This window comes from Sarcophilus harrisii, chromosome 3 (genome assembly GCF_902635505.1).
Source record: "Sarcophilus harrisii chromosome 3, mSarHar1.11, whole genome shotgun sequence".
In the NCBI taxonomy this organism is placed as follows: Eukaryota; Metazoa; Chordata; class Mammalia; order Dasyuromorphia; family Dasyuridae; genus Sarcophilus; species Sarcophilus harrisii.
The window spans coordinates 152,381,248-152,453,336 of record NC_045428.1 but is presented as its reverse complement, the minus strand read 5'-3'; the positions used below and the strand labels follow the sequence as shown (position 1 = coordinate 152,453,336).

The 72,089-nt window shown below is 34.3% G+C and overlaps 1 pseudogene; it reads right to left on the bottom strand.

Annotated features, from left to right (window-relative positions):
- Positions 1-15,143: 15,143 nt before the first annotated feature.
- Positions 15,144-64,179, bottom strand: LOC111720009 (annotated as a pseudogene).
- Positions 64,180-72,089: the final 7,910 nt, after the last annotated feature.

Here is a 72,089-nt window from a genome sequence, read left to right as displayed (position 1 = left end):
AATCTCAAAGAGGACCATGACATTAGGGAGGTGATACCATGACATGCAAATGAATTGGATTTAAGTGAGGGAGGGCTGGGCAAGGTCACCTGCATCACTTTCTCTTCAGAGCCATTTGGGTCCACTGGCCAGAAATGAATTAGGATGTGTGGATATGTCCTTGGATACAATGGGAGACCTTCACCTTTTTAAGGTCTTCAATAGAAGTTGGTGAGCTTTACTGAACTTATGTCTGCTCCTTACATAACAGACATACATTTCCATTCAGAGCTACATTTGAGGTCTTTTGTGGCTGGATAATGCCTTTGAGAGCTTGTGCCAAAGTTCTCAGACTTGAAGAGTACTAAGTCATTTACAGGATCAGCAAAGAAGAATTTCTTTTGGGGCAGGTCTAGGGAATGATTGGAGAGATATTAGAGACCTGACTCTTAATTTTTATGAATTCTTTTGATATGTTTATGACTTTATCAATAAGCATCAAAAAATTGTTCTAGAATTCTGCTCTTATTTGATATATATTCTGCTGATACATGAATTTGGATAGAATAACTACCATCCTCAATTCCATGCTCCTCAACAGTAATGTATGATGATGATCAATTAGGATAGACTTAGCTCTTCTCAGAAATCCAGTGATCCAAGACAGTTCCAAAAGATTTGTGATGGAAAATGCCATTCACATCCAGAGAAAGAACTACAATCTGAATGCACTTTGAAGCATATTATTTTCACTTTTTTGTTTGATTTTTCTTTTTTGTGATTTTTTCCTTGTCATTGTCCTGATTCTTCTTTGACAGAATGACTAAAATGGTACATGTATAACCTGTAATGGATTATTTGCTGTCTTGAGGGGAGAAGAGGAAAGGAGAAAATTTAGAGATGATCAAAATCTTATAAAATAAATCTTGAAAATTATCCTTACATGTAATTGAAAAAAAATACTATTAAATAAAAAAGATACTAATACATAAGAGGAAAGGTTTGTAGAACTAGAGCTGGAAAATGGCTTTGGCAGTAATCTAGTTAAACTTTCTCATCTTAAAGATAAGGAAACTAAGGTCTGTAGAAGATAAATGTTTATTTGACAAAGGTCATATAGGTACAAAATAAAAGAGCTATAATAGGAAATTAGCATTCCTTCTAGTGTGCTAATACTTACCTAACTCACAAGGTTCTGTGAGGATAATAGAATTTAGGTTCACGAAGTGCGTTGATATCTACATTGGAAAAATTCTATTTAAAATGCTACTGAAATTCACACTGCATAAAATGTTCCTGTTTCTTGTTCTTGTGCTAAGTAACAGCATCAAATATGAATAACACTTTCCCTTAGGGATAAACTGGGTCATATCAGACAACAAGCCACAGAGAAATGACATAAGAACACAAGAATTAATGCACCACAATCAAATCACTTCCCATTCTGGGCTTTATTTCTTTCTGCTCTAAAGTGAGGAGGTGGAACTAGATGGTCTCTAAGATACCTTCCAAACCTAAGATTCTATTACTAAGTGAATTATATTACACATATAATAATATTGGTCTAAAATCAAGTATGAAAATTAATGAATTTAGAACAGAACTGTACATCCTTTAATAATTTTCTGAGACATATGGTGGGAGAGGGGGAAATGAAGGATAATTCCCTTGTTGAGCTATCATTGATTTATTAAAGAAGACATTATGCTTTAGATCATCAACTAGAAAATAACTATGGGTCTTAATATCTCTAAGCTTCCTTTCCAAAACTGCAGGAGATGATTCAGGGCAAATTTTATGAACTGATTATCTTCCAGAATCCATCTTGAAATCATCAAGGTAAGCAGGAGCTCAGATTATTAAAATTGTCTGTCCTTATCCATATAAAATGGCATTTAAGAAACATCTATCTATATTCAAAGTGGAAGGAGACCACCTACATGGGCTTTATATGTTTTCTGTTGTTTCAGTTATGTCAAACTATTCAGGATCCCATTTGTGGATTTCTTGGCAAAGACACTAGAATAGTTTGCCATTTTTATAGATGAGGAAACTGAGGCAAACAGGAAACTATGTGTCCAGGGTCACACAACTAGTAAGTGTCTCAGGCCAGATTTGAACTCAGGAAGATGGTATATTCTATCCACTCTTCCATCTAACTTCCCTTTAAATAAATGATAAGGTATTAGTTTAGTGATGTGCAATTCTGCCTCCGCTATAGAGATTACAGTCCTGTCCACACCTGTGTAAGCTATTATGAGTTGCAGTGACTGAAAACACTGACAGATAAAGAGATGGAAAGATGGACAAATGAATGGAGATCTAGAAAGAGAGAGGGGGATAAAAGGGAGAAGAGGTCTATAATACATGGTCACTGAATGAAATCATTCCAAATCTTCATGTTGTACTACATAAAGCTGGCCTTGGTCACCTCTGTACCTATTATGACATGGGAGATATATAGTGCCATGAGTTGAGACTCGTGAGGCTCTACAGTAATGGGTCAGGTAGCTTTAAATATTTTCCATTTATATACCTTGTACAGAGCTTTTATGCCAGGTGAATAGACCTCATTACCCTTTACTGGATCATTTAATGGAAACTTGTTAACTTTTCTCTTTTATGTTCTATAAGGATTGAGGCTAACCCACAGGAAATTAATAGCTTCAAATGTACAGCAATTCCCATATGAAACTACAGAACATTAAGAATATTTTGAAGGGACAAGTGCCCCAGGTAGAGCCTCTGACAAGCTGTTCCTTCAATTAGTGGCCGCACACTTAGATGGCAGGTAGCCTACTGTGCTTAGTTCAAAAGGAACGTTTAGCATTAAGACTAAAGAGATGGAAAATTAGAAGGTGTTTAGATTCATGTTCATCCTTGGCCGTGAACCCTGGAAAATTCACAAGTGAAATATGAACCTGTCTCTGCTCTCAAAAAGGGGCCTACCAGCACACACAATAATCTGGACTGATTTTTGGAATGCTAGCATAGAAAGGTCACTATGCTGGCTACTTTCTCATAAGACATGGCACTGTGACATTTGAATTTCAACCTTATATCTACTGAACGGCACTCACTAGGTTTGGAATGACAGATCTGAGTATGATGGATATAGATTTCTATCCAATTGGTTTGACTAAAACTGAGCAGTTCTTAAAGGTTATTTTTAAACACTTGATAAAGTTTCCTAAAGGAGAAAACAAGAAGAACATGTTAGTAGAATAATTCTTCTTATAGCTCTGCAAAATCATTCCAACCAAGTAGAGTTCAACCAGCTGCTAGATACATGAGTGGCCAGTACCATAACAGAGGATCTTATGCCTTTTATCCCAAGGATTTAGCACTGGTCCAAACATTGGAATATTGGTCTAAGCTAGAGATAGTCACAGAGCCTCATATAGTACTGGAGTTCCATGAGAAGAGGGGGTAGATGATACTAATAATTAATATTTGTGAAGCATTTTACAGATAAAAAACAATCCTTATATTTTATCTCATGTTCAGAACTTAATGGAAATGGCATATTTTATTTTGGTCTCCAATTTAGAGATTAAGAAATTGAATCTCAGAAAGATTAACTAATTTTTTTAAAAAGTTAGGATTCATACATTAATGGAGCAAGAATTTGAATTTAAATATCCTGATTTCAACAGAGTAGTCTTTTATTGGATTAAAATTGTTACATGAGGGGTAGCTAAATGGCACAGTCGATAGAGAATCAGACCTGGAGTTAGGAGGACGACTTTAGTTAAAATTCAGCCACAGACACTTGACATTTATTTGCTGCATGACTTTGAGCAAATCACTAAATCCCAATTGTCTTGCCAACACACACTCATACTTACATACACACACACACACACACACACACACACACACAAAATAACAAAATTAATATATGAAGTTCCAAGAGACCTAAGTAAATCTTTTGTTATATTGTCTCTGATGTTTTAATAGTCAGAATAAATATCACTAAAAGGATTCATTCATTTGTAATCTTACTGACTAGATGAAGGTCAATAAAATATTTAAACAACTTTTGGATTAATCTGCTAAAGATTAGAATAAAGATGTCTTCTATGAAAGAGATAAAGTAGCATTAAGAGATATAGTAACATTTTGGCAAGTTCTGAAAAATTATCTATGTTACTTCTGAAATAATGACTAAAATCAATTGTCAAATAAGATTTTATATAACTTAAATTCATTAATCATTGTTTAAAAATTTATGAAAGTATAATCAATCTTCTAGATATTTTGGTGATATAGATTTCATCTTAACAGCACCAAAACAATTAAATATCATGTAAAGCTCATCACTAAATTAGCTTTATTCAAAAGTTACCTGGATCATAATGCAAAGTGGATTATGAATTCTTCTGAGTTAGCCAAACTTGTTTTGTAATTAGTTGTTTAGCTTCTGAGTTTAACAATGTCATCAAGTCTTTTTTGCCTCACCTAAAACATTCAGCTGCTTTGGACCTTAGTTTCTTCAGTTATAAAATAAATGAGTCAAATTACATGGCTTCAAAGTTGCTTTCTAATTCTTAATCTATGTTCCCATAGATTCTCCAGGATGGAAAAATTCTCCTGAAGATTAGAATTTAAGAAAAAATTTTGATTAACATTTTCCCATTTCTTTCTGTGGGAATAAACAGTTGGAAACAGTGTTATGATATCAGCTCTCAGAGCAGAGCATGATTGTAAATGAACAGCTATATAACTATCCTTCACTGAAATTAATGATAAAACATTGTCATTAAAAGATATGTTGAATGGAACTATCTTATAAATTTTACAGAGAAGGACAGAGGAGAGAGAGAGAGAGAGAGAGAGAGAGAGAGAGAGAGAGAGAGAGAGAGAAGATGCAAATATACCTTTTATATGCAAATATATCTTTTTTTCTTAATTAAGCTTCCTTAGCTGAATAATACATGACCAGAATTAAGCAACCACAGACAGTTTTAAGTTTTAAGTTTTCTTGGACAATTTTAAGAGAGTTAGAGAAGTATTCTGAGAGAAAGAAGAGAATGGGACATTTTATGGAGGAAGTAAGAAATGAATGAGTGAAAGGAGAAAGATGTAGATTCCTATTCAAATATTGTTAGAACTACATAGATTCTAAGATAATTTATGATTCTGATATTCTCTTAATTTTTCTATCTGACTGTGATAACTCAGACTTCTGGGCTAGAAAAGTCAAAATCATGCTTTGAAAGGGGATTTGTTGTTGTTTAACCATAAAAGTCATCTCCAATTCTTTATGACTTTATTTGGGGTTTTCATGACAAAGATATTGAAGTGGTTTGTCACTTCCTTCTCCAACTCATTTTATAGTAGAGGAGACTGTTACATGACCCTGGTCAAGTAACTTGACTAGAGTCATATACTTAGTGAATGTCTGAGACTAGATTTGAACTCCCAAAGAATAAGCTTTCCTAACTTAAGACCTGGCACTCTACCTGACCTATCTGCTCTTAAAAGGGAATATAAATAGAAATAACTATGGTAGATACTTATTGGAATGATACTATCATATAGAGCTTTTAAAGTCTGAAATACGTTTTATATATATATATATACATACATATATATGTGTGTGTGTATACATATGTATAAATATATATAAAATCTCAATTGATCTTCAAAAAACCCCTGTGAGGTAAATACTGTAGAAATTATCATCATTTTATAAACGAGGAAAATGAATGGTTAAAGGCCTTGCCAGTGGTCACCCAACTTGTGAGTTTAAAAAGCAAGACTTAAATGACAAATATTCTTCATTCCAAGTCCAGATCATCCTTGATGTGCATGATATTTAGATATAAGTCCCCAATTAACACACATTTGTGTCATTTTCTTCATCCTCACCACCTTTTCTGGATATGTATTTACAAATAATAAGGAGGACAAGGGGAGGGGAGGAGAAAGGAGACTATGGTCAAATATCTGGACATGTTAATTTTATAATGTATGTGTATAGGATGTGTGGGGAAGAAGATATACACACAGTCCAAGTTACTTTTCCATTTTGGAGATAAGCATTAGGAGCATGCCTTTACCAATATTAAGTTTACTAAAATATCTAGGTCTTCTGTCATCCCAGCAGGCTCAGAGAATTTTATTCCTGAATTTCTGTTGTGTACATAGGGCTCTGAAAGAATCCTCTAGTGCCCAGCTGTGCCATAGTGCATGAACACCCCTGCTCCTTAGATTATAAACTCTTCCAGTGCAGGGGCTGTGTCTACTAACCATGAAAATTATCACAGGCCTACAAGTCCCAGGTACCAAAGAAAAAATCATACTCTGGAACCTGAAAAAAAATTCACTAAATTTAAGATCCGTAAATTACTGATATTCATTTTCTTGAAATACTGTGGGTTCTGGCATCAACAGGATATTCCAAAGAAGGAAAGACTGGGCTGAGGAGTTTTAATATAGGCAGATTAAGAACAGAAGTCTGAATCTGGAACTATGCAGTCATGCTCAAGGGAAATGAGTCTGAAGATAGGCCTGTTACTTGGAGTTCATTCACTAGTGAGAAAAAAGAAAAAAAGAAATATAAACAAAAGGGCCAGAGTAAGGTCTAGTTATAAAACAACTGACTGGTCAAGATGCAAATGGAAGACAGTTACTTAAGTGAAAAACATAAGGCAGGTATTTGGAGAACCAAAAAAAGACACTGGAGTTAAGTGGCAGAAAGTTCAAACCTCCAAAGACTGAAGATAACATTGTACTTCATGTTTGTGGATTAGTTTAAATTTTGCTAAGTGATTTTCTCACAACAATTTTATAAAGCAAGTAGCATAATAAATTATTATTCATATCTACATATGAGGAAACTAAGGCTTAGATTAAGCTATGCAATTTGGCCAAAGTCATACAGTAAATGTCAGAGATAGGAATTAAATACAAGTTTAATTCCTAAACCCATTCTTAAACCCAAATTTCTAAACCCATGGATTAGGAGTCTAGTTAATGAGGAAATGGAATATGAGCCAGAGGTGAGGTCAAAGGAAAACAAGACAATGATCTGTTTATTAAGATAATAAAGCATAAAATTCAGAGCAGAAATAATAGGGAGTTTTTCATGATGTTGAGATAATTAGAGGTTCTTCTAGTGCTCTTTGTCACTCAGTGTCTTCAAGTCAGTTTTGGTATTGAGGTCTGGGGCAGTGCTAATTCTACAGGTAATAATAATAGTAACAATAGCTAGCATTTATATAGCATCTATTAGTGCTTTGCAAATATTATCTCATTTCCTCTTCACAACAAGTCTAGGCCTGGGTGTTCTTAGTTTGTCCATTTTACATTCAAAGAAACTGAGGTGAACAGGGAGTGTCTTGCCCAAAGTCACACAGCTGAAGTTGGATTTGAATTGTGTGAGATCTCTTCATTAATGTAAATTGCCATCTGACTCTTCCATGCATCATGGAAACTTTAATGAGTTGATGAGACTAAAATAAAATTGTCACCGAATGATCCATCTTCTAGAGATGAGCTTCTCTGAACTAACAGAGCTAATCCATGAATAATAGACTTTATTTGTCATTGAGTCTCTAGTTAATCTACTAGTTCAGTAAAATTTGGCAGATTATATGATGTGGAATAATCTCCAAGAACCTAAATCACCTTCATGTATCAATGAGAAATTAAAGTAGGTTGATCAGGAGGGAGTATAGAAAAGGCAAGTAATATATCAGGATCAGATTTCCTAAGCCTTTTCATAAACTTGGATACTAGCTCAGGGTCGAGCATCCAGAAAGAATTCAGGAAATGTTTGGTGATCCTGACTATGACATTCATTGGTATCTCAAAAATGCTTTTACCTACCAGCTCTAATACCAATTCTCTACCTGGAAGACAGAATCTGTACTTTTAAGAAATTAGCAGATGAGCATCTGGCTCCAGATTGAGCATTATTAAAGGCAGTCAATGAAACCTTGAATATTATTGAAAGGGAAGTGGGGAGTGAGGAACACAATGACCCTGAGGAAAATTCTTCAAAAGGGCTACAGTTAAACACTGCATATCCCTGTGAGATCATAAGATCATGTAGATAGGACTGGAAGAGACTTCAGTAACCTGGTAAATGAGGAAACTGAGGCCCAGGAGGTTGTGATTTAATCAAGTTTAAACAAGTAGCAAATATCAGACTTGGTATTTAAACTCAGGGTAGATACAGACTAAAACATTCAACTGATTTCTGTTTGAATTACCATATTTTCTATTGCTTTTTCAGGAATCAGGTCTATGATTTCACTTATATAGGGAACTTTTTAGAGTAAAAACTCCCCTAAGGATACAAATTGACAACAAATCAGGGAAAAATCAATGTTGTCTGCTGTGGTCAGGGAAACCTTCACAGATAAAGCAATGTTTAAACTCAAGGACTTGAAGGAAAAGAAAGAAATAGAGAGGAGGTTGGGAAAGTTTTTCTGGGAAGAGGGCTAGTTTGAGTATAGCCAGAGAGGTGGGAAGGAACAAAATATATGCTGGCAACAATGGGTAGACATTTGGCTGGTGTAGAATAAAAAAAATTAAATCTTGAATTGGCTAAGAACAGTTTCAGTAACACTCTCCTAAGCAGTTTACTCTTCTTTGGGGGGAAAAGCAAAAGGAAATGAGAAAAACAGGACCTTGAAGCTGTTTTGGTTGAATGACATTACTTCAGACCTATCTCAATAAATTTTACAAACTATGATCATTCAAAATACCTCCATTTAAACTAAAACTCTTTATATTATTTTTAGACTTATTCTAAACAAAATGCCCCTAATGTACAAAATGACATTAGGAATGTTCAATTAGATGTTTTAAAATTATCAGTGAAAGGAGGCACTGAGCATAATCTTCTGTACTCCACAAATAATTAAAAAGGTAAAATAATGTGGTTTTTGATTACAGAAATATGTCTAGTAGCATACCTCTTTCCCCACTCCCAGCCCCATCTCTATTTTTTTCTCTGTCTCTTATACATATATGTGATGAGTGTGCATATATATATCTGCATATATGTATGTGTATATATATATATATATGTATCCATACAAATGTATAGATGTGAATACACACACACACACATACATTTATATATTTGTTGTTTATTTTCTTACTGACAATTCATGGAATCACAGAATCTCACAAGTTATCTAGTTCTATTGCACATGAGCAGAAAACCTTCCATTGCCTCCAATTAGTAGGAATTTTCCTATTATCAAACCTAAATCCATGTATCTGCACCTACCATATAGAATCATTGTTCCTAATTCTGCTTCCCAGAGCCAAGCAAAGAAATATGATTCCTCTTACCCCTAATAGAGAGACCTTAAAAAAACATATAGTTTGAATTCCTGGTCTCCTGTCATGGTCTTCTACTCCTATTCTATGTTTTCTCTTTTCCAAGTTATAGATTTTCACTTTCTTGATTTAATCTTTATGTGGCATAATTTCAATCCCCCTTCAGCAACATTATCCTGCTCTGGGTTCTTTGCAAAGGGTCTAGAATTGAACATTAGATCTAGAAGTCATATCAAAACATAGCAGGACTATATATCCTTAATTATAGACATGGTATGTTCCTGTGAGTTTTTTATCTTTAGGGTTTAACAGGTCCCACTATAAATGTGTATTGAATTTGCACATCATTAAAAGATCCATGTGTTTTTCAAATGAACTGTTTTCTATCCATGTCTCCTATATCCTATACTTTCACACCTGATTTTTTAAATCAAAATGACTACTTTTTTCTGTATTGTTTTCATCTCATTTAATTCAGTCCGATTTGTAATCTGTTTTTACTTTGTGAATACCAATTCTTCCATCCAACATATTACTTAACACTTCAAGCTTCATGTTGTCCACAAATTTGATAAACTAGTCATTGGGTTTTCAGTTGCCAAATGTTGTTAATACCTCCACAAAATCTTTCACATTTATCCTCATTACTCACACAATCATCATCAGGTCTTCATCACCTCTCCCCTGGACTATTACAATGGTCTCTAATTGGCTTTCTCACCTTTTCCAATCAATCTATCTTCCTTGAAACTTTCAAAGTAATTTTCCTTAAACACAGTTTTGAGCATTTTTCTCCCTTACTCAATAAACTCTTTTTTGCCTCTAAGAATGGGTTGGAATTAAGAAAGTAAGCCTTTAACAAGTGCTTACTATGTGCTAGGAACTATGCTAAACTACCTCATTTTATCCCCACAACAACCCAGAGAGGTAAATGCTACCAGCATGCCTATTTTACAATTGAAGAAACTGAAACAAAGATGAAATGATTTGCCTAGAGCTGGGAAGTATCTGAAGTTTTATTTGAATGTGGGTCTTCTTAACTGTAGGCCCATCACTTTATCCAACAACCATCTAGCTGTAGCTAGGACCATGAATGAACTCTTCTCTTTGACTTTTAGAGTCCTTCACAATATAACCCCAATCTGCCTTTCCAATTTTATTATCTACTACTTCCTTTCCCTCAACTCTGGTCCAGTTAAACTGTAATCTTTAGTTTTCTACCCTTTTGATATTTTATTTCCCAGCAGTTTTGATACTGTATGTGCCCAACACCTAGAATTCATTGCCTTCTTAATGACCCCTTAGAAAACCCTTCTCTTCTTTGAAGACTTAATTCAACCACTACCTTCTACTTGAATTTCCCCAACTCATTGTTTCAAATCTCTAATTACCTTAGATTTCTTTTTTATTTATACATTTTCTTTTTTTTTTCTTTTTTTAATAGCCTTTTATTTACAGGATATATGCATGGGTAACTTTACAGCATTAACAATTGCCAGACCTCTTGTTCCAATTCTTCACCTCTTACCCCCCACCCCTTCCCCAGATGGCAAGATGACCAGTAGATGTTAAGTACATTAAAATATAAATTAGATACACAATAAGTATACATGACCAAAACGTTATTTTGCTGTACAAAAAGAATCAGACTCTGAAATATTGTACAATTAGCTTGTGAAGGAAATCAAAAATGCAGGTGGGCATAAATATAGGGATTGGGAATTCAATGTAATGGTTTTTAGTCATCTCCCAGAGTTCTTTCTCTGGGCATAGCTGGTTCAGTTCATTACTGCTCCATTGGAAATGATTTGGTTGATCTTGTTGCTGAGGATGGCCAGGTCCATCAGAACTGGTCATCATATATTATTGTTGTTGAAGTATATAATGATCTCCTGGTCCTGCTCATTTCACTCAGCATCAGTTCGTGTAAGTCTCTCCAGGCCTTTCTGAAATCATCCTGTTGGTCATTTCTTACAGAACAGTAATATTCCATAATATTCATATACCACAATTTATTCAGGCATTCTCCAACTGATGATCATCCATTCAGTTTCCAGTTTCTAGCCACTACAAAAAGGGCTGCCACAAACATTCGTGCACATACAGATCCCTTTCCCTTCTTTATAATCTCTTTGGGCATTTACACATTTTCAATCTAGATTGTAAATTCTTAAACTGAGATCTCTAAAGTTTGGAGTTTTTGAATATAGATTTTAATGACTATTTCAATTATTGAATTTCTTGTGTGTTCTATGTGTGTTCTTTTGTTTCTATGGGTTTTATTTTATGTATTTAAAAGCATTATTCTGAGAAAGAATCCATTGGCTTCAACAGACAAACTCCTGGTCTAGGGTCCCTCTTTTTAGAGTGAGATCAATTATTCTCTTAGGGTTTTAGAAGTATCCTTAAGGGGACAAGGTTGACTTTTTCTAATACTGGGGATTCCATTTCAATGTATAATCTCCACTTTTAACCAACAGTGATTACCACCCTAGGTAATCAATTATCAATCTGGTAATTCAATAATAGCAGCTAGGTGGCATAGAAGAACAAGGGTAAACTCTCAATTTATTGATTAATTGCTTTCTGAGTGCACCCTAGCTCTGATGACAGAATCAGTCAACAATCCATATCTTCAACAGGGTGTTAGCCAGGCAGAACCAGTTACAGAATGTCTATGAATGTTCCAAATTGGGGAACAGGGCATTTCCATAGCATATCATCATGTTTTGGGTTTTTTTTCTGGAAGCAGCTTCACAGCATGTGAAGGATTTTTTTCCATGTGGAGATTGTATCCTATTATAAACATGTTTATAAATATGTATATACATGTGAATATAAGTATTATGAATTCATGAGTCACATCTTAAGAGGAGCTGCTTTATTTTTTTCTTTGTGATCTAAGTATCTAAAAAGATGCATATTAAATACTTTTTCATTCATTTACGATGGGGAAAAAAATGTTAAACATTGTAAAACCCAAGGTAGATAACTAGAAAACCTCAAATAAGACCTGCCTCCAGACAGACAATAATCAATATTCATGGCTCTTAAACATACCTTTAGAGCTTTCAAACTGCTTTCATAAAAGTGTAATTAGCAGCCTAGCTTGTATCTAAGTTACCTTATTATTGCAGGCTCACCTTTCCTGTGATCTGACCTATTTTGGGTAAGATACTAAACACTGCCCTAATACATTAGACTACTAGCTAGTGGCAGAAGACCTAGGCAGATCACAATTCTTCCCCTATTCCCAAACCCTTCCATTTCCACCATAACTACATTTGTGGCATACTTACACAGCTATATAGTTTTATCTTTCCCTGAATGTTTTCCACTCCATTATTAAACCACTTCTATCTAAAAGCAACAGGGTAACATCAAGCCTTACATAAACTACCTTCCTTTCTCACTAAAAGTCACTTTCATAACATAGAATGATGGCACAGTTACTCATAATTATCCACTACTGTGGCATTGTTGATTTCTACTAGTCACCACAAAAATATCCACATTCACAGTGGGGGGAAAAACTATTGTTTGACTCCACATTGTAGTCATGAATTAACAAGGTAGTCATGACAGCACTATCTAAATTATTTAAGGAAAACCCTGCCCTTGAAGAATCCAAGATTTCTATGCCCCAATTATATAGTATACTGAAGAAGCTACCTAGGAAGCTATATTGATTTATTAGAACAAGAAAAGACTTTGACATAATGTTCCCAATAATTCCAAGCTTCCAAGCTAACATATACACACTACACAAATGCATCTAAATAGCCCAATGGGACTATTTCTGAGATCTTCAGTAACTGAAGTATGGTGAAACCATTCATCTCCCTTAGCTTATGTTGCTGTTAAGTCTGTGAATGGTTAGACCAGTGTGGAAAACTGTGCTAATGAGACCAAGGTCATTGATTTGAATCTTGGAGATACCAATTTGCTCAGCACTATTCCCTGTTCACAAGCTTCTGCCATGCACAAAGAGGACAAGAAAAGAAAATATGAATATATCAACACAAATCCATTCCTGCAGGTGGAAAAAAGTCAAAAAGGATATGAATTATTGATCATGGATTGGCCAGTAGCATCCTATATAAATAATAGAAATACCTTTGGTGTTTTTTGTTTGTTGATTGTTGGTTTGTTTTGTTTTGTTTTCCAAGATTGTATTTTCCAAGAAGAAAAAAAAATCAATAGATCCTGTTAATTTAGTTTTCTTTAAAGGTCAATTAAGTGAAAAAGAAAATATGTCCTTTCTACATATTCTAAAATAATACCCTGGAGGCTTTCCTGAACAGTTTATTTCTTCAATTATCAATCATTTATGCCCAAAGGCAACCACTCTTGCATTCACTTGCAAGACATTTTACTTTGTCCTTAATGCCTTTCCTCTGGTATGAAATGGAGGGAGGGAGTGGACTAAATAGCTTCTATGGTTCCTACTAACACCAAATCTACTTTTCCATGGTCCTGTGATCGCTGCTAAATGCCATGTCCAAACAACAGAGAAGTAGCCTGTTAACTATAATCTCTATAAAGAATTTTAATCTAGTCAGGAAAAAAGATATTTACAAACCATCTATTATATACCAAACACTGAGCTATTTATTGAGTTTATAATTCAATAAGTTAAAAAATCTGTACTTAGAAGAAGCTTACATTCAATAGGAAAGACAATAAGCACATAAATAAATATATATAGGATGAATGTAAAGAGAATAAATATAAATAAATTCAAAATGGTTAAATTCAAGGTGATTTAAAAGAGATGGAACTTCAAATATTCTATCTTGTTCAAGTCATGGCTCTGGCATTATGACTTTATCAGCATTTTGTGCATATACAGGTAACTGCTTTACAACTTAGACAATATATGGGGGATATTAATGATTGACTTCTGTCAAGCACATTGCTTAGTACTTAGTAGGCTATTAAATATTTGTTGAATTTGTTGAGAATCCATATCTAAAACTTCAGAATGAGTGAACATTTTTTAAATTATTAAAATTTTAATTCGGCAAAAGTGAAATGAGAGGCAAGTGATAGGCAAGCATAGGCTATATGTCATCAAAGAAGAACTGAGTAGACGTGATAGAAGGAAATTCTCCAGAGAGAAGCACCAGAATGAGGGGGGACTAGCATACAGGGAAAGCTAAGCATTTCTAAGCAGATGAATGTGAAGGCCATTAGGATCCACATAATGTCAAGAGACATAGAAGAAGCTAGTAGCATGCTGGGGACATTATCTCTTGACATTATGTGGACCCTAATGGCCTTCACATTCATCTGCTTAGAAATGCTTAGCTTTCCCTGTATGCTAGTCCCCCCTCATTCTGGTGCTTCTCTCTGGAGAATTTCCTTCTATCACTTCTACTCAGTTCTTCTTTGTCAAATTCTACAGGACTTATGGAAGGAAATGAACAAAAGGCAACTGGGATGAAAAGATAAGCTATGGATGGCAATCTTCACCTCTGGGGACATTTCACACTTTGGCAGATTCTACAGATTCCAAGAATTAGAGTTTCCTCCTTCCATTCCCCCAACTTTGTCTCTGTGTCTTCAAGCACCTGTTAATTCTCAGTCTTCTAATTAACTATTAGGGTGAAGATTTAAGAACCAAAAATAGATCAAGTACTAGTACAGAAAGAAAGGCAGGTGGAGGGGACCTTTGAAGCTCTGTTGGGAAATATCAAAGAGTCCAGACAGAGGGGAAAACATAGGGGAGGGGCTATTCCAAGAAAGAAGGTAGTAGTGTTCCTAATGTCCTGGAAGGCTGGGCACAAGCAGTGGGACTCTAGATGTGAGAGAGAGGCTAAGAGAAGAGGTAACAGCTCCAGAGAACATAGCTTTAGGGATCAGTTCAGGAGCCCTGTTGGTTGTGAACACAAATTTCCTTTCTGATTCCTCTTGTGGACAATGAAGTCAATCCCAATTATATTAAATCCAGTACCAGGCTCCTGACTCCACTCAGTATCTTTCTCTAGGCAGGTTTAGACTGTGTTTTCCAGTCTATAATGACAAGTCTCTGAAGGATGGAGTGCTCCACTTGGCAGACACTTGGACATCTCCATACTTGGGGGTCATTCCCAGCATCAGGGATCTGTGAACACCACCCTAATTGTCTCTTCCTGCCCATTCAGGAACCACCTGACCTCCAAGTCCCCAGGATAGAAACCACTGGCAGAAGATAAGCAATTGCGGTGTCCTAGGGGAGGCATCTTTGATGGATACACAATTACCTTGGGCTTAATGCTCTTGGTCACTAAGAAGGGCTCACCCCATAGAAATCCCTGTAGTAATTATCCACCTGGCCACATCTATACTTATGTTCACCCTTCAGTTGTTTCAATACTCAACATCCCAGTGTCCCAGCTCTATCACCGCTACAAACTTCCCCATATCACTGTCAAAGAGAACATACTCCTGATTATAGATATATTTCTTGACATTCCACACATGCTCTATTCTGTTCACAAAGTAATATTCAGCCTTTACAAACCCAGTGAAATGTTCTGGAGTGACATCCCAGGGATGTATCAGTTCTGATGGTCACCCCTGCCTGGGAATTAATGATCTCAACCCAGTCATGACCAAGGAGAACATGCCAACAGCTAACTCTAAGTGAACATTTTTCAATGAGTCAATAGCATGACAAGGCTGTCTAAAAAATCAGCATGAGAAACCCAAACTTGGAAGTTTTCTAGAACAGCACATTGCCTTATTTGTGAATAAAAAGTCAAGGCTGACCATGGAGATAAATACCCTAGTCTCTTGATTTGAAGGATAACCATTCTGCGGTTAAGATTCTTCAAAATTTATATCATCTGAAATAGTCACATCATGTAAAAATGTAGCTTGCATCAGCTGTAATGTGCACTGAACCCTGGAAAAATATCATTTGATTCTTGAGCTCTTAAGCTAAAGAGAATGGTAAACATTGGCATAATTGTTGCTGTTTTCATGATAGAGTCACATTTCATTCAGTTTTTTGATGCCAATGATTAGATATGTATAAGAAACACAGGAAAGTCCCAAATAATTAGCTTTCTGTATCAAGTATGTATCTTAAATTGCTTTTATTAAAAAAATTCAGGAATAAAATTGTGCCAAAGACTACTGAAATTTTAAAGCCTAATCTACTACCCAGGAATGAATTGGTACCTGAGGAAAAGAGGAGAGGTCTTAGTGCACTAATGCCAAGACTATTGAAAGTGGAATTCAATGAGCTGAAAGTGGAATTCAATACTCACTGTTAAGTATACATGTTTCAATATTTAGTTGACTAAATGTATGTGGCTAGAACTTCATTCATGTGTTTTCATTTGGGACATGGCCTGTTACTTAGAATGCTGAGTGTGTAGAAAATATTTCTAACAAATTCTTTACCTCACTGCACTGTGTTTTGCTTTTTCTAAATTGGGCAGCAGGCTTAACTGGGCTATGCGGTACTATGTCTTTCCTGAGACAGACAAAAATCAGAAACAAAGGCCATAATATACAATAAGAGTGGAGTTTTTTTGATCCAGGGATAATCCATCTAGCTGATTTTTTTCCCCTTCCTCTTCTTGGGTGGTTAGTGGCAAACGACTATGTATTAGGAAGACAGGCTAATCCTTATCTGTTCCTTTCTATCTAGACTTGGCAGTTTCATCTGTTCATTCATCTGATCACTCATGTAGTAGGACATAGCTATGTGTATTCTAGCCATCCGAGTTTCATATGCTCAGAAATGGGGGCCCTGTGGCGCCAGGTTGAAAGTATAGTCATTGAACAAATAAGCAAATGAGTTACAGAGAAAACAACAAATTCCAACTGGCAGGATAACAATTCGGAACAGATAACCGTGCAATGCAACTGACTTCATTTTTCTTTGCCACAGGCCACCACTGCCACATTCCATAGAAATTTTACAAAATGTTATTATTGCAGGTTTAAATCTCATCTGATTTGGCAGGCAGGGTGTATATTTACGCTGATGAAAGAACATTGTCATTAAATGCACAAACAGCTGACAGTGCAAGAAGGAAATCCAAACTGGGTTTCCCTTCTCAGTGGAATGACCCTTTTTTGTCAGATAGGAAGAGAATTCTGATCAGACATTACCAAAAAAAGAAGAAGAAGAAAAAGAAGAAGAAGAAGAAGAAGAAGAGAGAAGCATGTAAATGGCATTTCTCTGATGATTGTCAAAAGAAAAAAAAATGATAAGAGTAAAAGCTGAAAGAAATTCAAGCATGTGCTGACTTTCCCACAGACAAGGACATGTTTATAAACATGGGGCTTGATTTTTTAACTTGGACTTGTTATATGGCTTGAATACCAAGATTTTTAAATCACAGTCTTCTCCAAAGTTTCCCTGATTATGACTTCATATATAAGAACTCAATGGATCATATAATACCTAGCCATTATTTTTATACATTGCTTTTGATTCATTTTTTGGTCCATGTTGCAGTCAAAAACTTTATCAAGTTTATGTGTTTGGAATTTATCTTAGCAATTTACCATTTTAATAGCTATCAGTATTTATGTAGTAGTGAGCTACAGGTTTTTCCACTTTTTGTTGGCATTCATAGTATCTTTACAAGTTCAGTTAATAGAACTATGAAAGATATATCCTTCTCTCCTTCCTTCCTCTGTTCCCCAAATTTAGAGTTGAAGTTCTCTACAAGAGGGGCATTTTTCTCCAGTGTTCTTTCCTGCTCATGCTTGCACAGAGAGGGCTTACCCCAGAATAAATTCCATCTGCATGTGAAAAAGTGCCAAGATAAAGTTTAGAAAAAGCATCTATTAAAACTCTGACATGGGTAGCTGCCCTAGAGGGAAAATAGCATAATTACAATTGTAACTTCAATCATCTAAATATTGTACTGGAACAACTGTGATTTAAAACTTTTAATAAACTTACTCCTCACCATGTCAATCATGAATCTAAATCATAGCTCTAAAGCAAGTTGGAATCACTTGTGTCATCTCTGTCATGCAAAGTTATTTTTACCTGATAAAGCACTTGTGTATAGAGTTACTGTCTGCCAAGAGACCACCTTCATCCAAGAATGACAGGACAACCTTCACACATCCATTTATTTATTTAGATTTATATCACTAAGTCCTCTGGGCAAATGCACAGACAAAAAGCTCATGTGTTTGCTCTCCAGCACTGTTCCCTGTGCCATTCAGGAAAAGACTGTGGTCATAGCTGGGCCCTGTTACCCTATAATATACATAAAACTCTGTCCATTTTCATTTGATTCTAAGGAAGCAACAAAAAAGACAAACTTTAGTCCAAACAGCAAAATATTCTTTAAAAATAAACAAAAAAAACTAAGGAAAGATATATTTGCCTTCCCAAGAACAAAGAAAATTCATTACAGGCTTTGATTTAAATTCTTAAGCATACATAGCCAGATTTAACTTTAAAGCTAAAGCAAATTAGCTTCTACCCAGTTAAAAGCTTAAAATACAATCATAATCTACTTAATGGGAGAAATTGTATAAACACTTTTTATACCCTGCTCTATATGTATTTATGTATATGGAAGAGGGGATGGTGCAAGAGAAGAAAAGAGAGACAGCTGACTGAATCTGCTACTTTAAGTTATAGACTAGAAAGCACTTTGTAAATTTCTTAGAATGAACTCATTCTTGTCCATTGACAAGGAATTTATAAATTATATCTTCTCTTGTCATTGTCGATGCTAGTTCCAAAAAAAATGCTCTCTAAGGTGCTCATGTAAGAAGCATGAGCTTCACATCAATGATGCAAAGTAAATTTAAGACCTTACCATTCATTTCAATTTTATAAACACTTTTTAAGTGTCTTTATATGCTAGTCAGTAGGAGTATCATAGGAAAAATAATGGAGGGTATGTGTGAGCAGGCTACATTGCTGAAGAAGTATTGGCAAAGAAGATACCAACAAAGAATAAGATGATGGAAGAGGTAGAAAAACAGGTGACAATCTCTCTGTGGGTACTTGAATAACTCCCTCTACCTCTCTGAGCAACAGAACCTTTTTTTCCAAAAAAGAGGGAAAACTGAGGTTCAGAAAAAAAAAGAGAAAAAAGGTGCCTAGGTCAAATGGCTCATATGTAGTGGATCCAGAGCTAGAATCCAAAGTCTTGACTTCCAGAACAGTATTAATATTATTTGGAAGCCTATCTGGTGTACTTAAAACAATGTCCTTTCAAAAATACCAGAGGTATGATCCCCATTATCATGCCACATCCAATTACTTCCTAAAAGCATGGCAGAGATCTGGATGAGATTACACACATCAAAATACAAGGAAGACTTCCTTTATCCTTGCCAAAAATTCTAGGCACCACCCAATAAATATTAACTATCACACCTATGATTGGAATAGTCTTGGAAAGCTCCCTAGTATATTAACTATGAAGGTGAAACTCAGGTAGAGAGTATCATGGTTCACAACTACAATCAATTGAGTCTCCACAGAGACACTTTAAAAAGATAAATGATTTCAAAATTTAATTTGTTCAGGAAAAAATGCATTGGTGAAGAGGGAACATCTTAACTATATATATGTTTGATCTATAGAGAAAATATGGAAAATGCAGGCCAGATATTGCTGACTGAAGGAGATTGACTACTTTATGGATTTAGAATGGGGACATCACTTTTTATACTGAAAAATTCCTTTAAGAAAACTGACCAAATGTGGAAACCTAGCAAGGTAATCTTCTTTCCATTATAAAAGCATGCTGGTAGTTTGGCAAGTGTAATAACCAAGGATGACAATCAAAAACCATTAGCATGTAAGCTTATATCTATTTAGAATTTTAAGATTTGCAGATAGCTTTCCATCTTCTGTCCCATTTGATACATACAATCTATTAAATAGGTTTGATTATTAACCCCATTTTACAGATGAGGAGTCTGATGGATTCTGAGGAATTAGATGATTTTCTGAGGGTCAAACAGCTCATAAGTGTCTGAGGGACGAATTAAAGCTAAGCCTTTCTGGCTCCATGCTCAGTGCTCTATTAATTATAACACATTTCAACTTCTTCTCGGCAGAACTGTTTAATTCAGACAGAAAAACCTCTTAGTTATCATTTTCCATTTATTTAATGCACAAAAATATGGAATCCTAGATAGACAGAAATAGAAGAGAACACTGATAAGCTCCAGTCCAACCTCTTCATCTAACAGATGATGAAATGGAGACATAGAAAGATAAATAATTTAGCCCAATGTCAATTAGAAATAGAATTAGGAATACAGACAGCTAGGCTAATAGACTTTTTACCTTTCACAATAGTGACTCTGATCTCAATAAACATTTGTAGTTGAATAAATTAATTACTGTATCACTTTGGAATTTTTATAGGATCATACCTGGAGCTCTAATTTTATTAAATAGGTGTATATATGCATATACCTACCTACAAATATGTATATGTGCATGTATATGTGTGTGTGTTTCCTCTGCTTTACTTCTATCCTAAAATTTCTTAGGGCAGGTAATACATACATATATAAATGCATATATATATATGTATTTGTATACTTTTATTCTATAGAATTATAATCACTATTTCAACTATGCCTTCAAATGTTCAGAAACTATAATCCCCAAACCCCTGACTATTCTAGTTCCCAAAGGCTTTGCCATTAATAAAGGAAAGGTATGAGGAGGCATGGAGACTTTGGTATAAAGTCACTCTATTGATTTACCTTCAGACTATGGTCAATAGTAAAAATAAAGTGTACCCAATGATACAGCAAAGGACAAGGGTAGATACTTTCAGTCAAGGAACATGTCTTCATCTATCTATCACTGATTAGGGGTTTAATGGAGCCCGAGTTTCCAAAGGTAATGAGTAAATAATTTAGTAACCCTTCTTTATACATTTGGCAATATAATTCTTAGACTGGTTGGAGTCATACCTCTTAAGATAGCAGTATAATATATTGAGACATTCCTATTTCTGTTGATTGTGCTAGATGCTTCAATGCTTCTTATTGATTAAAAAAAAAAGATAAATCTGCCTTTGAAGAAATCAAATTGATAAAAATTTGTTAAGTGTTTACTATTGGCCTGGCAATGTGCAAGGACAAGCAAAGACAATCACTTTTCTCAAGGTGCTCAAAGTCTAATGCAGAGAAGGCTTAGGATAGAGAGGAAAAGACCAGGAGTAGTGGTAAAGAACAGCAAGAAGACCAAAGTTACTAGATCACAGAGTCACAAAGATCATTAGATCACAAAAGGACCCAAGTTATAAGGGGAGTACCCTTTTAAAAGGGCCAAAGAAAAAATTTTATATTTTATCTTGTTAAAATATAGGGAAATATATAAAAATATGTGAAATATACAAAATAGGGAGTCACTAGAGCTCATTTAATAGGGTATTTAACATGATCATAATTGTGCTTTAAAAAGATCACTTTGATAACTGAGTGGAGGATAGACTGGGGCAGGGTGAAACAAGGCAAAGTCAACAGCCAAAAACTATTGCAGTGGTCCAGGCATGAAGTGATGAGATTCTGTACCAAAATGATGGTAGTATTATTACCCTTACTATTTCATTCTTTTCAGATAGAGATAGTCTTGAGATAAATTGTTATACTTCTTATTATCCTTTTATATTTAATGTTTTGCTTACTATCACAAAGTGAATCAAATAAATGCTTTTTATAGTTTAATAAAACATTAGAATATATGCTCACTTTCTGTAGGCTTACTAAAAACATTCTTGGTAAAAATCCTATAGCAGACAGGATAGCAGGTAAGATATATTCATCCTGTTCACTATTTTTATTTATTTTTTTAAGTTTTTATGGCTCAGTCTAAACTATGTGCAACAATTTAATCTGTAATAATGCTCTGATTCTAGAACAGTATTCTGGTTGAGTTCTCAAGAATATTTTGAGGTCTTCACTTGGTTTTTGGTGATTTTTACCATTATCACATCAATGAAGAAAGTAAGCATAGTTGTGGTTACTAGGTCATGTCTTGCTAGGTAGTTAATAGGTTCAAATTTTTTTACACTTATAATAATGCATTAAATAGTTTCTACCAGTTCTTCCCATAATCTAATTTCATCATTAAATATTTGTTCTTTAAATAAAAATCTTTGATAATGCCGGGTGGAACTGACCAAGCCCTAAACTGCTATTGTAAACATCTCCAGCTCCACAAGAAAATTTTCAGAAATCACTCATGTTGAGTTTGATGCTTCTTTGTTAACATAAGTTTGGTAAGATCATGTAGATATTGCTCAAGGTAGGCTTTTGGATTCTAGCCATAAATCTTAATAATTTCATCAGAATACATATGAAATGAGTGGAGAGAGCAAGACTACAAGTAACATCTATCAGGTATACATACAGTTCAAAAACTAATGATTTCTCTCTTAACATTCATAATAAGCAATCAATTAATCAATCAATAAATATATCTTTATCAAATATCTAGAGATGTTATTCGTAGTGAATATGAAATACAAAGAATTAAACAATTCTTACTCTTAGGAGCTTACATTTTCAAAGAACACAACAATTACATGTGTATCTATAGAATAAATCAAACAAGAATATACACAAATAATTACTGTTTTAAATATTAGGTAATCAGAGAGGAAGGAGACTTAAAGTTGATGCATATACTTGGTTTCAGAGACTATAAAGTAATCAGAGATATTTTTTTTTCATTACAGTGAGGAATAATTGGAGATTCAGAGCAGTTTAATGGCTTGCTTCTGATCATGTAAAGTATATCAGGGTCTGAATCTGAACCCAGATCCCCGCAATGCTTCCTTGAAGACAATCTGATATTATTGTTACTGGCCCGATTAACATCTGATTCTTTTCAGGCTGTAATACATTCCTAAGTTTCCTTTGTATACTCAGTCTGAAGAAGTTGAAGAATGTGAACAATGCATAGAATCTAAATGCAGAATGATTTTAAAATTAGAAGACCACAACTTAAGACATTTTGAAAGAAAATGCACTGGAGAAAATCAACATATTATTGATGTGCCAGAAGAAAATTACAAAAACATTGGAAAGTCAGAAGATACTTAGATTCATAGTCCCTCTTAGGCCATTTAGTAGTAACGTGACATTAGGCAAATTATTTCAACTCCCTGAGTCTGTTTTTATATTGATAACAAAGAGATTCTAGCTTTACATGACTACTTCCAAATGCTGTTATGAGCAAACTACTTTGTAAACTTCAAAATGCTACATAAATATGAATTGTTATTGTTGCTGCTGCTGCTGCTGCTGCTACTGCTACTACTATTGATACTACTGCTGTTACTATTACTACTAGGATACTTGTTAAGTTAAAAGTGAGACAGTTCTTTGGAGATTTTTTTATAAGAGGTAATTTCTCATTCCTCCTTTCTTAGACTCATGTAGTCCATGGATTTTTTTTTTATTTCTGCATCTTTAATGGTGGTACTGTTATAAATCATATAACTAGAATAAGAAAATTAAATTGTGCACTATTATTATTATTGAGAAATTTTATTATAGTTCTAGTTATACAAATTTTAAAGCAACTTTTTTTTCCTTTCAATAGATTTTTATTATAAACTTAACAACCATCAATATAGCCAAGGAAAATAAGAAATAAAATCATACAGAAAACAGAAAGCTTCCTACCACACAGCATTATTGTGAGGAAGGCACTTTGTAAAACTTAAAGCACCATAGATGAAAAACTTAAAGCCTATGTGAGGTTGTTATTATTACAAAAAGCAATATATTTAGAGATTGTTTATAGTTTTATGTGTTTATGCCTACATATACATTTTTACAAATTTGAGAGTTGGGAGGGACCTCAATGGCCATAAAGAAAACTTCTCTCCATGCAGATTGACAGCTGCTCAGTAATTTATAGTTGCCTGAGGATACTGAGAGTTTAAATGATTTGTTCAAAGTCACACACAAAAATGTGTCAGAGGGGACTTCAATATAGGTTTTCATGACAACTGGGTCAGCTTTTTATCCACTATGCCAAGTTGCCTCTGTCTATGTTTTAATTAACATTTTTATTAATAGGATTTATATAATATATAATGATTTGTTACACTTTATATGTTATACCTCAATTGAGCCTCATACTGTGATGTAAGTCTTATTACTGTCTCCATTTTATTTATGAGAAAAGTTAAATGATGTGTCTAGGTCCAGTTATAAGAGAGAATTCGACTTCAAATTTTCCATTATATCATGCTGCTTCTGTATACTTTTTGTCATTTTTGAATACAATTGTAATCATTGTGGATATAAAACTAAGAAATTTTGCATTTTTACCTTAAAAGACTCAGGCTTATTTTAGGAGATTATAGCTCTAGAGTCTATCAAATATTTGGATTTCATGTGCACCTGCATTTTTAAAATAATGATTGTTTCCACTGATTATCATTGCCAATCTTCTAATAATTGGAAACAAAATAATATTAATATTAATGGTCACCTATCTTGAAAATGACATTATTTAGAAACTTCATTGATGGGGCTATTCACAGCAAGATGCTTATAATATCCATGTATTAAATTCTCACATACTTCTTCAAGAGCTTCACAATGAAATAGACAGAAGTCAGTGAGTGCCTTCTGTGGTTCTACGTAAAATAGCAATCTTATTTGAGAAGTTTTCCAAAATTCCAGAAACTCCAATTTGAAAGAGACTTCAGAGGTCATTGTGTTCAACCCAGACTTGAGCAGGAATCCTTTCTGCAAACCTCCTCAAAAGTTTTACAAACTACCTCCAGGGTAGAAAACCTATTGCCTCCCAAGACAGCCCATTCCACTTTTGAACAGCTCTAATTATTAGGAAGGATTTTTGTTTTGTTTTGTTTTGTTTTGGGGGTTCCCCCCCTTATATAAGTCTGAAATTAGCTCCCCGCACAGCTTACCACCCAAAATACATATTGTCAGCACAAACCACCTAGTGTTCAAATCCATAGAGAACACTTGTAAGTGACTGGGATGTTTTTACATATGAGTCACCTGAAGTTAAGCACCATTAAAACAACTATAACCGCACAAATGAAAGGAAAAAAGAATGTTACTGCTTCTGTGACCCCAGAATCTGCCAAACTTACCTTTTAGCTGTTAATTCTATTCTAATTGTATACAAAGTTTTCCCTGCATATTGGAAAGAAAAGTGATATGTTTTTTCATGCATCAGTAAAGCTACAAATAGAATGTGTGTTTCAAGCTTCATAGATTGATTATTACTTTTGCTTTTGCTATTCTAGAATACAGGCTGAGTTTTAATTTTTTTAAGTGATAAGACCAAGAGTCTAATGAATTATAACATAAATGATAATGTTATAGGGATAAAGACTGGACTTGTGATTTTTTTGGTATGGGGAAATTACAGGTGAAAGACTATTTCTACCAATGGAGAGAGATCTCAACCATCTGCCTAAATTATAGACTTAGTTTCAAAGGGCACTGAAAAATTACTCCAGAGTCATAGAGCCATGATAAGGCAAGAGTAAAATTTGAACTTGTCCAAAAACCCTGGGATAAGGGTAGGGGTATGAAAAGATTGGAAACAAAATGGTCCCTCGCTTCAAAGTGCTCCATTCCTGAATATGTTTATGACTTCTTGTATTATTTGTCACAGGAAATAAGGGGGAAAATTATGGGAGAAGAGATTTTAAAATATCAATAACTTTGGAGGGAAAGGGGGAAAATGATGTTTAGAATTATAGGTGACTAAAGGTACTGATTAAGAGAAAGCGTCAAATAAATAACATGAAGTAGAGGATAACCAACTATGAATCACAGTATTCTTTAGAGTAGTAACAAATCTAAATATAGGAAATAAAAATATAGGCAATGGAAAATGCTTAGAGAAGAAAAGAATAGTACCATATCTCAACAAAGGAATCCTTAGGAAAATGCAAAGAGCAGAAAGAAAAAAGATCAGAATAAGAAACACGAAAAATAATGGAAATCTTTCTTAAGAAATGAAGGCATTTTAAGAGAAAAGGCGGGGGGGGGGGGGAGAAAAAACATAGGTAAATACAAGGAAAGAACCAGAGAAAAGAACAAAGTAAGATACAAGGGAGGAAAAGGGAGCAAAACATTCTATCAACTACCCACTCCCAAACTCAAAGCCAAAGTAAACTGAGTTTCCCTTTTTCACAAGTCCTCCACCAGTTTAAGAAAATCTCTCCACTGTAACCCAGTTCCAAAGGAAACAGTTTATAACTTGGCTTGATGAAAGCAGTATAGGTAGTGCTAAATCAACCCTGGTTCTGATTAGGCCCCTGAAGCTGCAGGAGAACTCCCCAGCTCCAAGTTGCCCCCAATATCCTAGGCCTCATTCAGCATGCCAGTGGTTCTGAACAAAGACTTTTATGAATCCCCTAGCAGCACATTAGTGATTCACACAGCAGTATTAAATAAGTCCCTCTTCTCTAATAAATGCCTTTCCAGTGTGTGAGAAATCTCCCCCTGCTGGGACTTCAACCAGAGGTTTCTTCAATCTAAAAGCAAGAGTTCTTCCAGATGCAATGGAGCCCAAACTCTGATGATCAGGACTAGAAATGTGGCTTGCTTCCTTTCCACAGCCTGAGCTTAAAGGTCCACATATTCTTAATTTACTTACTGGACAGAAGCCTGGGTTCCTTCACTTCATTTCAACAAATAGGATAGGAAAAGGAAGAAAATTGTGATATAGGAAACTCCTCTCCCAACACAGACCAGCATCTTCTTTACAACTTACAGTATTAAAGAAGTCCCAGGGCAGTGATAGTACTCACTCAGCATATTTCAGTTGTGGCATTTGAACCCATGTCTTCCTGGCTCTGTTACTGGCCATCTCCTAAACTATAATATAAAGATTTAACAGGACATGCTCCCTACCTTTGTAGAGCTCAAACCTGGCAGAAATATTAATGGGTGGGGGGGAGAAGTTTAATTTATATGATAATATATATATATATATATATATATATATATATATATATATGGAATATCAAGCTATACATAATAGATTTGGAGTTTCACATGTAATCATCTTTTGATTATACTATGTTATGGAAATACTTATTTTACTCACAAATTTCAAAAATTAAATTAAAAAATAAGAAAAACATTCATACCAAAAGTTCAAACATACCAAAAAATGAATCAAGAAGCCATATAGGATAGTGGATAGAAGGTGGGCCTCAGAGTCTGAGAGGCCTGGTTTCAGGTTTTTCCAATGACATAAAATAGCAATGCAAGTATGGGAAAGTCATGGAACCTCTCAGTACCTTGAGAAATTTAAAGCTACAAGCAACAGATGAGCTGTTTATCTGATTGATAGAGGAAGGTTTCACTTAACAGCCCCACCACCTGACACATTCTATACACTTGTTAAATGCTCATTGAATTAAATTGAGGTAAAATTAAATCATATTTGAAAACTACAATGTAAAGTACAATTGAAGATGGAGAATGATGAACCGAAGTTGAAATTAGAAGATTGTATTAGAGATCTGACTGTTTAAGAATTTAAAAGGCCAGAGCTTCTCTGCATTTTTTTTTTTGTTTGTTTCACCTTTAGGCAAGGATCAGGTCACCAGCAATTGAGAAGGAAAGTTGAAATGACTCAACACTTTTCTTTTTTGTCAAATAATCTGGTTGCAGGAGCTTATTGGTCTCTAAGTTTCAGATGCCTGAGGAACACTTCTTACACAGATTTCTCTTCCAAGGTCAAAGTACTTCATTTAAAAAGTCCCCAAGTGTGTGCTCCCAAAGTCCTGGTGAAGTTTGGGCTCTATTATTCATCTAAAGACTTCTTGTTGAAAAGAGATTTCATCAGCATTCCAGAAAAAGTCATTTTCCACAAGCTGCATTCCTGTAAAAGAGATCTGATGCTTGAGAAATTAACATCATAACCTGCGTGAAATGGAGCAGAATTTGACTCTGAACAGAGTAAAACAGTAAAATCCCCATTTCCTTGTAACTCTCCATCATTTATTTTCTTTTCTCTGATTTTATTACTCAAAAGTTCATTTCTTTGCAAGATATTTGAACCCAAAAATGAATATTAAGCTACTGGAAGTCAAAAATCATATGTCCAGAGATTTAAGTTTCTCATTTTGAAAAAAAAAAATTGCTCCGATAAATTGGTCATTGCCAAATTCTTAGAGAATGTTATAACAATAGTTGAACTTTCAGTTTTGTGTCTTATAAAAGAGTTAATGATTTAGAGGTGAAAATAAGCCAAGGATTTTAGTTCTACTGTTAAATAAGAATGTTAATAATCATATTTCACATAATTTGATTCAGTTATCTGAACCCCAGAGTTTTTTAAAATATTTATCAACAAGTTTTCTATATATGCTATATGGGAAAAACTCACTGCTTTCCAATAACACATACACATAGGAGAGAATTCTTGTCAAGAATATTCCTCATAGGCACATGAGACAAGGGCTATGCAAAAGGTAGTTTTCCCTACATTTCCTCAGGCTTAACTATGAAAATTAGGTTGATTAGGAATATAGGGAACAAAATTAACAGTCTATGACTTCACACAAGCTATGACCTCATCATACTATGACTCAGCCAAAGTAGCTCACTATTCCCTGAATTCCACAGCCCTTTCTCTCCCATCTCCATACCTTTGCATAAGCTCTCTGAATGACTAGAATGAATTCCCTTTTTTAACTTTGCCTCTTAGAAACCTTAGCATCCTTCATAGTCACCTTAGTTATCAACTCCAATGTAAAATCTTTAATGATCCCCCTTGGTCATTAGTACTTTCTCTTTTCTCTAAAGATTTTATCTGTACTTAATCTCTCTACATGCTGTATTCCTCCAGCAGAATATAAGCTCTTGAAGATAGGAATTGTGTCATACAGTAACACTAGGATGGGGCAGAATGGTTTATAGATATTCACTGCCAAGCAAAATATAGGAAGGTATATACAGATAAGCAAGCAATAGAATAAGTGTTCCATTAGAAGCATAGAATTTCTGGGGGCCCCGGTTTACATAGAGTTTTCAGACAAAGAGCCTGGGAGTGGTACCTATTATATCTCCAGTCTGGTAATTAATGGGTTAGTGAACAAGGACCAGTAATAAAATAAGAGGAGTAGTCTCTAAAAATTAACAAAAAAAGGCCAATTTAGCCTGAGGAACTTAGAATGTGCCATATCAGCAAGCTGGCTAGAGAATTTCAGCATCTGGTTCCAACTAGAACTGGGTATAGCTAAACCTTAAGGGAGACAGAACTCTATATCAAGCCTGGGAGAGTGAGGTCATAAACTCCAATGGCTACTAACATTGTTTGGGGTTTGTTGGTTTATTTGTATTCCCACTGAATACAGCATAGTAGATGCTTAATAGATGTTTATAGAATTGAATTGAACTCACAATTAGGTATACTGAGAAAATTTATTGGCAAAAGAAAAATTTTCTTTCAAAAAAAAAAGAATTCAGTTTACTGAATTAAGAATATTTTCATATTTTAACAATGATTATTGCCCATCAAGGTCTATTTGGAAGTGAAGTGAAAAAAGTGATGATTTTAAATTAATAATGTCACTCTGGGATCAAACTCAAATAGGAAGAGAAGCCACTAATCTATCTATCCATCTGTGTATGTATGTATGTATGTATGTATGTATGTATCTATTTATCTATAAGGATCCCTGCAGGCCACATACTAGCTTGAAAATATATTCATTTTATCTATATTTTATTGATTTTTTGTTATTTTGTTAAATATTTTCTAAATACATTTTACTTTGGTATGGGCTGCACTGGGAAGTGCTGTAGACAGCATGCATATTTTTAACATAGCTAATGTAGCTAATAATCATTAGGTCTCTTTAAAAATAGGAGAGAGAGATATAGAAAGATGAATCTTTTTAGTCTATTGTTTTATTTGCTCTAAAATCTTTCTGTTATACACCAATCAACAGATGCTTATTTTGTATCCCTTCTGTGAGAGGCAGTATATCATAATGGGTAAATCTGGTCTCAGAACCAAGAAGACCTAGTTTCAAGTCCTCAAACATATTGGACAATCTTGGACAAGTCAATTAATCTTTCAATTTCTCAGGCAATTTTCTGATCTACATGGCTAGAAGGGTTTTCCAGAGAATTTCCTATATCAATAAAATCACAAGTTCAATCCCTATATACTCAGGACAAAACGAAGTATTGTAGAGCTAAAAGACAAATGTGGCATACAAACTCTGCTCTCAAGAATTTATAATTGAAGAAAAGAGCACAAAACACTCAACAGCACATAATCAAATATTGTGTGAAATGGTACAGATTGAAAGTATTATAGTGAAAGATGGCAAGTAGGGGTTGCAATGATATTAATAAAGACATCTAAAGCATCTGTGTATGTAATTGCCAATGACAGTAATGGAGTTTGGCTGAGTCTGGGGCCTCTTTGACTATTCAAAGATTGATCAATAAAGCATTTCTGTAGAGAACATATATCTATCTGTATTACTCTCTCTTTTTACTCTTGAGAATCTTATTTTCTCCCATGGTTATAACTAGCTCTTATAAGAATAATTCCCAAAACTGTTTTTCCAGATCTGATTTCTCTCTCTACAAATTTAGACATTGCTGTCTCTTGTGTATCCATTTTATGAATTCTATGTCAAAACCTCAAATTCAACCTTTAATGATAGCTCTGGTATAATAGGCAGTTTGGTGATATAATGGATAGAATATCAGTCCTGAAGCCAGGAAAATCTGTCCTCAGACACTAGCTGTGTGACCCTGGGCAAGTCCTTTAATCCTGTTTTCCTCATGTTTCTCAACTATAACATGAGCTGGAGAAGGAAAGGACAAACCATTCCAGTATATTTCCAGGACAACCTCAAATAGAATCATGAAGAATTGGACCCAACCTGTCTTTACAACCTTATACATTTTTTCTATCTTCTTCATTCTACATTCTAGTCTACCTTCTATCTCCTATTTCCATGCCATTATAATGACTATTCCCTCTTCCCCATGTCCATTACCTCTTCCCCTTCTCCTTATGTTCTCTCTTCATTCTCACTCTTCCTTCAAGATACAAGTCAAAGTATTACCTTCTACAAGAAGCTTATGATCCCTCAATTGGTAGTGTGCCCACTAGCTTATTTTTAACTTTCTTTAATTTATTTTGTATTATTTCTGTGTGTGTATGTGTGTATGTGTACATTCTGTTTTTTCATAAGATTTCTAAAAGTAGAATTTTCTCTGTCTCTCTCTCTCTGTCTCTCTCTGTGTCTCTGTCTCTCTCTCTCTCTGTCTCTCTCTCTCTCTCTCTCTCTCTCTCTCTCTCTCTGTCTCTATATATATATATATATCTGTTTTTGTGTCTGTGTGTGTCTTTGTGTCTCTGTCTCTGTGTATGTCTCTGTCTCTCTGTCTCTCTCATCTATTTCTGATTTTCTCTGTATGTCTCAGTCTCCCTCTCTGTCTCTGTGTCTCTATCTCTTTGTGTACCTGTCTCTGTGTGTCTGTTTCTGTCTCCATATGTTTCTCTCTGTCTCTGCTCTTTCTCTTTCTCTTTCTGTCTCTGCCTCTCTATTCCTTTGTCTCTCTGTGTCTCTCTCTGTCTTTGTCTCTCCCTCTTGTCTCTTTCTGTCTCTGTCTTTCTGTGTCTATTTCTGTCTGTCTCTCAGTCTCTGTCTCTCTAATACTCTCTGTCTCTCTGCCTTTCTTTCACTTTCTCTGTCTCTGTGTGTGCGTCTTTCTGTTTCTGTGTTTCTGTTTCCATGTCTTTCTGTATATTTCTCTGTCTCTGTCTGTCTCTCTTTCTGTGTCTCTCTGTCTCTGTCTCTTTCTCTCTATGTCTGTCTCTCTCCTTCTCCCCACTGTTTATCTTTTGCATTTATACCTTCAGTGTTTAGTATAGAGTATGATACATACATATATTAACCATGCTTAAATAAATACATATTGTTAAAATGGTCTTCAACATATTTTCTGGATCCAAATTCCACATCATCATAGTCAGTAAGCCCCTCAGAAGTGGAGGAATTTGGGAAGATCCAGATCAAGCCCCAAATAATTTTGAATCAAAACTGAAAATAATGCCCTAATTAATATAAATGACAGAGGGAGACTTCAGGACAACTAAACTTAAATACCCATAATGGCATTTGGTTGGGACAGTTTACCAAAGATATGCTCATATATGATCATTAGGCTGAGAAGAAGGTACTGAGGGAAAGGTCATATTCAGACACATTTGCCTAGAAAACCTCCCAAGAATAGTCCCTCCATCCCTGGAGGTTATTCATTATAGTGCATGTGTACTCAATGAAATTGCTCCAATTTAGCTCTTATTCAGACGACTTTGCTAATCCCTAGTCTCCAGGTTTATAGATACATGGTTTCTTATTCCCCAAACAGCCCACAGCTTCACAAATTGTCCACATGTGGGCTGCCCTTGAGGTTTGAACCTGGCCACCTTTGCTCCAATACATTCCACAGACCCATCCCTTCCTTCCCAAATGCCAGAATATCCAGGAGAAATGGGAAAAATTCAATCATGTGAATGTTTTGTCTGTAACGCCAAACACCGGATCCGTAGGGCATTTATATATATAGACGAAGCCCAAGACTGCCCAGCCATGCTTCGTTTACAAAAGCTAACAAGATTATAGCTCAAAGTAGTCTGATCAGGAAATAATGGACAATGACAAGAGATGCTTATAAAGTGGATGGAGTAAGGGAAAGGCCTGCAGCAGTAACTAGTAATTCAGACTGAAACAGAAAGCAAGAAGCGTGAGGGGAAGATGAAACAAAACACTAACTTCCACATGAGGCTTAAGGGAGAGAGTACATTTTAAAACTCCAGGGAGCTCCTAGAAACCCAGATAAGAACAAACAATCTGCCAATATGCTGTTTCAGGGGCAGGAGAAAGACAAATGTTAAGTCTACAGTGGGAGGCAAATTTGGCCTCTAGATGCCAAAGGTAATTGTAAGGCAATATGGGATAAACATTGGGCTGGATCCCAGAAGCAATTTTACATATGCACGGTGGTCATTTTGCATCTCATAGATTGAATGACAAAGACAAACGTCTGCAAGAAATGAGAATATAAAACATCCAGAGAAAAGTAGTTTAGTATGCTCAGATGTTGATTGTTACACATGGTTTAAAAAAAAAAAAAAAGGCATTTTTTTGTTCCGGTTAAAAATGCCTTTCAGACTAAGTGAAATAAAATAAAAACAACAGACATGCATTTTATGGGACCCTACCACAAAGGCAAAACTCCTGGTTCTCTGCTAGTTGGGTCTGAGTGCCTTGTTTGTTAATGGAAAATCCATTAAGGCATTTGAGGATAATGCATTTTGTTAAAACAAATGAGCAAGTCCCTCATCTCTCTGACATCACCTCCCAGTGTTGCCAGTCCAAGACCTTTCACAAAGATGAAATTAAATGAAAAATTAAAAAGCAAAGCTCCTAATAGCATCTCAGATGAAAGATTTCTAATGAGCTATGTTCACTGACACATTCTGAACTGCCATGCCATCAGGTCAGAGGCAGTGATAGGTGAATCTTCCTGTTCTAAAGATTTCTTTTGTGTGTTTTTCTTAAAGCAATGCTAATCTACTTTCCAAGAGGGATTCTACTCCTCAGCATCCCCTCTGTACTCTCTTAATGACTTACTGGTGCAATTAGACACAGTTTGGCTGATTTAAATGCACGGAGGGGAAACATTTGAGTGGTTTCCCTCTATTGTTTTTATACAAGTTCCCATACCCCAACTGTTTAATACTCCAGACAAAAATAATGAAATGTATTTTGCAATAATACCACATTTAAACACAAAAGCATGTCAGAGAACCTCCACCCCAGTGAAAGTTTGTTTGTTTAGGCCTTCAAGTATGAATTAGTTTCTTTAATAGTTGTGTGTCCGTGTTTAATTTAACTGCAATTTACATGTGAACAATATATTTTTGAACAATATATGCATTACTTCTATTACATTTTTGGTATTCTTTTATGAATTCCAAGCCATATACAGTATTATTAGTATTTACTAATGATTTAATTAAAATGATTAGGTGCAGTCTTTTATAGGAGAGGAAAGACATGATATGGAGCAAATATTGAACTTATATTTGAATGTAAATTGTTTTTGATATTCTAAAAATTCAGCATGCTTTATACCAAAGGACTTATTGAAGTCCTTTGAAGACTTTTCTGAAGACTGCAGAGATTGTCCACTTTGTGGTCAGGTACCAAAGATACAGAGATTGAATAGGGTTGATGGCCTTCTTTTTCTTAACATATAGCCTTTCTGTGACTTATTTATGAGTGGCTTGGAGATCATTCTCTTCTTAGTCTATCACTTAGGAAAGATCTGTCAACAGAGACCCAGTCACTATACCCAGTCATACCTTCTGCTCCATGATAGCTGTGTTCCTGAAAAATTGAACAACATTTTTTTTGTAAAACAAATATCTTCCCACTGATTAAAAACATAAGCCATTTCCATTAATGCTTAATTAATTTACTTGTAACCTACATTGAGAGAATACTATCTCTAAGATAACATATCTCCTAGATCTGTATGGTTAATTGGTAATGATTCCTAATATCTGTTTTATTTTTATTTTTTTCTTCACACTACCTTCCCATCAAGTAATTAATAATCTGTTAAATATTTATTTTAGTGGAGTGTGTTAGTTAACAGTAATACTAATGTTTAGCACTTATTTATCTTATTTATAAAAGTTATTTTTATATCTCAGAGGCCAGTTCATACCAGCTTTTAAGAGTTAATTGTTAAACTGACTCCAGAAGAAGTACTTATATCTTAGAAATTAGCAAATGCTACAAATTAAGACTTTTTGATTACTTTGTTGATGTCTTAGACTTTAAAAAGTGGAGAAAATGTTACTGTTACACATTAAATTTAAGTGTTTCATGGGTACTCTCCCCCCCCCCAAGAGCTGACATTTACCAGTTGATTTATGATTTTAGGGCATATTTCCTTTTAATGAAAAGACTCTGAAATGCCACCTTTTTGAAAAACTAATCTAAGTGTGTAACATTATTGACAAAAGGCACTGCATGAAGACTTGGGACCAGATTCTTAATCCTAGTTCTAGCTCTATGATTTGATTTTTGTTTAACCATTCTCAAACAGTTTCTTCATCTTTCAAATAAAGAATTATCCTAAAGATGTCTGCAAATTGAAGAGTTTGGGAATCTGTGTGATTGAATTTCTGAATTCATAGTTTGTGGTCGTTCATAGAACAATAAAAACAGACTCCAATTGGTCTTCTAGGGGTCAGTCTTATCTAATGCAGGTCATTTTATAGGTTCATAGCTTTAAAAGTGGGAGTGCTCTTAGACATCATCTAGTTCATCTCCCTCATTCTACAATAAGGAAACTGAGGACCACAAAGGATGTCACTTGACCAAGATGACAAAAGTGCTAATTTTCAGAGCCATGATTGAAATCTGGATTTTCCAATGATAAATTTATCTCTCTTTCTTCTGAACCAGGTTCTAGGACAACTGTCCTGTTGGCATTATTTATCAAAAGCCAGCACTGCCCAAGCCAAATTGAGAAACCAGGTATTGACTGCTTAACACATGCTAACATTAGTAATATCTAAGCAATATCAAAACCCTTTTCACCTTCATGAGTCCACCCATCATTCCCATAATCATTTTCAGTTTTAATTCTTATTTTTGAGGAATAGTTAATAAAAAAGATATTCTGCTTTTAACACTTAGTTTTCATTTCCTTCTAACCAATCCAGCAATAACTGGTATTTCAGCAACTTATTACTCATTAAATATCCATTAGAAACACCTTTCCCACTGTATATTTTGGATGATAGCTAATACTTCTGATTCCTTTTGCCTTTTCATAGCACGTATGTTTTTTTCAACAGAAATCTAACTTTCACTTCTTTAATTTGAAACTGGAATTTTTATTCTGGCTTGTTTTGTTTTATTTGTCAAAATTCCAGGTTGGATTTTATTTAAAATGCTTCTTGGAAAATGTAAAAGTATTGAAGAGATATGCAAACAAAGTAGGAAAAAATTTTATTTCCATAAAAACAGGACTAATATATGCAATATTCCAGGGTATTTTTATTAGTCACTCTAGGTTTGACCAAAAAGTGCTGATCCAGTGTTGGCTTCATTGATATTAGTTTGAGGGATAATTATTAATTCAGCATAAATACAATTTTTATAATGTATTTGATGATCATTCTAAAATAGCATACTCAAAAAGAAAAGAAATGCCTAACATAGTATATTTAAAATATTTTTTATAAAGTAGTCAACGTGTTCTTCTCATTTTGGAAACGTATTCCAAGAAAACCTTTCATTTAATTTTAAATAAGCTAATACAATACATGGCAAGGTAGGGGTCCCTCCCTCAAACCCCTTTAACAAAAAATGGGAGACTCTCAGTTCTGGAAGAAAATGCCAAATTGACAAATCTAAATCCTCCACTTAACAGGATATACATATTCCTTTCTATGATCTATCTCAATTTAGAAGTGCCAGATTGTTTCTACTGCCTTTTCCCTTCACAATGACATTTGTGATCAGATCAATAACAATAACTGACATTTGTAAAGTGTTTTAAAATTCACAAAGTATTTTATACATATTATCTCATTTGAGTTTCATAAGAATTCTAAGAGGTAGAAAATACAGGTATCACAGTTGAGAGGTTATATGACTTCCCCATGGTCACATAGAGAGGCAGGCATTAATTAACCAGTAAGCCATGCTGTCTTTCTAAAATAGAAATGTTCCAGAAGAAATGTGGTTGGCCCATTTATAGAATCCTAGGCTTAGGACAAACTTCTGAAAGCAGATAGTCTAGAACATAACTATTATCTACAATATTCTTTAAAAAAAAAAAAGTGGTCATCTATTATCACTTGAATCTCTCCACTGATATTCAACTTACTCTTACCTAATTCTTAGGAAGATCTATTCTGCCACCCTGCCTGTACTTCTACTAGTTGATCCTAATTCTCCCTTTTAGGAAAACTAGTATGAATCTAACATCTCCACATAATTTCCTATCAAATATTTGAAGACATCCCCTAACCAGATTCATCTCTCCCCTAAGTAAAACATTAAACAAAACACTATCCAGTCTTCGAAATAATTCTCAAATGGGATGGTTTGGGGCTTCTTTCTTATCCTACTCACCATTATCTATACACACTGCAGCTTATTAACACTTTCCTAAAATGTTGCATTCAGAACCAAAAACAGTGTTCCATAGCATGATGTAAGCAAACAAACAACAAACAAAAACACATTAATTTGAAATCAGAACTTACTTAACTACCTTTTGGATTTGGGGCATTTTATTAAATTTCTCTATGAGTCAGTTTTCTCATCTGTAATACAAGGTACTGCATGACCTTGAGAATTTCCTTCTATTCTAAAGAGCTATGTGAACTGATCCTAGATGATTTGACCAGCACAAAAGACAATATAAGTATTATTTCCTTCATTTTAGAAACTGTATTTTATTGTACATTCCATGAAAAGCTGTATTGCTGAACAGTCAGCAAGGACACTACCTATTGTTATGCCAGGGTAGCATTTGGATAAGCATCAGAGAATGAGGATGATCAGAATTTTCAGATCTATTCCAGCTTGTTGCAACCACATGTATCTGGTTTGTTCTAAATCTGCAAGACACATTTTATCACAAAAAGTTTTTCAGTACTCTCTTTATCCTTAATCATTCAGGCACATGGAAAATGATGCCATGTGGCTAATTATGAATAGGGAATTGCAATCCAAGATAAGTGAAGAGATGGTATGAAAACTTTTTTGACGTCAAAGAATTTTAATTCTCCAAGTCCAGATGAGCTATTTCTCTTAATATTGAAAACAACTATGTAACAATAACAAAATTTGCACATAGGATTACTCAACCTCTGTTAATGATTTTGAACCATTGTAGAAAAGGGGGAAATTCCACCCAAATAGAAGAGGTCAGATGTAGTTTTAGTTTTCAGAAAAGGAATTAAGTATATTTTCTTTAAACCATTATCCTATAAGCATGAGCTTAATTCTTAGAAAAATTCTAGGACATACAATTTAATAGGATGCTTTCTAAAAATGTATCAAGGAAAGAGGTGATTATTGAAAAACTACATGGATTCATCAAGAACAATTCATGCTAGACTACTTAATTTGCTGAAGACTTTTATCTGCTTCATTAGAGTAATAGGTCAGGAAAGTGATATAAATGTGATAAGCCTATTTCATTAAGGCATTTGAAAAAGTCTTTAATGATATACTTGTGCACAAAATGAAATATTATGGGATTCATGATATAGTTAGGTGGGCTCAGAGTCTAGTGCAAGACCAGACCCAATAACTGAATGAATATTAGTTAGTCAATGTCAACATGAAAGATTGCTGTATGAAATGCCACCAAAAAAAATTTTCTGGCCCTATGCTCTTCAATATCTTTAATAGTAAAAATTAAAATTTGTATGCTAATCAAATTTGTAAATGATATTAAGCTGAAAGAGATACCTAACATGTTAGTTGATAGATTCACAATCCAAAAAATTTTGAGATATGTAGTATCTATTGGGGTAGTTAAATGGTGCAGTGGATACAGTGTCAAACCTGGAATCAAGAAGACTCATCTGACTGTGTGCAAACTAAATCATCAGGGTAGTGACTGCTTGGTAGAACTATAAATCATTATTATTTTGATGAGAAATTTAGAATTATGCTAGTAAAGAGACTAAAATGTCCAAATCCATTGACCCAGAGATTTCCTTACTAGACTTAATCCCCATAGAAAGCATTGATAGGAAATCTCCATAAATATATATAAATATATATTTATATTTAATAGTAGCACTTTTTTTTGATTAAAAAGAATTGGGAAAAATTAGATGCCCATAATTTAGGGAATGGTTAAAGAAATTGTGAGATATGAAATTAATGGAATATTACTATAATGTGAGAAATGACAGATATAATGACTAGAGAGAAACATGGAAAGATTAATATGATCTGATACAGAATAAAGTAAGCAGAGAAAAAATGCAAATATATATATATAAACACAAAAACTTTATAAACATGTGTATATACACAAATAAATGCACACACACATAAACATACCATATAGACAGAGAGATAAAGATAGAGAGAAAGACAGAGACAGAGAGAGAACGAGAGGAAGGGAAGAAGGGAGGGAGATGAATAATATAAATGGAAAAATATATCTACATAAAAAATGAAATGTGAATGTTGAAAAATTACAAAGAACAAACATTATGGCTTTAAAGAAGAAATGAGAAGACACACTTACTTTACCCTTCTGCAAAGATGGGAAGGCTACAAATTTAGTATCATTACATATACTTTCAGATTTTTTCCAGTGTTTGATTAGTTATGCTGACATTTCTCCTCTAGGATTTTTTTTGTCTTTAAAAATATTATTTATTGTCTGAGAGTGCATAATGGACAGATACTAGGGGGAATTATGGTGATTAAAAACAACAAATCAATAATTTTTTTTTAAAATTTTAAAAGTGATTCTTTAAAAGACCACTAAAGAGCCATTACATATAGATATCCTATCTGACATGTGCTGTATTTTTAAAAGGGATCTTCATTTGGTGAAAAGTTCAGAATGTTCTAGAAGTACTCGTGATTAACAATCAAGATAGCATATGTAAAATGTTTTGCAAACTTCAAATGTTCTATGGATGCTAACTCTTTTTATTATCAACTATTTTTTTCTTAAGATACAACATTCAACTTTCAGGTATCTAAAAACTGTGGGAAGAGAATTAACATCCCAACCAAAAAGCAGGATTTTGCAATTTTGCATGAATTGTTGGTACTATCACATCATTTCCTTAGTGATGGATTAATTCTGATGGTTTTCATGACAAGATTTACTTAGAATAAACATCCAAACTTTCAAATGTTCATCTGTTATTCAAAGTATTAAAACTTCATGATTCTGAAAACTTTTGACCTGGGAAATTTTCAAAGCTATTTTCCCCCAACTTGATTTGAGGAACCATTTTCCTTCCAACCAAGTTAGAAATAACAGAGAAACTAACTAATCCTTTTTTGATGTTTCTAATTTGGGTTTGCTTAAATAATAGAAATACAAAAAAGAAATCAAAAGATCTAAAAGAGAGTGACAAAATGACTAACATAACAGGGACTTTGTTTTGGTTCAAAATTAGGGAAATAATTTACAGATATGCTAATTTTTTGACCCCAGAATCATTGAATGCTTGCATCCTTGAGATTTGAAGGACCCAACAAATGTTTATCTATATGGCATATCACTGAGTCTAGTGAAACATTTCTCCAAATTCATTTTTAATAATTAAATTGTATAAACTATCACAAAATCTAAATTATTTCTCTACTATTCCAAATTGGTTTTTAAATTTTAATAAAACAATTTAATTCCAAGTGTTAATGATTATAAAATAATAAGAACTTTGGTCTCAATGCTATAATTCCTTACCTCACAGTCAAAGAGCTACCATGATGAAAAAAAGAACCTTATTTTTTTTTTAGGCCAAAATAAATTTTTTTTAAAAAGCACACATTTTAGTCACTTAAAGTTGATGGAAAACATTGAAAATGGACTTCTGTTTGCATCTAAGAGAACCTACAGAAAGGAGGAGCATTGAATCAATTAAAATGTGATTTCCTGGTGTCTCAACTGTTAGCTCTTAAATTCATTATAAAAAGTGTCTTAGTCAGTAAACCTCTGCAAACTGATAAGCATGACAGATGCAAATTTTTGCCCTGTAACACATGTTGTTGGTGATTAAAAAATACAGTGGAGTGACTAACGTTAATGAATTCTGCATACCATAAATAGTGAATTACCCTTGCTAGTACAAACAACAGCTAAGGAGACTCATAATAGAAAAGAGCAGCAGACACTACTGATTAGAATTTCCTATACCAAAAAATTATACAATAGGCAGTTCCTGTCTACTGAAGCACATACTACTCCCCACCGGTTGTTAAAAATATAACAGCACATTTCTTCGTTTCAGTCATATGCCTCCAAATTTACTGTCCCCAATGAAAAACCTTATCATTATAAAAATCTTTTCCTCAACTACAGAAAGGTCCTCTGTCCTGGAAATAGAGAGAGAAATCAAATAAAAAGGAAGAATAATGGCAAAAGTAAGTTTTCAACTTCATTTTCCTTTGGATGGAAAGATCTAGGTAGTGCAGAAGAAAGAGTTACAGGCCTGGAGTCAGGAAGACAAATCCTTCCTAAATTCAAATCTAGCCTTAGACACTTAATAGCTATGTAAACAAGTCACTTAGCTTTGTTGCCTTAATTTACTTATATATAAAATGAACAGAAGAAGGAAATGTCAACCCACTCCAGTATTTTGGCCAAGAACACTCCAAATGGAGTAATAAAGAGTCAGACATGATTGAACAATAACAACAAGGAGACTCTAGAAAATATCTATCATTCTACTTACTCAGAAGGAGATTCTCCCAACCTTCTAGTTCAAAGGAGAATCATTCATAGTTTCTAAATAGGGGCTAAATAGTAGGGGTTTTTCAAATAAATCTCCTTAATGGAGGAAGTGGATCAGGTTCTCATCTTCAAACTAAAGTCTAAATACTATTGCTCTATAAAGATTTACACACAGTAGATTTAAGTTTAAGCAAATAAATGAAGTCCCTCCTTCCTTTTAAGACATAGATTCAGCTGGCTGGTTTAGTTGGAAACCAAGACTGTAGATTAGGTGTCATCATTTAATTTTAAGGAGTTTAGGACTCCTGCTTTGTTCATTTTTTCCCCCAAAGTGCTCAGGGAAACATCTTCATAATATCCTTTAAGAACCTAATAGTTTCTTTTTAATTTTTGCTACAGCCAGGAAGAGATAAGATGAGGTGCAGGTAACATTGCTTTATGGATTGTAAATATTTTTTAAATAATGGTATGTATGGGGAAAGTTTAAATCAGGGAAATGACACAAAGAGTTTTCAAGGAAATTCTTATATTTGCAAAGTTGCAAAAGTTAAACGATATGCAAGGGAGTATTTCCAAGGCTCAGTTTGAGTGTGGAAAAATCTCTAAAGAGGAAATGAAAAATGGTTAAAATGTAGCCTGAATAGGTCACGACTATAGAATATTTGTGAACGTCTGTTGATTTTCTTTCATTTTTTGTTTCTCCAGTAAAAAAATAAATTCAATTCAAAAGACAAGACGATGACTAAAAGGGTACCAATTTACCAGATTGCTTTTCCCCCAAGTCCATAACTTAAACTTAAGTCTAGAAAAGGTAAGCATCTAAAATCATACTGACCCCACACAATCCCTCTGTCCCTCACAGGTCCCATTCATATTATTTCCCTAGTTAGGGAGAAAAGGTGTTAAAGATAAGCCAGGGTGGAAACCTGGCCCAGTGACAGCCAATCACCAAGTTGTTGATTATGAACCTGACAGGAATGACTCACTAACAGCCAATCAGGTGCTTTTGTCTGGAAAACTCCTCTGGATTCAGCAGACATAAATGCTTGGAAACAAAGACAAAAACAGCGGTGATAAAAAAGGGTGGAACTGGTTCCCACATTAAGCTGCTGCCTCCCACAACCATATGCACATATTTATTCCTCCTTCCTGCTGAAATATTATCTTATTTGGTCTAAAAGATAGAGCAGTCTGAGATCAGCTCAAAATTCCCAAATACTTCCCATCACAAAGGAAATAACCAAAAAAAAAAAATTTTTTTAATCCAAAAAACAAACAAACAAAAAAAAAAAAAAACTGGGGATTTTTATTGCAAGAGTAAATTTGATGCTCAAGTATAAGATTGAAGTAGATGTCCAAATAAGATAAAGCATTATTTCCCCTTCAAAATGGGCAGATTTGTAGTAGTAGAAAGAAAATTTAAAGAATAAATATATCTCACAGTAACCAAGTGACTGAAACCTTTACACATGGAAGCTACTGACTTGTGTATCCACCACAAGTAACACACAAACCAAGGAACAATGGCAAATTTAGGAAAAATGGCAAACTATTTCCATTTAGAACCAATTTAACAAGCCAGTTGATTGCCAATTCAGTACAGCTTCAACATCAAACATAATAGCATAATTCTAATGCTTTTTGCTAATATTATTTATGAAAAAATCTGTTAATTTATAATTTTATTCAATTATTATTTTGAATCTAGGATGCAAAAAATATATAAAAAGCAAGGAAAAATTATAAATCTTTGAAGGAAAAAAACAACTAAAATGCATATGCTGATTTAGCCAATTCTACTTCCTCATTTAACAAATGAAGAAACTAGATTATAAAGAAATTAAGCTTTTTACCCAGTATCCTAGAGGTGATAGAGTTGGAATTTGAACTCAGATCTTCTAGCTTCAAATCTAGCACTTATATTCCCCAAAGGGCTCTGTGAGGTTTCCCCAGTCAATATATATATATTTATGTTTCCATTAAGAAAATCACAGGTAGTTATTTAGCACAGTGGACAGAACTCAAAGCCTGGAGTCAAGAACACTCACCTTCCTGAGTTCAAATTTGAACCTCAAGAAACTTCCTACCTGGGTGACTCTAGACAAGTCATTTGACCTGTTTGCCTCAGTTTCCTCATTTGTAAAATGAGCAGAAGGAAATAGCAAACCATTTTAGTATCTTTGCCAAAAAAACACCTCAAATGGTATAAGACATGACAAAAAATGACTGAAAAGATATTTAAGGTAAAATCATATAATTTTGATCACTCCAATGTTAGTGACAATGGCAGTGACTAAAGTAGAATCCCAAATCTTTAACAGAAAGAATCTGATCACAACAAGCAGCTGCCCATACTTTCTTAAAAGTATGCAACAACTACCACATGCAAGTACAATAAATTATTTTACAAGATATGCCGAGATTTAACATGACTTTTTTTTTCCTTCTGGGGAATCAGTGCTGAGCCCTAATAATATGTTTACTAGAGTGCTGACAAGACACCTCATCCAAGTTGAAATCTCTTCTCTGGCTTCTTTTTCCCCCCTCCTCCAAATCCGTCCACATTTCTTTCATTCCCTTCTCCTAAAGGGATTCAATGAAAAAGGTAAAGATCTTATTCAAAAGTCATTCTGCTATAAGGGAAAAACAAACTTTTTAAAGTTTCGTTTTTTTTTTTTTAATAGCCCTTACTCAATCTTCCTTAGCAATTCACAATTCAAGAATAAATAAATTCTCTTGCAAAGAGAGTAGGGGGGGAAAAAAATTACATGGATATTATTTTATACATAGTACTTTCTTGCCCCCTACTGGAAAATCTGTATACAACATGTTAAAATATCTAACTTTTGAAATGCAAGGAAGAAAAAAAAGGAAGTATTTAATTTCAATAGGACATAGTGTGTGTGTTTGTGTGTGTGTGTGTGTGTGTGTGTGTGTGTGTGTGTGTGCGCATGCACGCGCGCGCATACAGAAAGAAAAAGAGAGGGAGGGAAGGAGGGAGGAAGGGAGAGAGAGAGAGACAAACAGAGAGACTGAGAGACAGAAACAGGCACTGAGAGAGAGGAAGAGACAGAGACAGAGGAAGAGAGAGACAGAGAAAGAAAGGTAGAAATAGGAAGTGAAGGAGGAAAAAGGGAGAGACAGTGAAAAAGAGACAGAGATAGGAAGATAGAGGGGGCAGAGAGGGGAAGAGAGAAAAAGAAACAGACAAAGACAGAAAGACAGGAAGAGAGACAGAGACAGAGACAGAGAAAAACAGAGAGACAGAGACAGAAAGACAAGAGACAGAGAAAGAAAAACAGATAAAGAGGGAGGGAGGGAAAAGGGACAGACAGTGAAATTCAGAGGATCCACCTCACCCCCAAAAAACCAGTTAGATTTGCAGCTAAAAGAGCTAGAATGAAATTTTTTTTCTATTGCTTATTAGCACTGAGGTTGTACAAATAGCTTAATCTCTCTCGTTCAGTTTTATTATCTACAAAATTAAACATTGGATTAGATTATTTTGAATGTTTCATTTTCAAATTCTGGAATACTTTATTATCACTCTGTAAATGAGGAAACTGAGGCTCAAGAAATGAAAATTACACTGATAATGACGCTGTTTCTAAGGAAAAAATAGGGATTTCTACCCAAAGTTTCTGCCTCTGAATCCAATGTTCTATCCAAGACTATATCGTTATTCCAAGTTCAAAATGGCATATGAAAGTTGATTTTTTTTTTTTTTGGAAAACTCTTTAGGATAAATTCCACATGCTTTTGCAGAAATTGTGCAAAAAAAAATTTTTTTAGAGAAAATATTCATAACTTTAGAGCATGTGAAAGTACTCAGTTAAAACAGTCATTTCATGGGACCATATTTGGGCAGGGTTAGGGGAAGGCTGAGGGGAGGGGAGCAGAGAGTGTTTGACTGAGAACCTCCTCTATCAAAAAGGCAACTTCTCATTAACTTTCATAATTATGTATGTTGTTTTTTTTTTTTTTTTAATTAGCAAAGGCACATCTAATTTTTTTTGTTTGGTGATTTTAAAATATATATAGCATGCTTCATGTGCACCACTGTATCATATTATAATCAGAGCTCTTCTGATCACATACCCATCTCTCAAATGAGCATATTCCTCTCAACTATTCATTGATGAGCACTTCTTAGTGTCTGTGCTTCAAGAACTATAACCATTTTTTCTCAGCAAATGCAACAGATCTTGAATAACAGTTCCTACTATGAGTTCTAGTAGCCATGGCTATACTTTTTTATCTAACTCCAATTATTGTGAGATCAGTAATAAATGTGACTGTGCTTCCCATAAAGAAGGGATGATTTTTTATAAAGTATGCTGCTGGGAGTATGTCCCTCTAACTTTTTATGTCTCCTTAGGTCTCTCAGGGTCTCAGTACTTCCCTCCTGAGTATCACAGACCTTTACAGACAGTCTCTCTGTTATAAGTAACTGAATGTTGGAGAAGTCTTTTTTGTTTGTTTGTTTTCTAGGATGTGACCTTACTCTTCCAAATGATAGATCACTTTCATGGTAGAGGAAATGTCTTTTTACAACCATTTCCAGTGTGGAATGTCACATGTCAACAGACAAGTTCCTCCTACAAAAGAAAAAGAAGCTTTTTTCATGCTGACCTTCTTTAACATTAAATGGCTTCAAAGGCCAGGTCTTAGCTCTATGAGGAGACTAACACTAGCACTATACTTTAGCAGGACCCAGTCCACAGGCAACAAAACTCCATTATGATCTAGACATTGGAAAGATATTTTCATTTCTATGGCTTTTTACTTCATAGATAGGGTTGTTTCTAGCCCCTTAAGAATGGAGCACTGCTTGGATTCCTGTCATTCTTGGTACTACCCTCCAGTCCAAATTAGTCTCATGCAAAAGGCAAATCAGCCTAGGAGAGACAGAAGGGACATTATTTTCTTTGAATAGCAGCGTTTGAAACCAAAATTACAAACACCTGCTGAATTACAACAAAATCCCTTCCTGGTTAATGACATCTCCCCAGAGTAGAGGAATAATTCAAAGACTTGGCAATACTGACAGAGTCAGGGGTTAGGAACACGATCAAACATTTCACCTCTGAGTCACTCAGTTCATATTTAGAACCCACTTATATATCTAGAGAGAAATTCTCTGTTCTGAAAAATAAAGTTGAGGGTGGGGGAGGTGGCTTTCATATACCTTAGAACAGATGAATATCCACAAAGTTATAGGATCAAATACTCAGAATTACAAGGGGCCCTAAAAGTCATTGAGGCCAGCCTATCATATTTAGATGAAAAATCTGAGGCCCTGAGTGGTAAAGTACCTTATCCAGGGTCATAAGTATAAAATATCTAAGGCAGTTTTCCAAGCTAAGTCATCCTTACTCCAAGTGCAGTGCTGTATCCACAATACACTTCAAACAAGTAGAGAAGTTAAATAAGCTAAGCAAAAAATCATATTCATATATATATATATATATGTATATATATACATACATAAAAGATTAAATCAGTCTTAATGCAAAAGAAAACAAAGAATCTTGCTAATGATTTTTTAAATAATTTTTCTTCATGCCCTTGACTCCATATTTGGAAAATGGAAAAACGAAATGGTCTTACTAGAAATTGAGAACTTCTATCCTGTATTCAATGATTTTAAGAATATTGCCATTGTTTCAGAGAATTTAGAAGGTACCTTTGATATCCCCATTTTATAGATGAGGAAACAGACTCAAAGAGGTCCCATGAATCGTAAGAGTAATATGTTGTAATAACTGAGGTTATAACATGCCTAAGGTCATATATCTTTTATGTGAAAGCAAGGTATATGGTACATGATTCACATGCAGCCCACAACATTCTATATACAATAGAACCATATTAAATGTAATTGGGAAAGATAAAATACAATAGAATAGAGATAATATTAATATATGATTTTCTAAGTCGATATGTATCAGGCAGCTACCTTTATGTATGGTTTAGTGGATCCTTTGCTATTTGCATTTCACATAACTGGTACAGATGATAGAGAGAGGGGGAAAAGGCTTGAAAAGACATGGGTTCTATTCCCACCTCTGATATTTATTAGTTGTACTATTGTTGCTGTTCTGTCATTTCATTTAAATCTGACCCTTTATGATCCTATTTGGGTTTTTCTTGGCAAAGATACTGAAGTGGTTTGTCATTTCTTTATCTAGTGGATTCATTTTGTCAAATAATCAGAAATTAAATGCCTTACCCACAGTCACACATGAGGAAGTATCAGGTCTTCCTAACTCTAGACCCAATGATCTACCCACTGAGTTACTGGTTGCCTCTATTAGTTATACTAGCATGAGAATTCACTTAATATCTGGAGGTTAGAGATAATGAAAATAATTTCTATAGTTCTTATTTCTCTGGGTCATTGTAGTGCTAACGTGAAACAATATATGTAAAAACATATTATAAAATTTAAAGAGGAATAACAAGGCAATTGATATAAAGCAGCACTTTTTCCAGTAGCTTTTTCTCACACCATAATGTGAGAGTTGGATGAGATGGAAAGTTGAGTGCCATAGAATTGATGCTTTCAAATTATGGCACTAGATAAGACTTTTTAGAAAGGAAAGAAGAAAGAAAGAAAGAAAGAAAGAAAGAAAGAAAGAAAGAAAGAAAGGAAAACAAAAATCTTATAACAAATCCACTGAATTTTTTCATCATGCTACTTGAGTTCATGGCTCAGTGGAAAAAGAACTGGATTAGTATCAGAGCCCCTAGATTTAAATTTCAGTTTTGATACTTGTTACTTAGGGAGAATAATTCAATCTCTCTGGGCCCCTAGTTCCCCATCTATAAAATGAGAAAATCCAATTAGGTGCCTTCTAAGTTCCTTCCTAGCCTTTAATGTACTTTTATTATTTTATAATAAAATAGGTGTGAGACATCAAAAATTAAGGGAAAGAAGATTTAAAGGATAGCCCAAAGATGTATAAAAGAATGAAGAAAACTTATTTTATTTTATTTTATTTTTATTTAATAGCCTTTTATTTACAGGTTATATGCATGGGTAACTTTACAGCATTAACAATTGCCAAACCTCTTGTTCCAATTTTTCACCTCTTACCCCCCACCCCTTCCCCCAGAGGGCAGGATGACCAGTAGATGTTAAATATATTAAAATATAAATTAGATACACAATAAGTATACATAACCAAACCGTTATTTTGCTGTACAAAAAGAATCAGACTCTGAAATATTGTACAATTAGCTTGTGAAGGAAATCAAAAATGCAGGTGGGCATAAATATAGGGATTGGGAATTCAATGTAATGGTTTTTATTCATCACCCAGAGTTCTTTCTCTGGGCGTAGCTGGTTCAGTTCATTACTGGTCCATTGGAAATGATTTGGTTGATCTCCTTGCTGAGGATGGCCAGGTCCATCAGAACTGGTCATCATATGGTATTGTTGTTGAAGTATATAATGATCTCCTGGTCCTGCTCATTTCACTCAGCATCAATTCGTGTAAGTCTCTCCAGGCCTTTCTGAAATCATCCTGTTGGTCATTTCTTCGAACAATAATATTCCATAATATTCATATACCACAATTTATTCAGCCATTCTCCAACTGATGGACATCCATTCAGTTTCCAGTTTCTAGCCACTACAAAAAGGGCTGCCACAAACATTCGTGCACATACAGGTCCCTTTCCCTTCTTTATAATCTCTTTGGGATATAAGCCCAGTAGTAACACTGCTGGATCAAAGGGTATGCACAGTTTGATAACTTTTTGAGCATAGTTCCAAACTACTCTCCAGAATGGTTGGATTCGTTCACAACTCCACCAACAATGCATCAGTGTCCCAGTTTTCCCGCATCCCCTCCAACAATCATCATTATTTTTTCCTGTCATCTTAGCCAATCTGACAGGTGTGTAGTGGTATCTTAGAGTTGTCTTAATTTGCATTTCTCTGATTAATAATGACTTGGAGCATCTTTTCATATGACTAGAAATAGTTTCAATTTCTTCATCTGAGAATTGTCTGTTCATATCCTTTGACCATTTTTCAATTGGAGAATGGCTTAAAGAAAACTTATAAAGTATTCAAGTCTTCCTTGGCCTATGGGAAGGTCAGAAATGACTATCAACAACTTTGGTGACCACAAAATAAGTACCATATCATATTAATGTGGTAAAGTAGAAAAAAGTCAAGATATAAAATTATACATTTATTTTTTATAAATGGCCAATGTGAGAATTTGCTTTGTCTGATTATATTTGTTACAAGAGTTATTTTTCTTTTTCATTTTGAATGGGAGAGGGAAGAGAGTAATAGGAAGAAAAAATAATTGCTTGTTAATTGGGAAAGAAAGAAATTTAATTTTAAAAGAAGAAAAATCTTGGGATAGAAGGCCTGAATCCAAGTTGTGCCATTTCTGTTAAATAACTATATGACCCTGGACAAGTTATTTAATTTCTCTGACTCTCCTTTAATTTCTCCATATAAAATAGGACTATTAATGCTTGCTTTTCCCTATATGGCAGTTTTGCTATAAAGATTAAATGGAGGGAAAATGTATACGTGCTCTGTAAACTGAAAAGCGCCATAAAAACACAAGCTATTAATAGTAAAAGTAATATATTACTTTTAGGAGAGGCAGTACAGTGCAGTGCATAAAACTGGGTTCAAATCTATCTCTGACATAGTGTACTTGTGTGACCTTGGGTTTATCTTAATCCTTCATTTCTCTAGGTAATCCTTTTAAGATTATAAATTGCAGAGAAGGTACTGACTTGAATCAGTGGAGGAAGTTCCCTTTACCAATATATCGTAGGTCTAGTCCCTAACCTCTTATTATTTTCCATTAAAATCTTGTAAGAAGGGCAGCTAAGTGATTCAGTGGCTAGAGCACCAGTCCTGAAGTCAGGAAGACCTGTGTTCAAATCTGACCTCAGGCACTTAACACTTCTAGCTGTGTGACCCTGCGCAAGTGACTTAACCCCAATTTCCTCAGCAAAAACAAAAAACAAAAGTCTTGTAAGAATGACAATTTGCACAAAAGCATAGAAAAAAACACATATGAAATTGACACAAGGCAAGTTTTGATGGTAGGAAAGGTGGGATACTAGCAATGGAAGGAGCCAGGAAAGTCCTCATGCAGACAGAGAGCTGGAGCTGAGAGCTGGAGTTTAGGAGGAAAAACTTCACAAGTGCCAACAGCTGCAACAACTTAACCTCCATATGAAGCTTCCTATAATGATTTTCTGGAATCTTTGGAAATGTCTTAGCTTCTTCATAAATACACTTACTTTATTACACTACTAGCTGCTAACCCCCAAAACTAAAGTCATTTAATTTGGAGACCTAATTAGGAATCCTTTCCCCTGGGGCAAAATCAGTGGGAGATTGGGCAAGGCTGTCAGTGTCACAGAGGACAGTCAACTAAAAGAAAAGGAGGTAATTCATGTTCTAGACTTGCCATCAAAATAGGGATGAGTGTCATCCCCTGAAGAAGAGGGGGAAAAGGGAAAGAGAGTAAATCTTTATTAAAGCACTTATTCTATGCCAACCATTGTGCTATATATACACTTTACACTTATCATTTCATTTGATCCTCACAACATCCTGGAATATAAGTGCTATTATTATCCCCATTTTCCAGTTGAGGAAACTGAGACAGAGGGTAAGTGCTTAATAAATGTGCTAAATTTGAACTCAGAGGCAGACAAAAGTAATTTGCCCTGTCACACCATTAATTAAATGTCTGAGGTTGAAGTTAAACTCAGTTTGAGGCAGCTAAGGCAACAGCATAGATCTCAGGGAAGATCTCAGTTCATACCCAAACTCAGACATTTATTAGTGGTATGACCCTGTTATATTTTCCCAGCTGTATGATGGAGATAATAATAATTCCCTCACAAGATTACTGTGTGGATCAAGTAAAGTAGTACTAGTAAAACATTTAGCACAGAGCTGGCACATAATAGGTGCGATATAAATGCTTCTTCCCTTCCTCTCCTTCTTCAAGCTTTTGCCCAATATTTTATCTACTGGGCCACATACCCAGCAATATGGATCCTGGAGTTCCAGTTGAAGAAGCAGTATCATACCGTGGCTCAGACCACTGTAGGATTACAAGGCATGAGACCCAGAGATGGTGAACTCCTTATTGTCACACTCCAACTCAAAATTATTGTTCCTCAGGGTGGGAAAATGCTTATTTTTAAGCACTAGTTAAGGTTCTGCCTAGATCCTAATGGATCTACCAATAAATAGAATTTGTGAATATTTAAGACAAAATCAGGAATTTTATGCAATAAATTTAGAACACTTGGGAGAGAGTGGTTCATTCTCCCTCCTAATCTCCTCCACTAACACCATCAAGGATGGTGGTACTGGTGAGGAATGATGGGGGTGATAGTTGTAATACTAGCGATGGTGTTGGTACTGAGTAGTTCATCATCATCATTTTTGTTGTTGTTGCTATTATTCCATGGGAACAATGCTGATCGTTCTTTTAAATTATTCACTTCTCAGTTTGGTTATAAAAGGAAAGATCAATATATTGTAAAGTCTGTGGAGCCAAGATGGCAGAGTAAAGCTAGGAAGCTGCTCAAGTGCTTCCAGTTATCCTTGAAATCATATGAAACCAAGTCTCTGAACAGAATATAATGGAATGAAACCACCCTCCAGTTCAAGATAAATTGGAAAAACTTCTAGAAAGGTCAGTCTCACTTGGGTGAAAAGGAATGTTCTGCTCAGTTGAGACAGAGTCTGGGAAAGCCAGTGACAAATCTTAATCACAACACATCAGCAGCAGAGACCTTTGGTTCTGTCTTGGTAGTGAAGCAAATCAGTAGGGTAGACTCCAGTTCCAGTTCTGAAGGCAAATTTTGGGAAACCAGACTGTTTCTTGGAAAGAACAGGCAAAGCTATCCCCCACAAACACAAGAGATCCCTGTGCTCAAAACCTAGGCTTAGAGCTGCACAGGAAGCTTTGGACAGCACCCCCTTTACTCCAGAAGCAAATCTTGATCAAAAAATAAAGAAGACATTTTTTAAAGAAAGAAAATTGGAAAGAAACAAAAAGAATCTTGGCCATAGAAAACTACTGTGGTGATGGAAGACCAAAACATCAAGTCAGACAAGGACAAAATGTTGACAGAGGAAATCCCAAAGAGTAATATGAATTCTCAGGCCCAAAGAGGCTTCTTGGAAGTGCTCATAAAAAACTTTAAAAGTCAAATAAAAGAGATGGAAGAAAAAATGAGAAAAATAAATGAGAGTTATGTATGAGAAACTCAACAACTTGGAAAAGAAAAATCCTTAAAAAATACAATAGGGCAAATAAAAAAAATTCACTAAAGAAAACAGCACCTTGAAAAGTAAAATAAATCAAATGGAAAAAGAAATGCAAAAACTAACTGAAGAAAATCATATATTAAAAACTAGAATAAAGCAAATGAAGCTAATGACTCTGTAAGATGTCAAGAATCTATCAAATAAATTTAAAAGACTGAAAAAATTGGGGGAGGGGGGAGAGAGATGTAAAATACCTCATTGCAACAATAGCTGACCTGGAAAATAGATCCAGGAGAGGCAATTTAAAAATTACTGGTCTACCTAAAGACCATGAGCAAAAAAAGAGTCTGGATACTATTCTTCAAGAGATCATCAAGAAAAACTATTCTGAAATACTAGAAACAGAAGGAGAAATAGTCATTGAAAAAAAATCCATCATTCACATTTAGAAAGAGATCCCACAAGGAAAACCCCAAGGAACATTGTGGCAAAATTCCAGAACTATAAAGCCTAAGGAAAAATGCTGCAACTTGCCAGACAAAGGAAATTTAGGTATCAAAGAGCAACAGTTATGATTACTGGGGGTCTGGTACAACTACAATAAAGGATCACAAAACCTGAAATCCCATATTCTGGAAGGAAAAGAACCTGGAGTTACAACCAAGAATTAACTACATAGTTAAATCTTTCAGCAGAGCAGATGGATCTTCAATGATGTAAGAGACTTTCAATTGTTTCTATTGAAAAAAAAAAAAAACAGAACTAAACAGAAAATTTGATCTTCAAACACAGGACTCAAGAGAAGCATACAAAGGTATACAATTATTTAAAACCTCTTCATAATTTCAAGGAGGAAAATACCTCTTGATAAAGGATACTATAAATAATGAAGTAGTAATCATACTAAATGTATATGCACCAAGTATTAGAACAGACAAATTCTTAGAGAACATTTTAAGCCAGTTACAGGAAGAAAAAAGATAGCAAAACTCTACTAGTGTGGGTCCTCAACCTTCCCTCTCATAATCAGACAAATATAACCACAAAATAAATAAGAAAGAAATTAGGGAGGTTAATTGAATTCTAGAAAACCTAAATATGATAGGCCTCAGAAGAAAACTGAATAGGGATAGGAAGAAATATATATTTTTCTCAGTAGTACATGGCACCTACACAAAAATTGACCATGTATTACTACATAAAAACCTCACAATCAAAGGCAGAAATAGTAAATGTAATAAAAATTATATTCAATAAAGGGCCAGTGAGAAATAGAGTAAAAACCAATTGGAAATTAAATAATCTAATTCTAAAGAATGAGTGGGTCAAACAACAAATCACAGAAACAATCTATAATTTCATCCAAGTGAATGACAATAATGAGACAATATACCAAAACCTATAGGATGCAGCCAAAGTTCTTATGGGAAATTTCATGTCAGTAAATAGTTACATGAATAAAATAGAGAAAAAGGCAAACAATAAAATTGAGCATGTAACAAAAAAGCTATAAAAAAAGAAAAAATTAAAAACCCTCAATTAAATAATAAATTAGAAATTCTGAAACTCAAAGGAGAGAATAAAATTGAAACTAATGATCTAATTAATAAAACTAAGAACTGATTTTATATTAAAAATACAACAAAATAGTTGAAGTTTTGGTTAATATGATTAGAAAAAGGAAAGAAAAAAACAAATTACCAGCATTAAAAATATCAATAACAAAACCAACAGAAATCATATGATAATCTCAATAGAAGCAGAAAAAGCTTTTGACAAAATACAGCACTCATTCCTATTAAAAACACTAGAGAACATAGCAATAAAAGGAGTTTTCCTTAAAATAATAAGCAATATCTATCTAAACCAACAGCAGGCATTATTTGTAATGGAGAGAAGCTAGACACATTCTCATTAGGAAAAAGTTTTAAACAAGGATGTCCATTATCACCACTATTATTCAGTATTGAATATACATAAAATATACATAATAGGAATATGCATAAAAAAGAAAAAAATTAAAGGAATAAGAAGAGGCTATGAGGAGATAAAACTATCACATTTGCAGATGATATGATGATATACTTAGAGAAGCCTATAAAATATTCAAAAACCTACTCCAAACAATTCACAACTTTAGCATAGTTGCAGGATATAAAATAAACTCATACAAATCATCAGCATTTCTATATATTGCTCACTAAACCCAACAGCAAAGGATATAAAGAGAAATTCCACTTAAAATAAATGTAGACAAAAAAAAATTGGGGTGTCTACCTGCCAGGACAAAGCCAGGAACTATATGAACACAATTACAAAACATTTCTCACACAAATAAAGTCATATCTAAACAATTGGAAAAAGATCAATTGCACCCAAGTAGAATGAGCTAATATAAAAATGACAATTCTACCTAAATTGGCCTACTTATTCAGTGCCATACCAATCAAACTGCCAAAAAAATTTTATAGAGCTAGAAAAAATAATAACAAAATTCATCTGGAAGAACAAAAAATCAAGAATATCAAGGGAATCAATGAAAAAAAAAAATTGATGGTGGCCTTTCAGTACCAGACCTAAAACTACATTATATAGAAGCAGTCATCAAAAGCCCTTGTTACTGGATAAGAAATAGAATGGTGGACCAGTGAAATAGGTAAGACACACATGACACAATAATTACGGACTATAGTAACATTATATTTGGTAAACCCCCAAACTCTAGCTTCTAAGATAAGAACTCACTATTTCACAAAAATTGCTGGGAAAACTGAAAAATAATATGTCAGAAACTTGGCATAGACCTCTATCCCATACCAAAATAAGGTCAAAATGGGTAAATGATTGTAATGTACAATATGATACCATAAGCAAATTGGGAGAGCAAGGGATAGTCTACTGCTCAGATCTTTGGAGAAGAGAGGAATTTATGATCAAAGAACTGAAGCACATTATGGAAAGCAGAATGGATGACTTTGATTATCTTAAATTAATATGTTTTCCCACAAACAAAACCAATAGAAACAAGACTAAAAGGGAAGTACAAAGCTGGAAAAAAATTTTACAGCCAGTGTTTCTGATAAAAGTCTCTTTTCTAAAATATATAAAGAACTGTGTCAAATTTATAAGAATATAAATCATTCCCCAATTGATGTGGTCAAAGAATATGAACAGACAATTTTCAGATAAGAAAATTAAAGCCACCTATAGTCATATGAAAAAAGTCTCTCAATCATTGTTGATTAAAGAAATGCAAATTGAAACAACTCTGAGGTATTACTTTACACCTCTAAGATTGGCTAAGATGGCAGAAAAAGATAATAATAAATGTTAGAGGGGATATGAGAAAACTCAGACACTAATGCATTGTTGGTGGAGTTATGAAATGATCCAACCATTCTGGAGAGCAATTTGGAATTATGCCCAAAGGGCTATCAAACTGTGCATACCCTTTGACCCAGCAGTGCCTACTGGGTCTATATCCCAAGGAAATTATAAAAGAGAAAAAATAACTCACATGTGCAAAACTGTAGCAGCTCATTTTCTGGTAGCAAAGAATTGGAAAATGAGTAGGTGCCCATCAATTGGAGAATAACTGCATATGATTTTAGAAAGTACTGGAAAGATTTACATTAACTGATACTGAGTAAAACTAGCAGAACCAGAAATATATGTAGTATTATATAGTAACAGCAAGATCGTGTGATGATCAACTATAAAAATCTTGGTTCTTCTCAGTGATTCAATGATCCAAGATAATTCCAATAAACTTTGCATAGAAAATGGCATCTGCATCCAGAAAAAGAACTATGGAGATTGAATGTAAGTCAACATATGCTATGTTCATTTCTTTTTTGTTGTTGTTTTTTTCCTATCCTGTAGTTTTTTCCTTTTTGTTCTGACTTTTCTCTGTCATCATGATTCATGAAGAAATGTGTATTAAAAAGTTAATTATACATGTATAATCAGAAAAAATAAACAATGTTTTTTAAAAAGAAAATAATTTAGAATCAATAGTGCCCTGTATACTGTAGGCATTTAGTAAATATTGGTATGGTAAATTGGTAGATGAGATCTTTTCTTTCTAAAATGTTAAGTCCCTTCATGATATATATTCCACTAATCATTTTGCATATATCTTGTAGTCACCTACACTTTTCCCTATACTTCCTTATAATCCCCACCAATTCAATAGTACAATTTGTACCCTAAAAATATTAATAAAAGTTAAAAGATTCATATAATTAATTAGCAAATTACCCAACACCTACTTTATAAGATCTCATTCCTTTGACAAAGAAATCACTCTCTTCCAAATTTACAGATTTTTCACTTTCTTCTTAAGGGACTGATTTTTAAAGTTATATTCCAATGACCTGCTCTTTTAAAACACAGAGCAAATGTTGCTTATTTCCAAAATAAAATATGAATGACTGAAGTCAATTTTGATTTCTTTTGACTGCACAAATTATTTTTAAAGCTAACAGCCCAGCACATTTTAGGAGAGATCCAATCATTCAAACTAAATCACAAATTCCCTATACCATAATAATTTCTAATCATTTCACAGTGCATATATCCAGCATCTAAATGCCATCTTCCACATGTCAAAATAAGATTAATGTCTATTACCACACCTCTGAACCACCATATCCTTTTATTTGAAAAAGATCATAAAAGGAAGAGCTATGGAAATGGCATCTAATTCCACAGTAGATTGTATCCTGTATGTTTTAGCATTAACAGCTTTAATATCACACTTCCTAAATTTAACATTACTTTGCCCATTGGAATTATTCATTTTCAACTTTCTATATGGAGCCTAAGAGTTTTAACTAAAGATATAACTTTTTTTTTTTTTTTTGGTGGAAATAGTTGTTACAAAGTTCTTCCTAGAAGAACCAGGTCTAACAATTTCACTCCCTCTGCCCAAGAAGCCTCAGAGGTTCTCTGTCATTTCTGGTATAATAAATACACACACATATATGTATGTATTATATGCATATATACATGTATACATGTATTATATATATATATATGCATACACATATATACTCTTTCCCCTAGCTTTTAAAATATGTTCATAATCTAGTCCCCTCTAATCTTTCAAAGTTTACTTTTCCCCCCTTTCCTAACTTTAGGTTCCAGTCAAATTCCTTGCACAGCTCTGGCTCACTTAAATCCAATTCACAAGCCATCACCTTCCTGATATCAATGGTCCTCTTGCTGACCAACACCAAACCATCTGGTCAAATTAACCTTCTGGTTGTTCCCAGGACTTGCTCTTCCATCTCAACCTCAATGTATTCATACTGCCTATGAAACAGGCCTAGAATACACTGTCTATTCATCTTTTTAGCTTTTCTGAGATTCACTTTAGAACCTGTCTCCTGCTTGAAGTTTTTCTTGATTCTGAGAATTATTAGTTCCATATCCCTTACCAAATTATATTATATTCATCCATCTGTGTGAAGCTTCTCTTAGTGTTGCCAGAAAGCTCAATATAGGGTAGTTTTTCTCTTTTAAGTTCAGTGAAATTTCTCTTCTCAATTTACTTTTATACTTTCTAGATTGTGTTTCTCCCGTTTTTTTCTTACCCACTGCTCTATAGCAAATACTTCCTTAGAATTAAATTCAAAAGTCAAGTTATCTTTATCTGAAACCACAATTCATTATAAAAGTATGAATAGCAAAAATAATAATAATTTTTAAAGGAGTGAGGAAACTCCAAAAGTTAAATGATGTTGACCAGAAAAGAAAAAAAAAAAAAAGTAGAAAGTGAGTAAATTCATCAGGTCCCACCAGAGCTGTGAGATAGACACTTATGCAAGCAGTAAGGTCTATCAAGTCAAATCACTCTTTAAGTAGCCTAGTAGACCTGACAAAGATTTAACTGTTAATATTAATATTTACTTAAAAATAGCAGCACCATATCTTCAATCATCTCCCACCACCAGCACTTGTCCATATCTGCAGGATGGAGAACTCCAAAATTCCTGGGCTTTGACATTCTTCAGGGTTCTTGTCTATCATAATATTTAAGTCTCTTCTTCCAAGTGGGAAAACTATATTTCACAGTAGCCTATGCTGCTAAAATAATGCTATATTGTTATCCATAAGCAGACTGTAAGCTCTAGAGGGCAAGGAAAATGCTGATTTTTATTTTCTTTAAATCCCTAGCACCTAGCACAGTACCTTGTTAATTTTGTTATTCGTGTTAGGGCTTTTAATTTCAATGGCATATAATATTTTCAATAAGTAACTTCCATCTCCCAATCAAATCAGAATCTATTAAGCTTAAAAAGTTGCTTTCAGCAATAAAAAATTTAGTGACTCACCCAATGTCACATAATCAGCCATGTGTGTCAGAAGAAAGATTTGAGGTCTTTTTGAATTCCAGGGCTATAGTCTATTCACTATATGGTAGGGCTTCTCATCTTGTACATAATCATTGCTAAATAAATGTTTGTGAAATTGAATTGATTTTGTATTGTACACACTTTTCTTTCAACCTCATGGTAAATTCTCCTATCATTGTTGGTAGTTTTCTTGCATTGGAGCAATGTCTTCCTCCTTTGAAAGTTCTATAATTTTACTAGAACAGGACATAAGTAAATAATTTATGCAAATACCCAGCCCTGTGACTAAGAAATAAGCAAGAAGAAACATACAGAGAAAAATAACTAGATAACTTGGTATTCCTGAATTTCTTACTCCCAGACCGCCCACAGCCCAATAGACAGAACCTGTTTGTAAAGACAGGTCCAGACAGATAATCAGAACCTGTTTGTCAGAGAGGGTAATATAAGATGCATGCCCTAAGCATTTTTAATTTTTCCTGTCAGTGCAGTATTTATTTCTTTCCTTTAATTTTATTTATTTATTTAATATTTTCTCCCAGTTACATTCAAAACATTTACATCTCTTTTTAAGATTTTTGAGTTCTAGGTTCTCTCCTTTATCCCCGCCCACAATTATGAAAACACATGTGAAGTTATGCAAAATATTTCCTTAAAAGTGAAATTGCAAAAGAAAACATAAATCTCTCATCCTAATAAAAAAAGAAAAAATTAATTAAAAAGAAAGAGAGAGAAATAGAAAATGCTTCAATTTGTATTCAAATCAAATCACTTCCTTCTCTGGATATGGATCAGATTTTTCATCATTAATTCTTCAGATTAGTTGTGAATTATTGTACTACTGAGAATAACAAAATCATTAACAGCTGGCCATTCCAAAACATTGCTATTATTTTGTATACAGTACATTTTCCTTTGTTCATGGAGGACTTTCTAGTTTTCTTTGGTTTTTTCTGAGAGCATCCTGCTTATCAATTCTCAGAGAATAAAAATATACCATCACAAACCACATATCATATTGAGCCATCCTCCAGTTGATGGGTTTTACCTCAATTTCTAATTTTGTTTTTTGCTCTGAAAAGAGAGCTGCTATGAATATTTTTTGTACATATGGGTAATTTTCCTTTTTCTTTCCTCTGTTTTGTTTTGTTTTGTTTTGTTTTTCCTGAATCTCTTTTGGTATTCATGACTAGTATTGGTGTTGTTAGATCAAATGATATCCATGAATTTGCAGTCCTTTGGACACAGATCATATCTTTTGATCATTTATCAATTAGGGTATGGCTCTTTTTTTTATAAATTTGACTCTGTTCCCTCATGCCTGAGAAATGAGAGACCTTATCAGAGAAACTTGCTTTGATTTTTTTTTTCCAATTGCTATTGCTTGCTAAATGTATTTGCCCCCATTTATTCTCTCTCTCCTTTTATCCTGTGATCTAGCAGTGTCTCCACTGGGCCAGTATCCCAAAGAGATGATAAAAAAGAGAAAAGGACATATGTGTGCAAAAAAATGTTAGTAGAATTTCTTTTTCTAGTGTCAAGAAACTGAAAACTGAGTGAATGACCATCAGTTGGAGAACTGCTGAATAAGTTATAGTATATGAATGTTATGGAATATTCTTGTTCTATAAGAAATGATCAGCAAGATGATTTCAGAGAGGTCTGGAGAAACTTACATGAAACAATGCTAAGTAAAGTGAGTAGGACCAAGAGAACATTGTACATAGCAACAAGATTATACCCTGATTAATTCTGATGCAAGTGGTTCTTTTCAACGGCAAGGTGATTCAGGTCAGTTCCAATCTTGTACTGGAAAGAGCCATGTGCTCTCAGATTGAGGATTATGGGGACTAAATACTAATGGTCTTTTCATTTTTTGTTGTTTGCCTGCATTTTGTTTTGTTTCTCTTTTTTTTTTCCTTTTTCATCTGACTTTTCTTGTGAAGCATGATAATTGTGGAAATGTGTAAGAAAAACTTTAACAGATTGGATTATTTGCTGTCTAGGGAAAGTGGTGGGGGAAAGGAAAGGAAAAATTTTGGGACACAAGATTGTGCAAGAGTGAATGGTGAAAATTATCTATACATGTATTTTGAAAATAAAAAACTTTAATAAAAAAAGAAAATTAAACTCAGGATAAGCACAAAACATTAGTCATGTATCTACATTCTTTGATTCAGATTTCCACTGTTAAGAATATACCACAATGAAATCATAATACAGAGAAAGTTTATGTATGTACACAAAAAATATTATCCCTTCATGCTCATACCTGAGCCCTCTCCTTCTAACTGCCATAATAATGAGAATGTTCTAATGTAGGAATTCCTCCCATGTAGGAATATAAACAGATCAACCTTATTAAATCCCTAATGATATCACTTTCCTGATAATCTCTTTGTGCTTCTCCAGAGTCCTGTATTTGAAAATCAAATTTTCAAATTGGCTCTGTTCTCTTCATTGTGAATACTTGAAAATCTTCTTTTTCATTGAATGATCACCTTTTCCTCTAATGGGTTATAGTCAGTTTTGCTGGATCAGTCATTCTTGTTTGGAATCCTATCTCCTATGCTTCCCGGAATATCATATTCCAAGTCCTTTAGTCCTTTGATGTAGAAGCTGCTAAATCTTGTGTTATCCTGACTGTGGTCTCACTATACTTGAATTTTTTTCTTTTTGAATGCTTGCAATATGTTCTCCTTGACCTGGGAGTTCCAGAATTTAGCTATAATATTCCTGGGAGTTTTCATTTGGGGATCTCTTTCAGGACATGATTGGTGGATTCTTTCAATTTCTATTTTACCCTCTGTTTTTAGAATATCAGGGCAGTTTTCCTTGATAATTTCTTGAAAGATAATGTTCACACTCTTTTTTTGATCATCACTATCATGTACATGAATATTTTTAAAAATATTTCTTTTAAATCTATTTTCCAGATCAGTTGTTTTTCCAATGAGATATTTTATATTTTTTTTTTTTGGTTTTGCTTTTGTAACTTGATTTCTCATAAAGTCTTTAGTTTCCATTTGCTTAATTCTATTTTTAAGACCTTATTTTCCTCAGTGAGCTTTTATACCTCTTTTCCCAACTGGCCAATTTTGCTTTTTAAGGCATTCTTCTCCTCATTAGCTTTTTATATTTCCTTTTGCACCTCTCTAAATTTTTTCCTTAATTTTTCCTCTATCTCTCTTACTTGGTTTTCAAAGTAAGGCTCTTCCATAGCCTGAGACTAATTCTTATTTTTCTTGGAGATTTTGGACATAGGAGCTTCAACTTTGTTATCATTTTCTGAGTGTATGTTTTGATCTTTCTTGTCATAATAATTTTCAAAAGTCAGAAACTTTTTTTCCCCTAGCCCATTTCTCTGCTTTTAACTTTTAACTCTTTGTTAAATTTTGCTAAAATAAGACTCTCTTTCCAGGAAGAAGGGAGTACTGTCCCAAGTTCCAGAAATTTTGTGCACCTGTTTTCAGAAATTCTTCTAGGAATCTTACCACAAGCATTCTTTTTTGCCCTAGAGCTGGTAACAGTGTGTTCCTGGCACACTGTAGCAAGATTTAGTATGTTAGCCAGGGCTGACCAGGTCTTCTCTGGAACTGCACACCAGATTCCCACCCTTTTGCCTTCTGAGTCCTCGCTGGTATCACTGGACTGAGAAATCCAAAAGCCTTCAGCACTACTGTTGATTCAGAGATCCTGTATTGCTGACACTAGGGTCTGGGCCAGAATTGGTACCAGGCTGTGCCTGCACTGGGATTGGGCACTAGGTTCCTATTCTGGTTCCACAGACCTCTTCTGCTAATTTTTCAGGTGCTCCTTAGTGTCTCTGAGTTGAAAGGTTAAACACTTTTCCATTTGATGTTCACAACTCTGAAAGGTACATGCTATTATTATCTCCATTTTAAAGATGAGGAAAAAGGCGTAAATAGAACTAAGTGATTTATTTAGGGTCATGCAACTAGTTAGTTTCTGAACACAGATCTTCCTAACAAGCCCTAGCATTCTATCCTTTGCACACTTAGCTGCCCGTACTAATGGAATTTGGTTGAAAAAAGATATGATGGAAATAGATTATGAAGGAATTGAATGCCATGCTAAGTAATCTAGATTTTATATTATACATTTTTTTGCAAAAGGGACTCACTGAAGATTATTTGATCACGGGAGCTCTAGGTTTCCTCTACAATGTCCCAGATCTTCATTCTGCATGGATCATTTCTTCTTTACTCCATGCCCAGGAAATCTTTGAAACTACAGGCATCCAGTTCAGGAGAAAAGAGAATTGAATCTATTAAACCTCATTATTTCACTATAAAAAGTAGCTCTCAAAGAAAAAAAATGTGACATTTGGAGAAGAAATCTTAATTTTTTGAGGCCACTGATGTATTATTTACATAACAATATGGATATGCATTGTTATACATTTAGTTTCTCTGAAATGGTAAAATCTGCAGCAGAATACAAACAAAACATTGAAATTTGTGAAAATCCCTCCTTTCTTGATATTTTGAAATTATTTTGTATCACTTTGAATTTATAGAAATGATAGTGTGATAAAAGCCACCTGATTGAAGAAAACTAGTTAGTCTTTCAGTATGGGGCAGTTTTCATGCAGATGACACTTTTCTTCCCACCTCTTCCAATAGGACTACAATTTACAATCTTCATCTTCAGTTCTTTGTATTTATTGCCTTTGCGGGTGAGAATGGTGAGGGTAGAATTAGTTTCTTTTCTATCCTGCCATAATAAGGATTTTTCTAAGCAAAAGTCAGCCACTTCATCCCAGGCCATTGCCAATCTTTTAGACTTTGTCTTTCCATGGGACTTTAATTAGTGAGGAAGAGTGAGAGGATGATTTGAACAATTCTGCCTCTTTTGAGTTCAATTCATGTTCAAGTCAAGACATCATTCTGTGATATCATTAGTCCTCTTTGAAAATCAAGAATAAACAACAAAAAACATGATAAAAAACTAAGGGGAAAGTGAAACATAACTGAGATATACTATCTCAAAAATCCTATTCCAGGTCATTTATAAACTTTTCTCCCACAAGAATTGCTTCAAACTTTGGATCTAGATAGTTATCTATATTCATGTGTTTTCTCTGCCTTTTTAGATGCTACAAAATTTATACTAATAAAATTTCTTTTGTTGCATCAAATTTTGTGCCAAAGAATTCCCCTAGCACTTATATGGTCTATCATTCTCTATTTATTTTTACTTCATTGGACATATCCTGTATTTACCTCACAAGGTACAAGCAAATCAGAAATTCCATGAATGATTCTGGTGTTTTATATGAATTTATATCTTCCAAAATAAATAGAAAATATAGAAATATATTTTGCATGATTGCACATATATAACCTATATCAAATTGTTTACCATTTCAGGAAGGAAGGAGGGATAGGAGGAGGGAAGAGAAAAAGAAAATTTGGAACTCAAAAAAATTTTTAAATGAATGTTATAAGTTGTTTCTATATGTAATCCGGGAAAATAAAATATTATGCACAAAACAAAACAGAATAAACAGCAAAACAAAAAGCAAACAAATTTTAAGGAACAAGGAGTAGAGAAAACTTTAGAATCCATACCTTCCCAGGATAGTGTAAGCACCTAAGTGATTCCAAGTATCAGAAAGTAGTTCTTTTTTTTTTTTTCAGGAACAGAAATGGCTCCAGCCACTCCGTACCTATTCAGTATGGGCTTCTGTATGGTTCAGCTACAGTCTTTATATTTATGTCTCAGCATTCTCTTTCCTGCCAATTCATTAACAGTTGCAGAAGCAGTGCCACTAACTACACAGGGCATCCTTGCCCCATCTCCATCTCCCATCATTTTACCTTCCTTCTCTTAGAAATGGGAGGGATTCAGCATCTAATCACTATCACATAACACTATAATGGTTTAAGGAAATAAACATTGGGCAGTTTATGTTCAGTTGCACATTAATCTTTTGATACATATATATTTTGTATTTATATACTTTCCTACATATTACATATTGCCAGTAAAATATAAACTTTTTGAGACCAGGAACCATTTTGGTTTTATCTTTGCATCTCTGAGGTCTAGTATAGTTCTAGCACTTACTAGGTATTTAAGCATTTGTCCAATTGAATTCAGTCACTAAATAAACATTTATTAAATACCTACTATGTGCCCAGCAATGTACTAAATTTTGAAGATACAAATAAAGTGAAAAGATCGTCCGTTCTCAAGGAACTCCTAGTCTGAATTATTTGTCTTATATAGAATATATTCCTTCCAGTTATGACCTCTAAGAGAGTGGTTTCATAAAGCATATAAGGGAATTGAATGAGCTCACATATGAGTAGCAATTTCCAAAGAGGGAAAATCCATGAATTGGTATATTTCCCTTCCATACACCTTTGGTTCAGATAGTTCTGCAATATGGAGTCTATAACTACCATCCAACAACCAAAGCTTTGTCCTTTAAGCTCCATTTTCTTGCAGAATCAATTGTGGCAGGAATTGAGATCTACATAATCTTATCTTTAGGGAGGTCAGAGAAATTTAGGTTAAAATCTTGCCTCTGATGATTATAAACTGTGTGACCATTTCTAGCTTGTCAGCTGTTATCCTGTATTTCCTATACAAAGAGGCATCAAAAAATGGTGAATAGAGAGCCAGCCTATAAGTCAGGAAACCTGCATTCAAATTATACCAATGTCTCTGCTTGGCCCTGAATAAACACCCTAGCCAGTCCTCTAATACTATAAGTTAAAGAACTGGTCCCCATCTATATCAATAGAAAGAATTTCCTCACTGTGAGTTCTTTCTACCCATGAAATTCCAGGTCTTGTTTTTTTTTTTTGTTGTTGTTGTTTTGTTTTGTTTTGTTTTTCCTTAATTGCTTATGCATTATTGACTCCCTATAACTCTACAAAACCAATGTCTCTAGAACTGTGTCTGCTCATATAACTCTCTTTAATCTTAAAATCCCTGCTTAGCTTTTCTTAATTCTAGACATTTTCTCAAGTAAGAATCTTCCCATTTTCACCATCTCAAAATGCCTTTGGGCCCCACAAATTCCCATTAAGTTAATATTATCTGAATTAATACAAGTTCCCCAAGTATTTCATTGGCCCCCTGCTGCAAACTTCACTTTCCCAAGTGTTTGGCATAATGTTGTTTGATGGATCATTTGGGTTACTGGTGAATTGAACCTTGTTTCTGATTTATTTGTTCAAATGGCCTAATCTTCTCCTAGTTCCTACTCTTTCCCCAGGCCCCCCAAGAGGACTTAATATCGTACACACTGTGTTGTATTCTTCAGTCCAGAGTGTATAGCCTGCCTTCATTCCCATAGAAACAGTGAGAAAAGAAAGCATTTCTCTATGTTTTCATGATGGCATTGGGGAAACAGCACGAAATCACAAAGTCCACTGTAAGAGCACTATTTTCTCTTTCTGGCATTTTTTCCTGAGGAAATTGCAGTCTCTTCATTTAACAATCATGTGGGATCAGTTTCTGTTGAACCAGAGAAGTTTATAAGCAGAAGAGAAAGGCAAGAAAGGAAAAGGGAAGCAAAGTCTAATAAGCAAACATGCAGCAGTACAGAATTAAAACCAGCATATTTGCCTTTTGGCTCTATCGTCTGAAATTACTTTTAAGAATAATAAACCCCATGACTTGCAAGAGAGCTTAATATGGTAGAAGTCTGAATTGAGACACTATAGTTTACCTTTCCAGACAATATTTTTAGCAAGTAACTTCCTCTCACACAAAAGCTTTTGAGAAACAGTCATTGAGTCTTAATGCCCTCAGAATTTAAATCCAATATCATTATAGTTGGCCTTTGGAGATTTTTTTTCCTATCTACTTATGATAAAACCAGATATGGGTCACAGGTTCCTAGAATCATAATAGGTTTAGAGCTGAGTGCCTTATATTCAGGACAAACTACTGTACTTCAGTAATATTATCAATCAATTCCCACAAAATATGTTATTTTTTCGAATGAGTATTCAGAATGTCCATAACTGCAGATGTACAACTGAAGAATAATAAATTATCAGCTGAAAGAAATCTTAAATGCGTTTTTAACAAAGATTGAGTAACTAACTAGCCCAAAGTCAGACAACTTTTAAGTGTCATAAGTATCTGAAGAGGAATTTGAATTCAGAACCTCTTGACTTCAAATTCAGTATGCTATTCTTGCCCTTAGCATTACACATGCCTCTATCGTTGAAAAAGAAGGTAGGGAAGGGAGCTTACAGCTAATTCTACTTCCTCAGCCTTTTGTTCAGTAACAGTTGCCAGATACCTTTGCTTCTCAAAAATATCATGAGAAATGAGGGTACAAGTATCACCAGTACTTCAACTCATTGTCTCTCACTCCTGTTGCCATTATAGAGAAAAGAGAAAAGCTGTAATTGACTCTTATATGAAATGGCCATATTTCAAGGCCATACTTTATTTAATATAAATGGCATTTTGAGAGCTACAGTGACAAAATGGAGCATTACCTAGTATGCAAGAAGGCTTAGAAATTATGAGACATGTTGAACAATTAAGCATTGATAATGTTATGTCTAAAGAAAAGAAAGCTGAGAAGTGGTCACACGATTTTTAAATATTTGTGAGGGTGCTCTATAAATGTAATGCCGGAGAAACTGAGGCAGGATAGAGATTAAAGAACAATTTAATTAATAATTTATTGGAGAGTAAATCAATTGACTGGATCAGACTATCATCTCAAAGTATCCAGCAGGGAATGTGGGATACAAGATTCTTTTAAAGAGTAACAAGAACAATGACCTAATAGGGGGAGGCATCTAGATGGGCATGACCTAATGGGGGGAGGCACCTAGGATGACATAATGGAAGGAGGTATCAGAGAGACTCCTGATATTCTAATGATGTCTAAAATGGATAACGACCTTTATCCCATCAAACATTAAGAAGGAATGATTATAGCTAAAGATATAAGACCTTTATCCTATCAAACATTAAAAGGGGATGATTATAGCCTGAGGTTTGGGGCAGAGTAACTGAGACAGAATGATTTCAAGGAGGCTAGGACATAACATGAAAAAGACATTGGATTAATTCTGTTCTACTCTGGAGGGATTGTGGGATCATATATTTAAACATGGAAAGGACCATAGTAAGCATAAAGTCCAATCCCCCAATTTTGCAGATGGGGAAACTGAGAACTATAAAGGTGAAATGGATCAGATAGCTAGTGAGTATCACTATTATAACCATGTCCCTGAATTCAGGTCTAACACTTGATACAATAGATTGTGGGTGACTTAGGACCAGTGAATAGAAGCTAAATTCAAGCTGTAATGCCAAAGAAAGTGAGCAAGACAGAGGTTAGAGACCAATTCAATAGTTTATTAAATGGAGAGAGATATTGGGACCAGATGATCTTGGTCCCAGGGCTGGATGAGACCATCATCTCAAAGAATCCAGCCCCGAGTCCTGGGACAGCAAGCTTTTTTATAGTATAACAAGAACAGTGACATAATGGGGGAGTACCAAGGTGGGGATAACCTAATGGTCAGGGAGGCCCCCTAGGATGACACAATGGGAGGGAGGTTACTGATATTCTAATGACATCTAAAATGGATAAACCTTTATCCTGTCAAACATTAAGAAGGAATGTCTATAACCTAAAGATATAAAACCTTCATCTCATCAACCATTTAAGAGGGAATGATTGGTAGACCTTTATTTCATCAAACGTTAAGAGGGAAAAGTTATAACCTGAGGCAGAATAACTAAATAGGACAATTGGAGAAACTGGGTCATGATATTAAAAAGGGAACTTTGGCACAACAAAGCCAACTTTAAGGAAAAAAAAAAAAACCTTTTCTCTAACTATTAAAATTAGATAAATAAATGGGCTGTGCTGGACTGTGCATTAAAGAGCAGGAGTGGAAGGGAAGGAAGCCAAGTGAAGAATTGACATCTAATTCTTTGTCCATGAAGTAAGGGAAGGATTTTTAACCACAATTGGGAGCCTCATTCCAGATCTCTGCTTCCCAGATAAAGTGGAAATCCCCAGTTACTTGCTGCCGTAAATCACTGCAGTAGGGAAAGTGCTTCTCTTAATTCTGAGAGATAGACCATATTAGAGAGAAAGATTGCCTGAGTAAAGTTCCTGAGTGCAACTGAGTCTTTAACCTCTATCTTCTCTTTAAGTGTTGATTGGGTCATGTGCTGGATTCTTCATGCCTATTCTTCAACTCCTTCCCCTGAGGGCAACAGTGAATGCTCTGCCAATGGTAGAGAAAAGGATGAGTAGAATTGTCTCCTCTTTTCAAAGGATGTCAATTGTGAATCTCTGTAAATAATACAAAGCTACCTCAATTCTGTCACATGACTTTCTGGAGACTAACTATTTCATCTAGATAGAGAGATGCAAGAGAAGGGCAAATTATCATTCTCCATTATATATAGCTAAGCTATAACTCAATTCCCATATTACTAGTGATAGTTCAGAGAATAAGTTCTCAGATTTGAACAGCAGCAGTTATTCTCCAAGAGCTGAACAATAAGGATATAATAATGAGAAAAAAAGCAATGGTAGATGTGTTGTTATTCACACATACCATCCGCATTTGCATAATTTTCCATTCTTGAAAAAGAGTTTTGCTACTAAGAGAAGAGGTGAGAAAAGAGAACAATGGTAGCAGTCATTCTATAGTGGTGATTATGGTTAGCAAACAAACAGTCAAGAGGATAAATTCCTACTTGGTAGGCTGCTTTGCCTAAGAAAAATTCAGCTGTCATCATCAGAGCAAAGCCTCAAAAAACTTGATAAGAGTTAAAGAGATATGAAAATAGATTTAACTCTCTTTAATTTACTTTGAATAGAAAAGTTTTCATTCAACACATTTCACACATCCATTGCTCATATTAACTCTTCACAAGACCAGGACTTCTGCAACTGACAATCAGAAAAGCTGTCAGAAGAAAATTATGCAGAGAAAAAAATAAATTTATATATATAGTCACCAAAATTTGGGGAGCTGGCAGAAATTCACAAGAAAGGAAAATATAACAGTGAATATAGTACTGCCTCACATATAGTATGGTATTTCTAGGTTACTAATCCCTTCCAAGCAAATGATTCATTTGAATTTTGAAACATAAACCATTTCAAGCCTAATATTACCTTTCACCCAATCTCTAAAATGCTTTAAAAGCAATATTTCATAACTCAAGACACTAAGTAGAAGTAATTGTGTATGCAATCTACTCATTACATCTAACTCTTGAAATCCCCACCCAGCTTCAAAATACTGCTAGGTACCACCTCCTACAAAAGTTCTTTCACAATCCAATAATTGTTGGAAATTATTTTGAATTACTTTTAATAAAATTTGTAAACTTCTTGAAAGCAAGAGCTTGTTTTGTTTTGTTTTTTATTTGTATTCCTACCATCCTGCACACATTCAGAAGGTTCAGTGATTTCACAAACATAGATGTTCCTTCCAATGTTACAGACAACAATTCACTAAAACTTCTTAATCCTCTAGAACTCTTTTTCACACCCTCCTCTTTTGTCCCAGGTTCATATTTTGTGAAAATTAAAAATCTCTGGTATTAAGTATGTTAGCTCTAAATGGATTACAAAGGAGTTTCACATCCTTGTTCAGTCCTCAAGTTCACAATTCATTTTAATGATTACTTATTTCTTTTGTCCCCTCATCTCTGTGTATAGAGCTTCACTCAGCAAATTTTGGAATGATCCAAAATCTTGCTAATCTCATACAACTCTCACCAGCCCTATAACAGGAAAAATTCACTGGTGTGAATATAAATTTATAATTGGTAATATTTACATATTTTTTCATAAAATTTTACTGGCAAAAAGTATAATGTATGAAGTAGGGCTTCTATGCATGTTTCCATGATCTCTAGACACATTTTGAATATTGCAAACAACTTAATCATTTAAAAAATCCATTTTGCATGGAAAAAAAGGGTTTTCTAACATTAGTTGTTATTTCATTATATATATAAAACATTTGATATATATATATATATATATATATATATATATATATATATATTTAAATGTGCTTTGATTAATTCCTTTTTTTTAAATTGGGAAGCCCATAGCCCCTAAATTCTGAAAGAAAGCTTAATCTTTTTCACATATCCAAAAGATTAGAACATCAACTGATTCCTAGCTATCTCTGTTCTTTTATAGACTTCTAAAATTGTTCTAATTCTATTCATCATACCTTCCTTAAATTTCCATTCCCACTGCCACCTCTTTAGTACAGAGACTTTTTTGGGACGATTGTAATAGTCTCTTCACTTGAGTTCTTCTAGGCTTTTCCCATTCTTAACTCAATGCCAGTCAATTTCTTACTAATACAAAACTTTGATCATGCTACAACTCAGTTTAAAATCAAGCAGTGGTTCCACAATGACTACTTGAAAAAGACCCAACCTTCTTAATCTGATTTTCAAAATTCTATCACATTCTGGCTCTAACCAACCTTGCTAACTCTAACTTCACATTATCCTGTAACTTTGGCTCGTTTCTATGAGTCAGATCTATAAAATATGTCCCACATTAAGAGTTCTGCATTTACCTGCAGAACTCAGAAGGATAGTTATCAAATGACTTGTGCTTATGCCCCTAGTTAGAAAGCACAATTTGCTAATAAATGGGCTGGAGGTTGAACTCCCAGTCCTGTACTCATAAAGAT